Here is a 72,089-nt window from a genome sequence, read left to right on the forward strand (position 1 = left end):
GGGTCCACAATGTCATACATTTATTACATAACTTACGTGTGGATGGGATTTTCAGCGATTACAATCTATTTAAATTTTCATATTCTTATATTCCATGCTCACCTCAATTCTTACGTTAATTCTTACATTTTATTCTTATGTTTATTCTTCAGCAAGATTTGATACATTCTCTTGGATGGTACCGATCGTAGAAACATCTTGAATATAGAAATTCCGAACACCACAACTCCACAAGCATCGTGCGAAGGCAAGGTTGCCACGGTGACATTTATTCGTATGAATCTCCCTCGCGAAAGAATTGTGGTTAACATGGCTGAAGATTTCACGTATGGCCAATGATTGTGCGGCAAACCACGCATAACGGGTCTTCTGTTGCGAAAACTGGCGCTTGCTGTATATCGATACGTTACAGGAATTCAACAGTTTCAAATAATTTTGTCATTCATTACTTTTTTTTAATACATTCATCAGGCATATTATTAGTAGACAAATGATGACAACGTTATTACAATATACACTGGAAAACAACCGTATAGTGATCTTCGACGCATATGGGCAGATGAATAAAGAAAAAAAAAGTAAATACAATAATCGGGATCCGAACACGGGGCGCAAAAGCATGAAGCCGCAACGGTAGCCACTGTGACATCACGTCCGTTGATGTATTTACTCGCTCATAGGCACATAAAGTACCCCGAAAACGTTGACCGTCGTTTCCTCAAAAACAGTCGAGTATCTACGGATAATCCTAGACACTTGGGCTTTTGTTTTGATCCCTCTCCCACTGAGCGAAGTTTCTGGGTAATAGGGTTATTGCACTTGCCGTGTTCTCCTTGTAAGAAACAAACTGGGAAACGAGGCAGGAAGTCAATGTTTCCTTGAGCTTCTACACTAATTTTTCTTTTATTTACATCTAGATCTACATGACTGGTCTGCATTTCACAATTATGTGTTTGCTACAGCCTTCATAGAATCACTTTCAGACTATTTTTCTGCCGTAACACTGTAGATTAGCACGGGGGAAAATCAAACGTAAATGTTTCCTTGTGAGCTCTGATTTCCGTTAATTTGTCACGATGGTGATTTTTCCCTGACTGGTTTGATGCGGCCCGCCACGAATTCCTCTCCAGTGCCAAGTAGCACTTGCAAAATATGTCCTCGATTACTTGCTGGATGTATTCCAATCTCTGCCCTCCTCTGCAGATTTTAATCTCTGCAACTCCGTCTAGTGCCATGGAAGATACTCCGTGATGTGTTAACAGATGTCCTACCATCCTGCCTTTCCTTATTGTCGGTGTTTTCCATATATTCCTTTCTTCGCTGATGCTGTAAAGAACCTCTTCATTCCTTCCTTATCAGTCCACCTAATTTCCAACATTGATCTGTAGCACTACGTCTCAAATGCTTCGATTTTCTTCTGTTCCGGTTTTGCCATAGTCCATGCCTCACTACCAAACAATGCTGTGCTTCGAACGTACATTCTCAGAAATTTCTTCCACAAATTACGGCCCATGTTCGACATTGGTAGACTTCTCTTGGCCAGGAATGTCCTTTCTGAAAGAGCTAGTCTGCTCTTTATGTCCTCTTTACTCGGTTCGTCATGGATTTTTTGCTGCCTACGTAGCAGAATTCCTTAACTTTATCTACACCGTGACCGCCAATCCTGATGTTAAGCTTGTTGCTATTCGGTTTCTGCTACTTGTCATTACTTTCGTTTTTCTCCAATTTGCTCTTGGTTCATACTCTGCACTCATTAGACTGTTCATTCCCTTCAGCACATCCTGTCATTCGTCTTCACTTTGACTGAGGATAGCGTTGTCATCAGGGAATCTTATCATTGAAATCCTTTCACCCTGAATTTTAATCCCACTCCCGAACCACTCTTCTATTTGTGTCATTCCTTCTTCGAAGTGCCCGCATCTCGTGGTCGTGCGGTAGCGTTCTCGCTTCCCACGCCCGGGTTCCCGGGTTCGATTCCCGGCGGGGTCAGGGATTTTCTCTGCCTCGTGATTGCTGGGTGTTGTGTGCTGTCCTTAGGTTAGTTAGGTTTAAGTAGTTCTAAGTTCTAGGGGACTTATGACCACAGCAGTTGAGTCCCATAGTGCTCAGAGCCATTTGAACCATTTTTAGCCTTCTTCGAAGTATACACTGAACAGTTGAGGATAAAGACTACATCCCTGTCTTACACCATTTTCAATCCGAAGACTCCGTTTTTGGTCTTCCACTGTCATTCTTACCTCTTGGCTCTTGTATACAGGGTGGTCCATTGATCGTGAACGGGCCAAATATCGCACGAAATAAGCATCAAACGAAAAAACTACAAAGAACGAAACTCATCTAGCTTGAAGGGGGAAACCAGATGGCGCTATGGTTGGCACGCTAGATGGTGCTGCCATCGGTCAAACGGATATCAACTGCGTTTCTTTAAGTACACTACTGGCCATTAAAATTGATACACCACGAAGATGACATGGTACGGACGCGAAATTTAACCGACAGGAAGAAGATGCTGTGATGTGCAAATGATTAGCTTTACAGAGCGTTCACACAAGGTTGGCGCCGGCGACAACACCTACAACGTGCTGACATGAAGAAAGTTTCCAACAGATTTCCCATACACAAACAGCAGTTGACCGGCGTTGCCTGGGGAAACGTTGTTGTGATGCCTCGTGTAAGGAGGAGAAATGCGTACCATCACGTTTCCGACTTTGATAAAGGTCGGATTGTAGGCTATCACGATTGCGGTTTACCGTATCGCGACATTACAGCTCGTGTTGGTCGAGATCCAATGACTTTTAGCAGAATATGGAATCGGTGGGTTCAGGAGGGTAATACGGAACGCCGTGCTGGATCCCAACGGCGTCGTATCACTAGCAGTCGACATGACAGACATCTTATCCGCATGGCTGTAACGGATCGTGCAGCCACGTCTCGATCCCTGAGTCAACAGATGGGGACGTTTTGCAAGACAACAACCATCTGCACGAACAGTTCGACGACGTTTGCAGCAGCATGGACTATCAGCTCGGAGACCATGGCTGCGGTTACCCTTGACGCTGCATCACAGACAAGAGCGCCTGCGAGGGTGTACTCACGACGAACCTGGGTGCACGAATGGCAAAACGTCATTTTTTCGGATGAATTCGGGTTCTGTTTACAGCGTCATGATGTTCGCTTGCGTGTTTGGCGACATCGCGGTCAACGCACATTGGAAGTGTGTATTCGTCGTCGCCATACTGGCTTGTCACCTGGCGTTATGGTATGGCGTGCCATTGTTTACACGTCTCGGGCACCTCTTGTTCGCATTGACGGCACTTTGAACAGTGGACGTTACATTTCAGATGTGTTGCGACCTGTGGCTCTACCCTTCATTCGATCCCTGCGAAACCCTACATTCCAGCAGGATAATGCACGACCGCATGTTGTAGGTCCTGTACAGGCTTTTCTAGATACAGAAAATGTTCCATTACTGTCTTGGCCAGCACATTCTCCAGATCTCTCACCAACTGAAAACGTTTGGTCAATGGTGGCTGAGCAACAGGCACTACTCTTGATGAACTGTGGTATCGTGTTGAAGCTGCATGGGCAGCTGTACCTGTACACCCCATCCAAGTTCTGTTTGACTCAATGCCCAGGCGTATCAAGGTCGTTATTACGCCCAGAGGTGGTTGTTCTGGGTACTGATTTCTCTGGATCTAAGCATCCAAACTGCATGAAAATGTAATCACATGTCAGTTCTAGTATAATATATTGGTCCAATGAATACCCGTTTATCATCTGCATTTCTTCTTGGTGTAGCAATTTTAATGGCCAGTAGTGTAGGAACCCCGATTTTTTATTACATATTTGTATAGAACGTAAAGAAATATGAATGTTTCAGTTGGACCACTTTTTTCGCTTTGTGACAGACGGCGCTGTAATATTCACAAACGTGTAAGTATGTGGCATCACGTGACATTCCGCCAATGTGGACGGTATTTGCTTCGTGATACATTACCCGTGTTAAAATGGACCGTTTACCAATTGCAGAAAAGGTCGATATCGTGTTGATGTATAGCTATTGTGATCATAATGCCCAACGGGCGTGTGCTATGTATGCTGCTCGGTATTCTGGACGACATCATCCAAGTGTCCGAACCGTTCGCTGGATAGTTGCGTTATTTAAGGAAACAGGAAGGGTTCAGTCACATGTGAAACGTCAACCACGACCTGCAACAAATGATGATGCCCAAGTAGGTGTTTTAACAGCTGCCGCGGCTAATCCGCACATCAGTAGCAGACAAATTGCGCGAAAATCGGAAATCTCAAAAACGTCGGTGTTGAGATTGCTACATCAACATTACCCGTACCATATTTCTGTGCACCAGGAATTGCATGGGAAAGACTTTGAACGTCTTGTACAGTCTGCCACTGGGCACACGAGAAATTACGGGACGATGACAGATTTTTTGCACGCGTTCTATTTAGCGACGAAGCGCCATTCACCAACAGCGGTAAACCGGCATAATATGCACTATTGGGCAACGGAAAATCCACAATGGCTGCGACAAGTGGAACATCAGCGACCTTGACGGGTTAATGTATGGTGCGGCATTATGGGAGGAAGGATAATTGGGCCCCATTTTATCGATGGCAATCTAAATGGTGCAATGTATGCTGATTTCCTACGTAATGTTCTACCGATGTTACTACAAGATGTTTCACTGCATGACAGAATGGCGATGTACTTCCAACATGATAGATGTCCGGCACATAGCTCGCGTGCGGTTGAAGCGATATTGAATAGCCTATATCATGACAGGTGGATTGGTCGTCGAAGCACCATACCATGGCCCGCACGTTCACAGGATCTGACGACCCGGATTTCTTTCTGTGGGGAAAGTTGAGGGATATTTGCTGTCGTGATCCACCCACAACGCCTGACAACATGCGTCAGCGCGATGTCAATGCATGTGCGAACATTACGGAAGGTGAACTACTCGCTGTTGATCGGAATGTCGTTACACGTATTGCCAAATGCATTGAGGTTGACGGACATTATTCTGAGCATTTATTGCGCTAGCGGGCCAACCATAGCGCCATCTGGTTTCCCCCTCCAAGCTAGACAAGTTTCGTCCTTTGTAGTTATTTTGTTTGACACTTATTTCGTGAGATATTTAGCCCAGACACGATCAATGGACAACCTTGTATATTGTGTTGTACCCGTCTTTCCCAATAGCTGACCCCTATTTTTCTCTGAATTTCGAACATCTTGCACTATTTGACATCGTCGAACGCTTTTTTCAGCTCAGCAAATCATATGAACATATCTTGATTTTTTATTTGGTCTTTCTTCCACTGTCGACCGCAAAGTCAGAATTTCCTCTTTGGTGCCTTTATCTTCCCTAAAGCAAAACTGATCATCTAACATATCCTCAGTTTTCTTTTGCATTCTCCTGTACATTATTCTTGTCAACAACTTGGCTGCATGAGCTGTTGGTCCCATTCTGTAACAATTCTCGCACTTACCTGCTTTCGCAGTCTTCGGAATTGTATGAATGCTGTATTTTCGAATGTCAATTGGTATATTGCCAGACTCATACAATGTACACACCATTTTTGTGGCCACTGTCACCAACGATTTTGGAAATTCCGATGGAATATTTTCTATCCCTTCTGTTTTATTCGATCATAAGTCTTCCAAATCCGTTTTAAATTCCGATTCTAATACTGGATCCCCTCTCTCTTCTCTGTCGACTCCTATTTCTTCTTCTTTCGCGTCGTAAAGCAAGCCTTCCCTTTTTAGAGGCCTTCAATGTACTCTTTCCACCTATACGCTCTCTCTTCTGCATGTAACAGTGGAATTCCCGTTGCACTATTAATTTACCACCCTTGCATCGAAGTTTTTTCTGTATGATGAGTCAGTCCTTGCTACCATGATTTCCTTTCGATTTCTTCACATTTTTCGCGCAGTCATTTCGCCTTAGCTTCCCTGCACTTCCTATTTATTTCATTCCCAAGTGACGTATTTCTGTGTTCCTGAGTTTCCCTAAATGTATTTCTACTTTTTTTTTCAATCGATCAACTGTAATATTTCTTCTGTTACATACTTAGGAATCAACAAAATGCTTTGACATTCGGAGGGGACAGCGGCTGATAATAATTTCGTGAAAAGAGCTCTCTCAACAAAAAAATCCTTTGTTTTAATGAGTGTCACTTCAACTCGCTTATCATGTCACATCACATTCCGTTCCGACCTCCCACCCACCACACATACTTCACAATACAAATCGAGCAGTCCTTGTTTGAACGTTTTAGATGTCCTGCATCAATCTCATCTGGTAAGGATCGCATACCGCAAAGCAATAATGCAGAAGCAAAAAGGCAGTCTTTTCTGCATCGTGGTTCCAATGTAAGTGGTTCATAATTGTAGTCCTCAGGAACTTAGCTGAGTCGGAAACCATTATTTTTGTGAGATATATCGTGTAACCAGATTTGAACAGATTTTTTTTTTTTAGTAATCATGTAGAGGATCAACTACCACTTTTTACACAAAGCTGATATTTGTAATTCTTTTTGATCTTGTAATTGAGTTTACTTGAGGGTAAATGATAGCATTATCTGTAAACGTTCTAAGGGGGCTGCACATACTAATAGAAAACGATGAATAGTTCCTTTGCAATTTCTGGTTGGCTATTTGTAAGTCAACCACGAGGGTGTCTTTTTGATCCTCTAATTGAGTTTACTTGAGGGTAAACGATAGCATTATCTGTAAACGTTCTAAGGGTCTGTACATACTTATAGAAAACAATGAACAGTTCCTTTGCAATTTCTGCTCGCCTATTTGTAAGTCAACCACAAGGGGTGTTCAGTAAGTAATAGAACACTTTGTTCTCTGACAAATTCGCTTGAAAACAATGCGGAATTTGTTGTGGGACATGGTGGATTATTTCCGCTTCAGCCCCTATAGCTTCATGAAGTTCCGACAGGTGGCGGCGCTGTGCGTAGCCTTCAAAATGGCGTCCGTAAGGGAGGTGCGTTCCAAGCAGAGAGACGTCACTGAAATACTTTTAGCGGAAAACCAGAGCATCGCAGATACTCACAAGCGTTTGCAGAAAGACTACGGCGACCTGGCAGTGAAGAAAAGCGCGGTGAGTCGTTGGGCGAGGCCTCTGTCATCATCACAACAAGGCCGCGCAAACCTCTCCCATCACCCACGTGCTGGTCAGCCGCGCACAGCTGTGACTCCTGCGGTTTTGGAACTTGCAGACACTGTCATCCAAGTCTCTGTCTGTCCATCTTTTCAGAGGTGTTTGCGCGACTCGGGTGTTCGATACAGGATGTCAAATAGATCATCTTTCAGCCGGCCGGAGTGGCCGTGCGGTTCTAGGCGATACAGTCTGGAACCGAGCGACCGCAACGGTCGCAGGTTCGAATCCTGCCTCGGGCATGGATGTGTGATGTCCTTAGGTTAGTTAGGTTTAAGTAGTTCTAAGTTCTAGGCGACTGATGACCTCAGAAGTTAAGTCGCATAGTGCTCAGAGAGCCAGATCATCTTTCAGCCGTCTAGTTTCCAAATTTTTTTTATTTGGCTACCAGTTTCGGCGATTTACTACGCCATCGGCAGATGATGGTTGAAGCCAGCGCTATAGGAAACAGAAATTTATTAATACCAGTACTGCTGGTCCCTGTTCTGATCAGAACCGAGATGGAATCTTCCCACACGTGAGTGAGGGGCCAGGGTGGCCTGTGTCTTTAATGTGAGTTTCTACTGCTGATTTGTTACATTTATCAAGCCTGTAGCAGTCTAAATGTTCTTTGAATCGGGTTCTGAAATTTCTGCCTGTTTGGCCCATACAATATTTATTACATTGGCTGCAGGTCATTTTGTAAATGCCAGATGCATCAAGACTTGTTTCTGGTGGTTTTATATTGTGTATAAGCTTCCTACTTAGGTTGTTGTTGGTGCTGAAGCTAATTTTTACTTCTGTGTTTTTGAATAGTGTTGCTAATTTGTCAGATACTATTCCAAGATATGGCATTTTTACATATTTGACTGCTGGGGCACTGTCAGTTGTGAGTGTAGTTTGATGTTGTTTGTTCAGTTTATTTTTTATCTGTTGTGACATGTTATTAATTAGAGAAGGTTCATATCCATTGTTTATTGCAGTATATGTTATGATTTCTATTCCTTGTTGGAGTTCTGTATGTTGAAGTGGAAATTTGTGTGCTCTGTGCAGCATTGATCTACAAGCAGCATTTTTAAGGGGGGAGGGATGTGTTGAGGAGTTTGGTATTGTGGTGTCAGTGCCAGTAGGTTTCCTGTGAACATTGAAAGCTACCTTTTGGTTCTGTTTTGATATTTTTATGTCAGGAAAAGGTATGGTGTTGTCTTCTTCCTGTTCAAGGGTGAATTGAATAATTTTTATGTAGGCTATTGAATTTGTTAAAAAGTTTTGTCACTTCATCCTCTGTGCCATCAAATAGAATGAGGGTGTCATCTACATATCTCTTATAGAATTTAACTTTGCTTGTAATGTTATCATTTACTGTTAGAATCTTATTTTCTATATGGTTGATAAATATTTCAGCTAATAGGCCACTGAGAGGGCTTCCCATTGCTAGTCCTTGGTCCTGCTTGTAAATTTTATTGTTAAAAGACAAGTAATTATGTGAGAGCAATAGATTAAGTACATCTACAAGTTCTATGATTTCTGGTTTGCTCATTGATTGTTTCTCAATAGGTTCATTCTTATTATCTCAACTGTTTCATCTACAGGTATACTGCTGCAAAGGTTAACAATATCTAGCGATAGAAGCTTGGCTTGAGGTGGTACCGTCAAATCTTTCCAACTGTTGATAAGTTCATAGCTGTTCTTTATGGAATATTATTTTTCAAATGTGTATTTATCTACAAGTACGTCATTTATTTCTCTCATTAATTTGTAAGCTGGAATATTAATTGAATTCACAACAGACGTGATAGGTGTGTTGGTTTTATGGACTTTTGGTTGTGCTCTGAGTTTGGGGGCTGTTGTGTTCATCACAATAAGGTCTTGTACTTCATTCTTAGTGAAAAGGAAGTTACTGTTGTTGAGGCATTTTCTTATTTTAGCTTGAAACTTTGGTGTGGGGTCAACTTGGACTTCCAGTATGTGGTTGTTTGCAAAGAATTCGAGTGTTTTGTGTATATAATCATCCTTAAACATAATAACTGTTGTGGAACCTTTATCAGATTTTGCTGCCAGGGCATTATGGTTTTGTAGTTAATTATTAATTGTCTGGAGTACATTTATTTCAAAGTCGTTTGTTTTTGTTGCTTTTGTGGTTATGTGTTTCTGTATAATTTTATTAGCCTTGTGGCCTATTACTGTTTGTTCAGTGTCATTAAGTTTTGCAAAGCCACTGGCTATCTTAAGTGAGCTTATGGTGTCTTTTATGTTTTTGTGATTGATAGTTAGATTTATATTATCTTTCAAACCCTTATTTAGTAGTGTCATCTCTGTCTGACTGAATTCAATGTTGGTTGAATTTACAACTCTTGGGAAAAATTTGTGGGGGTTACTATCCTTATTTAGGCATTTATCGATAGGCAGCTTGTTTCTCTTTCTCAAATTGTCAAGCTTCTTTTGATGAGTGCTGTTTATTTTATTGTATGTGTATTTTATTATGTTTCGAAGGATATCATGCAGTAATGGGATCTGTGCTGGATGTGCTAATAACATTAATTCCAGATAGATGCTGTAAGCTAATCAGCTTAGGTTTTCTTTCCATTTATAGAACAGTTTTACTTCACATCTTAGCCAGAACTTCTCACCCCTAGCTTTAACAAGTTGTGATGAGATAGATTTACAGTTAGTCTTAATGTTTACATATTTAGGTACTATGTTTTCGTATAGACAGGTTTTGTTCAATTTTATATCAAGACATGTATGCTATTGTTTATGACGTAATGATTGACTGGCATCACATGTTTGAAATGGAGAGAGCCTTGGCGAACTCTTGACATCTGTTACTTGCCAGTGTGGAGCATGGGATTAAATATAGAGGTCATTACCTTCAGACAGTTGCTTGGCGATGTTCCTCAATGCTGCAGACTCATACTATTTCTACATGCAGCGATGACCCTCCACATTTGCTTTTCACCACTAAGATAAGATTACCTCTTTTTATTTCTGGGACCCCAGTGTGTTGTGAACACCACCTTCTAGCGATGGTCAACAACGGAGCATTGATGGTGTACATGACCACAAACTGAGGAAACAATGCTCTTTGTCTCTCTGAAATGGAACACAGTGACATCTGCTGCCCTGTCACTGTGGAAGATGAGATTAACTGAATAGATCATTACCTTTGGACAGTTGTTTGGAAATACTTTACAATACTGCAAACTCTTCCAGTTTCTGTGTGTTGCGGTGTTTTCTCAATAAGAAACATTACCTCTGTTTTTTATTTCTACAATCCTGTTCGTTGTGGGAGCAGCATAGTTCACAGCATGCAAAGTACAGGTTTCTGTGAGAGCCAATGGATCGTAACATGTTAATGTTAGTTTAGCACCTGACACAGACCTCGATGTCATGGTAGAAAAACAAAACATTTGGCGGTGTACAAAGCTGCAGTCATACACTAATTGGATGTGTTACAGTTTAAAAACAAAGTATCAAACTGCTTATGCGAGAACAACACAGGAACGATCTCTCGTGATTGATAGCCTCTGGGATGTGGTCTTCCTCCAGTACAGGCGACATAATTTTACATAGGTCTGTGCAAGTGACTTTGATCACTGGCCACCTGCTTCAATAGACCAACACATGTGTATGTAATATGCTCTGTGTCAACATCCTGATGGTATTTGTTTTTCGATACATCAGGAGAGAGAGTTGCAGTAAAATCGTATAGGGTCGTGTTCGGAGGTTCTGTTACAAAGAGTGGTATGACAGGTTAAAGTTTGGAAGCAGATGGTTCACAGATTTTTACCTGATATGGATATTACAAAGTAATGATGAGGAGTGCTCTCGAACATAATGAATGTCTGTATAGATGCTGATCTGTATTGGTATTTCATATGTCTGAAATGAATGTAATGTGCTCATGCATGACAATTTATAATTTGAATACATGGAATGCTCTCAAACTACACCAATTTTTGCTCATAAAACTAATAGAAATCCATGGTATCTACTGTCAGGGATCATGACCGTTTTTATTGTTGTCTTCACGATTGTGTGTTTAAAAATATATATTATCTCAAGTCCTGTGTTACTTCATGCTTCATAACCTCTAATTATAAAGTAGACAACGCTTGAGTTATAGCTTGTCGTGGAATCTAGAAATAATAGTGTTTTTCCCGATATATGAGTAGATTGCGTGAAACACGCTGTTCTATGGAGACGAAATTGCTTACGAAACTACAGTGCAACATTCTGCTACTACTGTGAATGATAGTCTGCCGGCTATAGAGTTCTCTATTAGGTAACATTTTGAGGTTCTATTAGAAGGCAGGCTCTCACGATTTGTTTTTTATGTTTCGCAAACGCCAGTGCAACATAGTAATGCACTGGTAATATGAGATCTGCCATAGTGTACAAAACAACAAAATCCTCCTCAATTATAGCTTGTTGTTGTTGAATGTGTAATGATTGTGCTTTTGAACAAATGACATGAAAGGCTTTATTCTGTAATGTTATCTCATGTGTCTGAAATGTTTTTAATGCACACACGCATGGCAGTCTATTTACAGACATTGGTCTGAATGCGAGGGTCACTCTCAGCCCATGTAACTTTGTCCATCAAGTTGAAAGAACTCACTTAACATAAATGTCGTTTCTTTGGAGTTTAAATTCTCGCTTTTTATTTACTCTGATGAAATATGGAGGACATTTTTTGCAGCAAAATATTGGATGTCTGTTTCGAGTTTACTCAGAGTGGACATGTATAGAGGTGAGGTAACTTACAGAGCAAAAATGTCAGATGTATAGCACCGACCTCTGCAGTTTGGTCATATGTAATCGGCGATAGTGCTGTAGTTTCTTTTTTCTAACTCTGTTGGATGTTGCAAAATAACAGAAGGTGGGGAACACAGAGATGCGAATTGTATCCTGCATTTGAATGTAAAAGCATGGCCACGTGCATGACAGTGTATAATTTGAAAACGAGGAATGCTCTCAAACTATACAGACTTTGCTCATGAAACTAAAAGAAAATAGACTGCGCCTATTTTCGTGGAAACGGGAGATCTATCTTTGTTGAGATTGTATTTTCTTTTGTTAGTAGATGCACGCTTATAAGAGGTGTGTTGATTTTAAACACAATTGTTACAGTGGAGGGTTGTCCATTGCAGAAGAGAGTGTGTTTACATGTGAAGCTACTGGAGGCGTGGGGCATGCTGCTTCAGCTGACTAACAGCTCACAGTCGGGGTAGCTGTGATTTATCTCGCTTTTCTCTGTGGCACGCCGGAGCTGCAGCCTATTGTGTATGCCAGCATCGTTATCATTGACTGACCGTGTGGACCATCCAGGCACGCGCTCTGCTGGGGATGCATTGGACTGAGGACTCTGCTCCCAGATATGGCGGGGGCTGAAGTTAGTATTGGTGACGCGCAGAATCAGTAGCAGCTGTCCTTTCGAAAAAGCTATCTCTAGAATTTCGTTGTTGTTCGAGTCTTTAGCAGACTGCAGGAAGCATCCATCTGTTACTGAGTTCTGCAGGCCGAAGACAGTATAATACTGTCTCCAGACTGATCTCTTTGTGGACCATCAGTGACAAGATAGAATCGGCCTGTATTCCTACCTACAGTGGGGGGGGGGGGGGGGAGGGGGGGGGAAGGGAGGGACATGGAAGGGTGATAGAGGGAGATACAAACAGCTCGAAGTTGATTAGTTGATGACCACACGTACAACTGCCGTCACTCTCTTCTGGTGCAATCTTTTGGGATTGTAAATGTGTTGCATTATGACCTGTTGATTATGTGTGCTGGTTTTTCCCATGACTATTTCGATGCATAATTAAAACAGTAAAGCATTCTATACCAGTTGATGTAGTGTTTATTGGGTTTCCTGAATTTCGATTACCTGGGGTGCAGTGTGATTGTCGGCCAATGTACTGGGAGGCATCTGTAGCAAACCCCGATGTCAAACAGCAATAGATGCGGGCCTCAGCTGTATGCTTACAGGTGATACACTTATTAAGTTGCCCTCAGTCCAACACCGACATCTCAGTTGAACATATTTCCCGCCAAAAATATAGATAGTACCTATCACTCTCGTAGGTGAAGGGATCATCCTATGTAGAGTTTCATTAGGTTTGCTATTTGTTTCTAATGGTATTGTGAAACTTTTTCCCAGTGGGATAGCACCAGTTGTATGGCATTGTCAATTTTTGAGCTGTATTGCGATTTAGGTGCTCATTATGTAGCGCTATACATATAGATATGTAATTAGGACCGATTTTTACTTCAGTTTTCAAACCAAGATAAATAAAGTACACTAACCTAACCTGCCTCTCTTACATTTGGACAATGTGTTGGGGGAGCACTTGGGATTTCCGCCCAGGAGGACCGCGGTTTGAGTACCGAAAAGGGCACCAGCGATTTTGAATTTCCCGCCCATTCCCCGGTGGAGTGGGAGGTCAGCACAGACCTACGACAAAGAAATTCCCGCCATTTTTGAATTTTCCCGCCAAAATTCGAAATTCCCGCCAATAGGGAAGGTGTGGAGGGGGTGGTTGGAGGTGGGAGGTAGGGAGGGGGAGGAGGGGACCCACGTGCCAGCTGGGGAAAACATATGACATCCAGGGGTGGGGTGAGCGGTACTTAATTGATCAATTTAATCAATCGTTTGATGCAGCCCTTCTGCAAGCCTCTTCGTGTCTGTGTGACTACTGCAACTTAGGTTCTTCTTACTCTACTTGTTGTAGTTATCTCCTGGTTTTCCTCTACGATTTTTAAGCCCCACACTCCCACCTACTATACAGTGATATATAAGCTTAACTACCCACTTTCAGTGTTATTCAGGTGTTGTCAGTGTCTAGTGCAATGCAATATAAGGGTACCCTGACGTGACAACAACGAAATGCGCGTCATGCCAGGAGTCGTCAGTGTCGTTTCAGGTACCGTATTAAATTGCCTTGCATCAGTTTAGATGGGGGATGATCCTGGCGCCAGAATTCCCATCTAAATTGAACATTACTTGTGCAAGTCTGATAACCAGTCTCGTTGGTCTTCCTCTTTTTATAATACTTTTCTTGGTCTCAAACTATTATACAGTCCAGAAATTTTCTTTTACCATTTTATTTTTGACTATCTTACTCTTTATTCTTTTTAATATAATAATATTTTTCTCGTTCCTATTTAATACAAAACCTGAGACCAATGGGTGCCTATTCAACTTTACGCTTCTATCAACTCCACTTCTTGCCAAAACGGCAATGCCACGTCAGAACCTCAGCCATGTTATGACTTCTCCATTTTTCAGACAGTCTGAACTTTTCTTTGATACTTCATTATCTTACCGGCATGCAAATTAAAAAAATAGGCCAGGTTTAAGACTCGCGCACAGAGGGTTGCGTAAAAATTTAATTATTTACATAGACACTTCATGCGTCCCAGGAGTCGAGAATCCCGACCATTTTTACCTGTTATCGACATTGATACTTGCAAGATGTCGCTCCCAGGTATTCCAAAATTTTCGAAAATATTTTAATTTCAATAATGTACACGTGACCTAAAGTCATGGAGGGGGCTGACGACTATTATTATAATAATCTGTGTTGTCCTATCAGGTCGAATGGGTCGCAATGGTAAAGTCAAACATCAGGCAAGGAATAACTTAATTACTCATACGACTCGTTTCGGGATTTATCAATCTTATATCCAGCAGCAGCAGTCACTTCTGGTAACAAAGTCGGTCCTTACGTGATGTTTGACTTGAATCGTTGTGACAGTCAACCAGTATGGGGGACTGATGACTGTTTCAATTTCAAGTTTGACGTCGGATAACAAATTGTGAAAGTATATTTTTTTGTGTGATATAGTTACAGATGAATAGTTTTCGGATTCTTCCTTTAGTTGTAGTGCAAAATCTTTCTTCTTGGCAAATTACATTACTCTTGTCAACAAGAAATACCCTATAGGTACTGATGAGTGAGTTTGCGAGTATCAAAATATACACTGTCTTAAAATCTAACGTATACCGCCAAGGGATTACAGACAGCATTTGTCATAAATTTCAGCTTGATACGTCTACCCGTTCCTTAGAAAAAGCGATCTTAACAGGCGGGCTATGAGAGAGAGAGAGAGAGAGAGAGAGAGAGAGAGAGAGAGAGAGAGAGAGAGAGAGCGTGGCAATAAGCGACAATTTTTTTTCATGTGGTATGACAGATTTACAGTTTTCAGATTTTTTGTTTTGGTTGTACTGCGAAATACACATTCTTGCCAAATTTGATTCTAGGCCAACAGAAAGTATGCTAAAGGTTTTGACACGTTGCGTGTATCTAATTACGTGATATAAATGGCCGTATCTTTCGACTGCATTGACTTTGAAGCTTCAGTTTTTTACACCTCCAGGGGACCGTAGACCTTAGTATGTGACAAATTTGATACGTTTACCCATTCCTAAGAAAAATGGGTCTTAACAGACGGACGGATAGCCAGACAGTCAGATAAGGAAGGACAAAAAAAATTTTTTTGTGTGATGTAGCAACAAATTTACTGTTTTGGTTTTTTCCCTTGGCTGTACTAAGAAACCGTTCTTGGCAAATTTCATTAAGTACCCTACAGGTTCTGATGAGTGAATTCGCCCGCATTAAAATATGTGATACAAATGGCTGTATCTTTTCATTGCAGTAACTTCAAGGCTTCATTGTTTTACACCGCCAAGGGACCAAAGACGTCACTATGTGACAGAAATTACAACGTGTTACGTCTACTCACTACTGAGAAAAGGAATTCTTAACGATCGGGCAGACAGACAGACGGTCGGGCTGGTGGACACCAAAGGATCCGATTAGGATTCTGTTTTTACTGATTCATGTACGGAAACCTTCAACCAGTCTGCAACCCTGTTTGGGACTCACTTTAAAGCAAAAGTTTAATTTTTAGTACTTGGAGTTTTATTTCTCCATTTCATTTATATTTTGCAGCTTTTAAAATATATTGTTCTATTTTATGTTATTCTTCTTTCTTTCTTTCTTTCTTCGTTCTGGTCATCTAAGGACCAAGCACCAATTTCAATGCTTCCTTCTTTGTTGTTCTTTGCTTTTCCTCCAGTATTCTTTCATCTATTCACTATGTATCCTATTTCTCTCCTCTTGCCTTGGAATCCTTCCACTTTTAACACTTTGCTCTTGAAACTCTCTCTTTCTGTTGTATCTTTTTCACTTAAGTTGTTTCTTTCCAAATCTTTCCTAACTTCTTGTATCAAGGGTATTGTTGACTTCTTGTCCCAAAGATATTTAAAAATCTGTTTGGTTAACCGGTTGCTGTTCATTCTGTATAAGTGACCAAAAACTAGCAGTCGCCTCTTTCGTAGTGTTTCATTTATGTTTTCTATGTTGCGATAAACTTCTTCACTGCTTCTTAATTTCCATACCTCTGCGTTTTTTGGTGGTCAAAATATTTTTCGAATGATTTTTCTTTCTAGGACTTCAAGTTCGTGTAATTTGTAGTTCAGTACTAAACATTCACTTGCATGAAGACTTTCTGGTTTTACTAATGTGTTGTAGTGCTTTATCTTCAAATTTTTAGGCAGACACCTTTTGCTGTAGACATTCCTAGTTAGTCCATAAGCTCTCTCCATTTTATGTACTCTTTATTCTAGAGCGAATTTTTCTAAGCCATTTTGTTGGACAATTTCTCCCAAATATTTAAATTTATTTACCCTCTTTATCAGGCCAATATCTGTTGCTAGAGATTCCGGAGCATTTTTTATATTTGTCATAAATTTTGTTTTTTCTGCAGATATTCTTTAACCTGCTTTGTTGGCTATTTCTTCTAAGAGATTGATTTGTATTCCGGCATTTGTTAGTTTTTCAGAAAGAATGGCAAAATCATCCGCAAATGCTAAACAGTGAATTTCAGTATTTTTGTTTTTAGTTCCCAGTCTGATTGGTGATAGCGTCTCTTCTTTTAGTTTTTGTTTCCATTCTCTTACTATTTTCTCTAGTACGCAGTTAAACAGGAGTGGAGAAAGGCCATAACCTTGCCTTACATCTGTTTTTATGTTGAATGCCTTCGATATTTCACACTAAAACTTTACTTTTGATTTGGTGTCTGTGAGCGTTTCACGAATAAGGTTTGCTAATTTAGATTTGATGCCAGATTCTCTGATCACTTTATCTAGCGTTTCTCTACCAATTGAGTCAAATGACTTTCTAAAATCTATAAATGTTAAAACTATATCTTTGGAGTTTGTAAGTCGGTGACGAATTATGGACTTTAGGTTGAAAATCTGTTCTGAGCAAGATCTGTCCTTTCTAAATCCACTCTGATACTCTCCCAATTGGCTATCAAGTATTGCTTCTACCTTGTTTAGTAGTATTGTTGAAAATATTTTATAGCCCACTGGCAACAAAGATATACCTCTGTAGTTATTTAAGTTTTGCTTATCATGTTTCTTGTGAAAGGGATGGATGAGAAACACTTCCAGCCTTCTGGTATCTTTTCAGTTTCCCATATTTCTATTTTATGTTATGTTATCTATTTTTATATTTTATTGCTTCTATTTCATCATGGGCGACCATTGTTGAGTCTGTATTATGTTACCTGTTTTTACTTTTTCTATGGATGAACTAGTCATCTCCAGTTACCTTCGCCATTTTTTCTTTTCATCTATAGATCAGCCCTTTTTTAGTCAATAACTGGAAACATTGCATGTGAATCTACTTTTGCAATAGTGATTGCCCTTATTAACTTGTTCTTTGTCAAGCAGAGAAAGAATTAACGGGACAGTAAATGCTGAATATTGTTACTGGTAAGAACTTAATAAACATATCATCAGCAAGCGTGTTGTATCTGCCGACAGTAGGGGAACAGTGCACATGGCAGTAGCTACGGCGGTCCAATCGTTGCCCGCCGGGTCACGGTCACTGATGGACAGCCTGTTTGGACGCTGGGAGTTACGAAATACAAGATAGAACAGCTGTCAGGGACAACGACACGCCAACGGAGCACAATATTTGCTCAGTAAACACAATGGCGCTGGCAGTAAATTATTAACAGCTTACCTCACGGCGAGAGTGCCCGGTCTCTAAACGGTTTGAAGCAGCATCAAAAGTCACGGGGGTTCGTACGCAAGTAACGAATAATAAAAAAATACGAAAACGAGCATTAAGCTATTCCCTGACAACTACAAAAGACAATGTACTGTTCACGAGGACTCTATAGCTGCCTGCAGAAAGTACTTGGCCACTGAAAAACTGAACCTGCTTTATCCCTGTTACTATGCCCCTGAGGCCACTTAACCAAATATATCAGAGTGGTTTTGCTTCTCCAGAGCTGTTTCTGGACGTTCATGACATATTGTGCATTTAACTAATTCTGTAACGTATTCATGGCGTTAGACGCTCCTATTGCAACTCTTCCATGTTTATGACACGAAGTTGGGTTTCTGAAACTACGCATTCCGTAAAACACAACGCTTTTACTTTTTTTATTCTTTACTCAAACATATTTCGACATCTATGGGCAATTTTTGGTGTGTCATATTATTTATGTAAAACGTAACGTATGTTTATAAGCTATGGCTCTGGTGCAGATAATGAGTGACAAATTAAAACTCATAAAGAAGTTTAATCTTTTCCTGCAGTAATGTGACAGGAAGAAAAAGTATAAATAAAAATGAGAGGGTATAAATAAAAGCGGTTAAACAGGGATATGTAGTAGGTGCACAGGCATTTCTAAGGCTGGATATAATAAGAAGGGTTACTCTCATTACGAAACGGTCGGCAGAGTCTCCCCCACTGTTGCGGCTTCCTTTTACGGCCGGAACCCACGAGTAAAATATTTGTGGTCGAAAACACCACACTGACATCAGGCGTCGCAAACCAAAGGTAGAAACGCACAGGACACCCACTGCCTGCCCATACTTAAACTCTACACGATTTGTGAGTTCGCAGGTACGTATTAGGTATGGCGTTTATCGCTGAAACAACCGGTCTTCGGTCGTATCTTTTTCCTTTTCTTTTTCTTATTTCTTCAACTCAAAAAAACCCGTCACTGAAATAATCGATTTTCGGTTTTATATTCCTATAAAAAATTGAAAAGTTTTCTTTTTTAGGACCAGCAGCATAATATATGTCTGATAACAGATTATTAGAACAGATGCATCAAATAGCTGCTATTAATAATTAGCCAGCCGCTGTGGCCTAGTGGTTCTAGGCACTTGAGTCCGGAACCGCGCTGCTGCTACGGTCGCAGGTTCGAATCCTGCCTCGGGCATGGATGTGTGTGATGTCGTTAGATTGGTTAGGTTTAAGTAGTTCTAAGTCTAGGCGAGTGATGACCTTAGATGTTAAGTCCCATAGCGCTTAGAGCCATTTGAACCATCTAATAATTAATCTTTATTTACTGCAGACTGTTTCGACATTTATCACCATGATGTGACGTCAGTATTACGTCGTTAGTGAACTGTGTTATAAGTGTCATTGTTTCAGTGAGATGGTAAATGATATAAATAAATTGAAAATAAAATGTTTAATACGGTGTGGCAATAGTTGGACAGTTCTGCTCTTACGACACTACATAGATCCAACACGACGTACTTCTAAGACGTTCTTCAATTTCGGGAAATGAAAATAGTCACAAGGATTCGGATCAGGTGAACAGGGGAGCAGTGGAGCAACACAAATGCATTTTGAGGTCAAAATTCTGTGATGGAGGTGACGGTGTGACATGGGGCGAAATGATGATGCAGCATCCACTTGACTGGAATGTCCAGTCTAAGCCATTGAAGGCTTGCAAACATTTGGTTGACGTTTTGCCCTGGAGAAACAAATTCTACTGTCAGAAACGCTAATCAGCACTGTTTTGATCTTTGATTTCTCATTCGTGTTTTTTTCGGTCGAGGAGATGTCTCATTGTGCCACTCCTCACCTTGCCGATTTGTCTCAGGATCGTATCCAGAATTCCAGGATTCATCACTTGTGATCACACGACTGAACCATTCGTGGTCATTGGCAATCCTCTCAAAAAGAGGATACGTTTCTTCAATTGTCCCTCTGCGCAATTGTGAAGTTTTTGCCACCATTGTGGCACAAACCATTCGGATGCGCAAAATTTCGGTTAAAATTTTATGTGCGATGAAAGAGTTTAACATGTCACCCATCATCCTTATTGTTAAACGTCGGCCTGATCTCACAAGAGCACGGACAAGTTCGTCCTTTTCGTCTGCTTTTGAAGTTGAAGATCTCGCAGAGTAAGGTTCATCTTCAACCTGTTCTTGGCCTTCAAAAAATGATTTGCGTCGGCGAAAAACTTGTGCTCTTGATAAGGGATGTTCCCCACAGGCCTGTTTCAACTTTTCGAAGATCGCACTCGCCGATTCCCCAACTTTAACACAAAACCTTACGGCATTACGTTGCTCTAAATTCCGCTGTTCCATTTTCGTAACACACAACAAAAACACAACTTCACTTATGGCGCTCTCAAAAATAACGTGATGGCTGTACGGAGCTGGAACTCGAACTGAGCATCTGGAAGGGACGCACACATCGGTCTACACAAGTAGAGCAACACAGAGTTGCCAGATCGCTCATATATCAGTCTCATTACTTTTCTCGAACATCTCGTGTGTTAAACCAGTGTACCAAACCTTGCTGTAAACAAATAAGTATTCTGGTATTAAAACATCTGATTTACAGTGCCAAACAAAAAAAGTAAAGCACCCACACGACATGATTGGATGTCAGTGTACACGTACTCACCATCAGCGGGTATATAAGTGATTACAGAGTTACAATTCTGTGCGGCTGGTCCCGGCGGAGGTTCGAGTCCTCCCTGGGGCATGGGTGTGTGTGTTTGTCCTTAGGATAATGTAGATTAGGGACTGATGACCTTAGCTGTTGAGTCCCATAAGATTTCACACACATTTGAACATTTTGAACAGTTATAATTCTCTGTGACCGGTAAGACGGCCACGAGTGCGCATTAGTGTTGGTCGTGCTCAGTGTTGTTACCAGGCAGTATAAAGAGCGCCAACAGCACCAGAGGTTGCGTGATACTGTGAAGGACACGGAGATGTCAGATAATCGTTGGTTGGTTGGTTGATTTGGGCGAGAGGAGCAAACAGCGAGGTCATCGGTCTTATCGGGTTAGGGGAGTATGGGGGAGGAAGTCGGCCGTGCCCTTTCAAAGGAACCATCCTGGCATTTGCCTGAAGCGATTTAAGGAAATCCCGGACACCCGCGTCCTTCTGAATGCGAGTCCAGTGTGCTAACCACTGCATCACAGTCTGGGGTAAAAAATGAAGTAAGCGCATGGCACTGTGGCCGGGAGGCCCCATCTGGGGAAGTTCGACCGTCAGGTGCAAGTCTTATTTCAGTCGACGCCACATTGGGCGACTTACGCGTCGGTAATGAGGATGAAATGATTATGAGGACAACACAATACCCAGTCCACGACCGGAGAGATTCTCCACGCCGGTCGGGAATCGAACCCGAGCCCGCTGTACGGTAGGCGCGCACTTTACCACCCAACTAGGCAGGCGGACACCGTCTGGGGTATTCGTGTGAGATAGTGTTATCAGCATCTGACGATGTTTGGAAGGGCGTCTTTATTGGTCACCATTTGGTCTGTTTGTCAAATCGTGCAGTATGCAGGTTTTAGGGGCATTCAATTGTGACATTGGCCTGATGTTGGACTGCCTGGCAACGTGAGGGCAAGCTTACTCGTCGTCAAGTTCCGATCGACCACGTCTAACCACCACGAGTGAATACAGCCGTATTGTGCATCAAGCACATCGTACCTAGTGTCGGAGAACAGGTAATGGACTCCGTGCAACGCTGTGTGTCATCCCGCATCACTGGTCGCAGACTAGCAGTAGCTGCACTAGGAAGTTACTGCCCTATGCGTGGACTGTCGCTAACACCAATAAACAAACGGCTGTGTATGGGGTGGTGCCGTGCCCGACAACATGCTGACGAATATCGTTGTACCGTGTTCAACGATGAATCGTGGTTCCGCAGTGACCTGTACCACCATTGTCGGAGAGCATGGTGGCGACCAGGGCAGATGTCCCGTCCTTCAAATGTCTTGGAGAGGCAGAGCGTTTTTCTCCTAGCCTCATGGTGTGCCGCGCCATGGGGGGTGACCGTAGAATACGGCTGGTAGGGGCTGAAGATACATTGGCAGCACAACGATACGCTACCGAAATCCTGCATCCTCGCGTGTTACCTCCTACGCGACGATACTGTGGTGTCCTTTTCCAAAAGTGTTGTATATTAAGAAAACTCAAAGGAACTGGCAGATGTCTTTATTTTTGACAATTATGGAGCTACAAATTGCAGAAAATAAGTGTACTAGTGAGTAAAGGAGCAAGAGTAAACGTTGAAGAAGCCACTGAACTGAAAGTATTGGTTGTTAACCGTGTGGTTAATTTGACATCTAGAATCTTGAGACAATTTCTTTGACTCTTTAAACACACAATTTGATACTGTAATATTTTTCTGCTATAAAATTGTTCGTCACATTCGCCAATTCTCAGATGCTGCAAGTTTGATAGCGACAAAAAGAGTGTTTCTCGAAAAGCGGAAAAAATTACAGTTTTCTGAAGAAGCTTTTTTATAGAAAAATACGATCAAATAGCAAAGCTTTGGTATTCAATCGACGCAGAACTTAATGCTCTACAGCTCTGGTAACCAAGCTAAACGCCTAATTTCGGGGGAATTTGAAAAAGCAGAAAAAATAAACAGTGCGAAATTTACGTGGTTTTCTACTCATCACGGCTGAAGGTCCACTCAGAAATCAGGGGAAAGTCAGATTATACATATCGGAGGCTTTTTTGAGTGATTAAAACACTTTCCCCAATTACATTAACTTTTGGAACACAACGCCTTCTTTGGAACTAATTGTATTCGCTTTGAATGCCATGTTGCATTGGAGTTGCAAAATCTAACAACTACCATCAACAAGTGTCTTGGTCGCAGTTGGATTGACAAGAGATTAAAGGTTACGACCTTCCTTTGTGTGTACTCGGTCCGTCTAGAGAGTTCCGAGACTGATTATATCCCTGGTGTACAAGCGACATCAGCGCAGTAACAACTGTGACGGCTTGAACTAACTACTTTGAACAAGAGATGTGTATTCGACCGGTGAGTTACGAGCAGGCAGTGTTAAATAGTGGACGTGCAACTGTACTGTAGGAACGTTATTGTGTCACAAACCGCAATGGAGAAACATCTCTAAATCAAGACATTCTCAAATCTTCAAGAGATGTTTTGAAGCAGAGAAAAGGCTGTGCAAAATTAGTTACGGAAACCTTGACTTCCGTTCGAAAACAACGACGTGTGGGCGCCTGCCGAGACTTGATGTGAAATGCAAAACGCAAGAATTCTTTCCCGAAAAATATCGTAACTCCGTGCTATCAATAAGAAACTACCACAAAATGACAACGTGAGGTAATTCACATGAAGGGTGAACGCTTGGACGATTCCTTGAAGCCAATGTATGCGCAACACTCGAACCCTTAAAGTCTTCAGAATGAGATTTTCACTCTGCAGCAGAGTGTGCGCTGATATGAAACTTCCTCGCAGATTAAAACTGTGTGCCCGACCGAGACTCGAACTCGGGACCTTTGCTTTTCGCGGGCAAGTGCTCTACCATCTGAGCTACCGAAGCACGACTCACGCCCGGTACTCACAAGGTTCGCAAGGGCTTCTGTAAAGTTTGGAGGGTAGGAGACGAGATACTGGCAGAAGTAAAGCTGTGAGTACGTGGCGTGAGTCGTGCTTCGGTAGCTCAGATGGTAGAGCACTTGCCCGCGAAAGGCAAAGGTCCCGAGTTCGAGTCTCGGTCGGGCACACAGTTTTAATCTGCCAGGAAGTTTCCTTAAAGTCTTCTTTGTTTTTTATCAATCCAGTCTCGCAACACTGTACACTTGCAGGGTACAGCACAACGTTATACTAATCATATGTTTTCACATTTTCGACGATAATCTTCGTTCCATTTCAAATGCGAACATTTTTGCTTGGAATTTTCCGCTACAGTTATTACCGATATCGACCGAAACAACGAACTTACTGTTACCACGCGCTCTATATTTGCTCTCGCAACGCAGTTCGAAGGTTTATAACTCCGTAATGAGCTGTATTTATGTGGACTAATAGGGCAGTTATGTCTTGTGTTATCCACCCCACATTTCACCCCAAAGTCGCAACAGAACAGATACATGTAATATTAGCAGATATAAATCCACTTGATGATGGAAGTTTGAATTTCCGAAACGCTTAGTGGAAATAAATAAATCTTGACTGATAACAGTAAACTTGTTGTTTCATTCGAATCTTCGATTAATTATTCATCTTCTAGCATGAGATTTTCACTCTGCAGCGGAGTGTGCGCCGATATGAAACTTCCTGGCAGATTAAAACTGTGTGCCGGACCGAGACTCGAACTCGGGTCCTTTGCCTTTCGCGGGCAAGTGCTCTACCAACTGAGCTATCCAAGCACGACTCTCAGCCCGTCCTCACAGCTTCAGCTCTGCTAGTACCTCGTCTCCTACATTTCAAACTTCACGAACCTGGTTCGCAGGAGAGCTCCTGTAAAGTTTGGAAGATAGGAGACGAGGTACTGGCAGAATTGAAGCTGTGAGGACAGGGCGTGAGTCGTACTTGGGGAGCTTAGTTGGCAGAGCACTTGCCCGCGAAAGACAAAGGTCCTGAGTTCGAGTGTCGGCCCGGCACACAGTTTTAATCTGTTCATCTTCTGTCTTTCAGCTGAGCGTCCTCGAAGTTGGCGACGTATTATATGAGGTACCGACCCGCGGTGCGGCCACTGCTGCGACAGATTGTGGAGTTCTCCGCGCGTTCCTAAACCCAGCAGCGTGCTGCCCCTGTGGCAGGGAGACGCGGTCTCTGGTTTCGCTGCAGCTGCAGTCAGCTGGCGCCAGGGGCTTCCGCACGGATTCCATTACGGGACCAACTTCCGCCGCGGCAGCATGCTGTCCCTAACAGCTGTTCACCGAGTAGGAAGCGTTGTCGACGCGGGACGTGCCTGGGCAATCTACCTGTCTGGTTCACTGGGTACTTTGCTTAGCCACCACAAATTTTACACGTCTCTATCTGCTGCCAGAAGGGTTTTGTATTACGTCATTAGTACTCTTTAGGTGCCGTCATGTCTGCTTTCTTGCTGGCCTTTATTATTTTATATGTTTCAATTATTGACCTAGCGATTCAATGAGCAAAGCATGTACTTGTGCTGCCCGTGTTTATATTCTCATTATTGCTTCTGAAACCCGCAGAAATAGGACAAGGATTGGAAGTTCTCGTGGAAGGCTAAGCCCCGGTTATGACATCATTCATCGCTTCTTACAATTTGTATTTTTTTAAGGAGATAATACAGATGATAAAAGGCCAATTTCCCCCAGAGAATTCGAACAATTTTAAAACTGTTAATGACATTCCAGGTTCAAATACACTCCTGGAAATTGAAATAAGAACACCGTGAAATCATTGTCCCAGGAAGGGGAAACTTTATTGACACATTCCTGGGGTCAGATACATCACATGATCACACTGACAGAACCACAGGCACATAGACACAGGCAACAGAGCATGCACAATGTCGGCACTAGTACAGTGTATATCCACTATTCGCAGCAATGCAGGCGGCTATTCTCCCATGGAGACGATCGTAGAGATGCTGGATGTAGTCCTGTGGAACGGCTTGCCATGCCATTTCCACCTGGCGCCTCAGTTGGACCAGCGTTCGTGCTGGACGTGCAGACCGCGTGAGACGACGCTTCATCCAGTTCCAAACATGCTCAATGGGGGACAGATCCGGAGATCTTGCTGGCCAGGGTAGTTGACTTACGCCTTCTAGAGCATGTTGGGTGGCACGGGATACATGCGGACGTGCATTGTCATGTTGGAACAGCAAGTTCCCTTGCCGGTCTAGGAATGGTAGAACGATGGGTTCGATGACGGTTTGGATGTACCGTGCACTATTCAGTGTCCCCTCGACGATCACCAGTGTTGTACGGCCAGTGTAGGAGATCGCTCCCCACACCATGATGCCGGGTGTTGGCCCTGTGTGCCTCGGTCGTATGCAGTCCTGATTGTGGCGCTCACCTGCACGGCGCCAAACACGCATACGACCATCATTGGCACCAAGGCAGAAGCGACTCTCATCGCTGAAGACGACACGTCTCCATTCGTCCCTCCATTCACGCCTGTCGCGACACCACTGGAGGCGGGCTGCACGATGTTGGGGCGTGAACGGAAGACGGCCTAACGGTGTGCGGGACCGTAGCCCAGCTTCATGGAGACGGTTGCGAATGGTCCTCGCCGATACCCCAGGCGCAACAGTGTCCCTAATTTGCTGGGAAGTGGCGGTGCGGTCCCCTACGGCACTGCGTAGGATCCTACGGTCTTGGCGTGCATCCGTGCGTCGCTGCGGTCCGGTCCCAGGTCGACGGGCACGTGCACCTTCCGCCGACCACTGGCGACAACATCGATGTACTGTGGAGACCTCACGCCCCACGTGTTGAGCGATTCGGCGGTACGTCCACCCGGCCTCCCGCATGCCCACTATACGCCCTCGCTCAAAGTCCGTCAACTGCGCATACGGTTCACGTCCACGCTGTCGCGGCATGCTACCAGTGTTAAAGACTGCGATGGAGCTCCGTATTCCACGGCAAACTGGCTGACACTGACGGCGGCGGTGCACAAATGCTGCGCAGCTAGCGCCATTCGACGGCCAACACCGCGGTTCCTGGTGTGTCCGCTGTGCCGTGCGTGTGATCATTGCTTGTACAGCCCTCTCGCAGTGTCCGGAGCAAGTATGGTGGGTCTGACACACCGGTGTCAATGTGTTCTTTTTTCCATTTCCAGGAGTGTACTATGGTTCACAACCCATTTTTAAAAAAAAAAGATAGCACCAAAAATTTTATATTCTTAGTCGAGGCAGTGCTGAATGACAATTAGAACAGCTACAGAACTGATGTATAAGGTGCTGGACAAATATTCAGTACTGTATAACGTGTGAATTTAACAAACCAAAAAGTTAAAGAAAACTTACAATTGTATTTAAAGCAATACCAACTTAGCAGTGGGCCCCGAAGCAATTTCAGTACAACAACCTTTAAGAAGGGTCCCATTTAAGAGAATTAATTAATTAGCAAAAGCCGGCCGGGGTGGTCGAGCGGTTCTAGGCGCTACAGTCTGGAATCGCGCTGCTGCTACGGTCGCAGGTTCGAATCCTGCCTCGGGCATGGATGTGTGTGATGTGCTTAGGTTAGTTAGGTTTAAGTAGTTCTAAGTTCTAGGGGACTGATGACCTCAGAAGTTAAGTCCCATAGTGCTCAGAGCCATTTGAACCAATTAGCAAAAATACAACATGACAGGCGTTATACGAGTACTCTAGGGTGGTAAGTCCTCAGTGTCAAGGTACTCGACAGAATCTCAGTACGGGAATCACTGAGGAACAAGCAGCTAAAGGTTAAAGACGGGAAGGGAAACTCTACACAGAGGTAAGTGACGGTGTCAGATCCCTTGCTGCCCTACAAACAGCATACCGGAGTCGCGCCGCGTCGAGCAGACCCACGCGGCAATGAACGGCCAGCCCAGTATCGGGTCCCCACTCCATCAGGCACCGCAACCAAGGCAAGAAACGCTGCCTAGTAGCGAACAGCGCAGAGGAGGAATCGCCCAAGCAAGACAGGTCCAACTCAACAATGTAGGCACAATAGCCCTTCACCAAAGTATGCGCAAGATAAATAGACACCTAAGCCCCTTCAGTTAGCTGTAATTAAATGACAAATTTTCAAAAACAAACAGAATCAGCTTACTGCCCTTTACGTTAGAATTTGAGTATCCATTAAATTATGTATTAAAGAAATTCATTCAGTAAAAGCTCTAAAAGAAACAAACGAAATTTAATACACTTTGCAACGCCGATTAATTAAACACAATTACAATTACTTGCCGAGCGGGATAGTGTGAAAGTTCGGGTAGCACCGTCAAAATTTTGGGATGTTGACGCCTGAATGTAAGGCTCGAGGCGGTCGCATTCACATACGCCTAGCAAGACCTTACATCAGTCTCAGACAACGCAAAGGCGAAAACTACCGAAGTGAGATTTTCACTCTGCTGCGGAGTGTGCGCTCTTATGAAACTTCCTGGCAGACTGAAACTATGTGCCGGACCGAGACTCGAAATCGGGACCTTTGCCTTTCGCGGCCAAGTGCTCTGCAGCTTCAATTCTGCCAGTACCTCGTCTCATACCTTCGAAACTTCACAGAAGAAGCTCTTCTGCGAACCTTGCAGAACTAGCACTCCTGGAAGAAAGGATATTGCGGAGACATGGCTTAGCCACAGCCTGGGGGATATTTCCAGAATGGCTAAGCCATGTCTCCGCAATATCCTTTCTTCCCGGAGTTCTAGTTCTGCTAGGTTCGCAGAAGAACTTCTGTGAAATTTGGAAGGTAGGAGACGAGGTACTGGCGGAATTGAAGCTGTGAGGACGGGGCGTGAGTCGTGCTTGGGTAGCTCAGTTGGTAGAGCACTTGCCCGCGAAAGGCAAAGGTCCCGAGTTCCAGTCTCGGTACGGCACATAGTTTTAATCTGCCAGGAAGTTTCAACTAACGAAGTTCTACTTAGTAACAACCTCAATAAACACCTTTAGGACCTGGCCAGGCCAAGCATCTAAAACAAAACTGAAACCAGTACATATTAAAACACGATCATACACTAAATGAATAAGCAGGATTAAGCACAAATTAATAAGAAAAGCGTGTGATACGAGTGCCACGGAAGGGGAGAATTTTGAACGGTGCCTTGCCCCGAAAGCTTTAGCTCAGTACAGTAATCTTAAACACACTGTGAGGCTACTGTGAAGGTCACTGATCAAGGAATTTTTACAAATTATTTGTTTACAGTGACAAAGACCTTAACAAGGGAACATTTGCTAATGGGAAACTTTAAGATTGTATTGAAACAAATACACTCTCAGTAACATTAGTAAAATACCGGAGAGCAATACGAGGCAAGAGGACGGCGAGACAACTCGCGGCGTCAGCAATCACGCGATTGAGCGTCTCGCCAAATGAAAGAGGGAGCTGCAGACTCTCGCAGCAGGTGCTTGGCGCTCAGGTTAATGCAGCTAAACCGCCAGGAATACCGTGCGCTGATCCACTTAGCCCATGAATGGAATGCACCAGAAAAACACCTTTACAAACACCGAGCTTTCTAGGTTCCCCGTAGATCAATCCTGCACCGTAACGGTTCCCACGTACAAGAAGTCAAGACGCTACATCAACGCGGGCGGATTCTCCTGCCCCAACATCCATCTCTTCCTCTCTGCCTCTCCCCAGAGAGACCAATCTTGTACTCGATTCAGAGAAGACTCCAAAATTCGCAACGACGTGCAGTCGCGCCATCTCGCGGCGCGTCAGAACAGTCGAGATATCGATACGAGCCAACATGCTCAGCTTGTCTGCTGTTACTATAGCAGTTATTTATTTGACTTCCATGTGCGTCTTGCATGACGCTCTGGTTTGACATTACATGTGATCTGTCAAGTTTTGTGTTCGTTGATTTTATTGGTTTTATGTAAGTTTTTTTATACTTTTTCTAGTTACATTGGACTGGATCAACAATGTTTTTTTGTGAGATGTTCAAGTCTCCTAAAAGTGCCGTTACCTTCAGTGTAGCCAAAGTTTCAGTTATGAACAATTTACATAACTCTTGTGGACGTCCCACTAACAGAAATTTTACTGCGATACTGTAGAGCAACAGCAGTGAATGCACTGACTCCAGATATGGCATGAGTCCTGCGTACGGTGGAGGCCTTGTGCGTACCCAAAGCGTCTACTGCACATCTGCCAGCAAAGCACCGCAAAACGGCATCAAGAAGGTGCTGACCCGCGCGCCAATGGAAAGAATGGGAGCGCCACACCTCCAGGAAGACAGAGTTCAGCGCCTCCTGTCAACGCAGACTTCCCCAGGTGCCCATCGCTGGTTGGCCCGGTTCGATGGCAGTCTTCGAGAGCATCAACACCAACAGGGAGACGATATTTATCCTCCGTTCTGCGAGTAGTAATAGTGGGTAAACGTAACTGCATGTGGGAGGCACAGAAAACAAATGAAGCCACTTCACAACAGAAGTTGCGTTTCGTTCATTTTTAGAAATAAAGAGTCCTATTAATTTGAAAGTCTTACGTACAGATCATTTTGGATTCCTGCCACCGGTCATCTCAGCTTCTCTCCTTCCTTGTTGGCATTAGTGCTGATTTCCCCAGCAGCCGATGCAACTGGCCATACTAAACACTCATGAAAGATGAATGAAAACTGCCGGCCGCTGTGGCCGAGCGCCTCTAGGCGCTTCAGAGTGCAACCGCGCTGTTGCTACGGTCGAGGTTCGAATCCTGCCTCTGGCATGGATGTGTGTGATGTCCTTAGGTTAGTTAGATTTAAGTAATTCTAAGTCTAGGGGTCTGATGACCTCCGATGCTACGTCCCACAGTGCTTAGAGACATTTGAACCATTTTTGAATGAAAACTTTCATCGCAAACGTAACTATAAAAAGTATCCCAAGGTGGTAACAGCATGGATGTGAGAAACATACACTTGTAAAATTGTATGCTTCTTTTGTAAATAACATATTTTAGTCCTTCTTGTTTGTTAAAATACACCCCAAATCGCTATCTTCATTCATGTAGTAGATGTAGTGTTGCGAAATCCAATGAACGGTTTTAAAACGCTATACTGCACTGTGTGGAATGTGTATGTTGATGTAAGCGTCTGGGACATGCTAGACGGGCATCATGATCAGAAATCAAATGTGTGTGAAATATTATGGGACTTAACTGCTAAGGTCATCAGTCCCTAAGCTTACACACTACTTAAACTAAAATATCCTAAGGACAAACACACACACCCATGCCCGAGGGAGGACTCGAACCTCCGCCGGGACCAGCCGCACAGTCCATGACTGCAGCGTCTCAAACCGCTCGGCTAATCCCGCGCGGCGGGCATCATGTACGCGAAAGGTTAGGTCATTGTGGCAGTGGTACAGTAATGGCATCACTTCCCGTGCTCCAACTATTTCGCCTGCCACCTCGGAGATGTAACCAAACATTAAAAAAAAAAGACCCGGACATGCTATTTTTCCCTCTTGTATACAGAATTTTCACGAGTAAGTAGGCTGTTTAGGTTTTTATGTTGGTAACGCCACGTAACGCTCTATATGAAAATCACTGACTGTGCTGTGTCAAGGCTGTGGTTGGTTTGCATTGTTGGAGTGTATGCTATTGTAGTGTTGGGCAGTTAATAGCGCGTAGCGTTGCGCAGTTGGAGGTGAGCCGCCAGCAGTGGTGGATGTGAGGAAAGAGATGGCGGAGTTTTGAGAGCGGATGATCTGGACGTGTGTCCATCAGAGACAGTAAATTTGTAAGACTGGATGTCATGAATTGATATATATATATATATATATATATATATATATATATATATATATATATATATATATATATATAATGACTTTTAAACACCATTAAGGTAAATACATTGTTTGTTCTTTATCAAAATCTTTCATTTGCTAACTATGCCAATCAGTAGTTAGTCACTTCAGTAGTTAGAATCTTTTATTTAGCTGGCAGTAGTGGCGCTCGCTGTATTGCAGTAGTTTGAGTAACGAAGATTTTTGTGAGGTAAGTGATTCATGAAAGGTATAGGTTATTGTTAGTCAGGGCCATTCTTCTGTAGGGATTATTAAAAGTCAGATTGCGTTGCGCTAAAAATATTGTGTGTCAGTTTAGTGTTGATCAGAGTAAGTAGAGTAATGTCTGAGTACGTTCAGTTTTGCTTAGCTGTTTCAAAAGCAAATAATGTAAAAGGTTTATCTGCACAGTCATTCATAAATTTTTCTAAGGGGACGTTTCACACGTACATCTACACTTCGTAAGCCAGTGAACCTCTCGATGATGCACAAAGCCTGTCTTGTGGCCTCTGCCACTTGACGGTGTTGGATCCAACCTGGTAAACGTCCGAGACTGATTAGCGAGACTCAAGAATTGGTTGAGTAAGTGTTTTGTAAGCAACGTGCTTTGTGAATGGATTACATATCCTTTAGGTTAAAAAGGGCGTACGACAGGGATGAAGTCTTTCGACCCTATCGTTCAACCTACACATCATAGAAGCAACAATGGAAAGATAATATAGGTCCAGTAGTGGGATTAAGTTTCAGGGTCGAAGATTACCATCGATGAGATTCACTGATGGCATTGCCATCCTCAGTCAACGCGAGGATGATTTGCACGAGCTGTTGAACGGAATGAACTGTCTTATGAGTATACATTGTGGATTGAGAGTAAACTGAACAAAGGAAGTAATGCGGAGCAACTATAATGAGATCAGTGATAAAACTAACATCGACACTGGAATCCGCAACTTAGCCAAAGTGAAGAACTTGTGCCAGTTTCCAAACAAAATAACGCATGGCAGAGGAAGTAAACAGGACGTTAAAAGCAGACTGTCACAGGCAAAGACGGCATTGCTTGCCAGAAGAAGTCTACTTGTACCAAATGTTTGCCTAATATGTGGAAGGAATTTCTGAGGATGTATGTTCGGAGAACAGCTTTGTGTGGAAGTGAGCCATGCGCTGTTTGAAAACACGAAAAGAAGAGAATCTATGAGTTTCTGATAGGTTACAGAAGGATGTTGAAAATAAGATGGGCTGATAAGGTGCGGTCACAGAAGCTGACAACGTCCAGGAGAGTGGTGTGCTGACTACATGCTCTTCCACATCTGCATGATGGTCCACGCAGGACAAGGTGGCCAACGCGCAGTGACCAGTTCTCGTCCAAAGCGCTGGGCGACTTCATTCGTTTGTTCGCAAGCGGTTACCGACGGTGTTTTCACCTTTCGGCAGGTTGGCAATGACAGAATCGAGGTGTACGCCCTGCAATCTTTCTCAAACGATTTTACGGAAACTGTTCGGTAAAAAAATTCATTTTTGGGTTACTTACAGCATTATACGTCAGACTCATGATGATGTGCCCATCATTTCCTTTATGGTCATAGTTATTGTGATATTTACATGAAAGTAACACACTGCGCGAGATTCGAAAAAGTTTGCAATGAAAACTGGGGCTCGCTATGATTTTGCGGTTGGTGCACGTGACATATCTTGCTGCGTATGAAATTAAGCTTACATATCGAATTTTGATTTCGCCTTGGGTGGAGGTCTCTATCTGTCACCAATTTCTGGAAAATTGACCTGATGTAGCACACTCATTTGCGATCATGCCGTGCCAGCGATAAAGCCAGAATGAAATATCCACAACATTCTTCATATTTCATAACCGGTTTTAGATGTCGAAATGAGATTTCTTAAAATGATAGAACACAAAGAAGAGAGTATTTTACCATATGGTTGCTCTGCAAAACTTCATTGTCTAGAGTGTTATTACTCTAACTGCAGACTTTTTCGATGAAAGAATGTGATTTTTAGGCGCCATCAGTAACTGGTGAAACGGGAAATGCTACTGTTTTTGGAATAACATAAGTGAAGATATTACACTTTATTTTGTCCTGAAGATGCGCTTGTTCATGAGCTACTGACCTTACTTTTTCCCTGTTTCTAACTTAATAAACCACTGTTTCATAATTATCTCGCAACTGCGCCTGCGCAACATGTTTGTTCAGTGATACTGCGTAAACTCCGCTGTTTTTTTGGCAAAAGAAGCACTCTTTGACATGGCAACAAGAAAAATGTGCAGGTTTTACTCAAAATTCGGCACCCATGGCGCTTCTCTGAAAGTTACAAATGGTTAACAAGCCAAGCGGAAATAAATCGCTGCATTTTCAGAGGAATCCTTTTTGATACTAAGCAAAGTAGAGGTGATAGATCTTTCTAAATGGTCACCATGCAAGTGTGGGCGCGGAGGTTAGCATAGGCTTCAGTTCAGAATGGCACCTCCGCTCCAGCGATCTGCGTTTCCCCTACAGCCTCTGCCCGTAACCCCCACCACTACCACTTTCCCCACACGCGTCCTGACGCCAGCGCATCTACCGGTCACGGTATTCCGCGCGGACTCTACTTACAGGCCGATGATGAAATGGATCCGTCGGTAGCGTTCGGTCTTTCGAGGGCTGTTCGGAGAGAGTTTAGTAAGGAGCGAGGTGGTTCTCTGCAGAATCGGCGGAATATACGAGAAACACTGACTAGATGAGGGACAATTGCGCAGGATAGCAGGTACTACTGTCCATTTCATAATGATTGACCCCTGACTTCGAGCATGGTCGCATTGCATTACGAACATCGATATGTTATACCTTCCGTAATCGTGGAAATGTCTGCTTTTATTTAGTGTTTGAATATTACGTCAGGGAGACATTTGCGGTATTATTTAAGGCAAACCGTGCTTTTTCTAACGCTTTCCTGCGAGTGCCAACTTTAAAGACGCATGAAAATCAGACCATAATTAGGAGGAAAACTGCCTTAGTAGAGTTTAAAGATACAACCTTGTTCTATTGACAAGCGGCCTTTCGTTAGTTTGTGATTGCTCATTTTATCGCTGTAATGTCAAACGTAAGAGGCTACGATTGAGCTTACCATTGTAGCAACGGAGAAGGCACTGGTGTTAACTTGAATTTTTGTTGGTTACATCATATGTCTTTACTAATGAATATTGCTTCTGTTTGTTAGTTAAGAGTTTATGAGGCAGGTGTGATAGCAGCTGCAATACATGTGAAGCTGTGGTTGAGTGTAGGTATCACACCAGTGTGCCGCCACTGTTGTACGTGGGGCGTTTGAAAAGTCTGTGCAAAAATAAAAACTACTTACGTGTTTGGGGTAAACCCTTTTTATTTTTCGCCATAGTCTCCTTTTAGACTTACACACTTCGTCCATCGCTGTTCTAATTTCTTAATCCCTTCCGAATAATAGGAATTGTCCAAGTCTGCAAAATAGCTGTTAGTTCCTGCAATCACCTCCTCGTTTGTATAAAATCTTTGTCCCACCAGCCATTTCTTCAAATTGGGGAACAAATAGTGGTCCGAGGGAGCCAAGTCTGGAGAATAGGGGATATGTGAAACGAGTTGGAATCCTATTTCCAATAATTTTGTGACCACAACTTCTGAGGTGTGTACTGGTGCATTGTCGTCATGGAAAATGACTTTTATGCGGTGCAATCGCCGGCGTTTTTCTTGCAGCTCGGTTTTCCAACGGGCCAATGACGTTGAATAATATGTACCTGTAATAGTTTTACCCTTTTCCAGGTAGTCGAAGAGGATTATCCCTTGCGAATGCCAAAAGTCAGTCGCCATAACCTTTCCGGGTGCAGGAATGATATTCGCCTTTTTTGGCGCAGATTCTCATCCATGTTTCATTCACAGTGGCCAAACGACGCTTAAAGTCCTGCGGATTCTTCCTGAACAGCTGCAAACCATCCTTGCAACACTTCACACGATTCCATTTTTGGTCAAGCGTGAGCAATCGCGGAACGCATCTTGCGGATAGCTTTCTCATGTCCAAATGTTTATGCAAAATATTATGTACCCATTCATTCGAGATGCCTGCAGCAGTAGCAATGTCACGCACCTTAACTCTTCTGTCATTCATCACCATATCATGGATTTTATCAATGATTTCTGGAGTCGTAACCTCCACAGGGCGTCCAGAACGTTCAGCATCACTTGTGCCCATATGGCCGCTCCGAAAATTTTGAAACCATTTACAACTCTTCTGAGCCAGCCGCGGTGGTCTAGCGGTTCTAGGCGCTCAGTCCGGAACCGCGCGACTGCTACGATCGCAGGTTCGAATCCTGCCTCGGGCATGGATGTGTGTGATGTCCTTAGGTTAGTCAGGTTTAAGTAGTTCTAAGTTCTAGGGGACTGATGACCACAGATATTAAGTCCCATAGTGCTCAGAACCATTTGAACCATTTGAACCAGCCAACTCTTCTGATCGAAGGTGCAGAGTCACCGTAATGTTTTTCAAGCCTCTCTTTAGTCTCCTGATGCGTGTTTCATCAGCACACGAAATTCTTTTTCGCCCATTTTTTTGCCAACCACTCGACTTCCTTGATTCACACTAATGCCAAACGCAAAGAAATAGACCAATATGGCTGAAACTTGGTGTACGTTCTTTCCAAAGATGCTACTAACTAAACATGAACTCGATACGCGCCGGTGGTGCTATCTCTCGGACTTTGCAAGGACTTGTCATACGACCCTCGTAATGCGGCATAAACCCCTGTTCGTCAGCGTAGAACGTCAACTTCGTTGTCGCATTCCAGTACAGCATTGCTGCGTTCAGTTTTTGTATCGAGTAGAGGGAAATAATGTGGGAAACAGCAAATAAATGCTCGATATGCAAGCAGCTCACGATAAATGAACATTTGTATAGCACATTTCAACACTAAATGGAAATGTATGGAAAAGTCCACTAGTTCGAATAAATTTTGCAGTAAGGAATGATGGCTCAAATAAAACCTACCCTAATCGCTTTCGCTGCTGGATGACGTCTCGCTCTGCTATTGCAGCCTTCTACTTGGGTCAACAATGGTTCTGTTGCTATGTGAAGACTGTGGGCTCTTTGGGCACAACTGTTTTCAAGTTTGCGTACATGACTCACTGAATTCCTCCACACTTTTGGGAGTACTAAAGTATCACTTATTTTAAAATTTTTGTTCTCCTTCGCTACCTTGTTCTTGACAAATGCCCAAATAAGTTCAATGGCGTTCAATTCGCAGTGCGCTACAGGCAACCACAGTACTTTAATTTCCTTGTCCACTAATCGAAATATATTTTCCAAAAGGTATTCCTCCGCCCTGAAGTGCGGTCGTGCGTGTTCCAGCAGACCAGCTTTGGCAAATTCCTCATATGTGTGGCCTGCACCTCCTAACCACTGAGTCATATGAGGGGGTATTGTTGCCGTACTCTTCCATCACTTAGCATGATTTCTTGCGGCGTTGCTCCCATTAAAATGCAGAATACGAAATTGCACACGATACTCCACTTTATCAGTCGTCTGCTCCATTTTGATTCGGCCCGTTTAGGAGCATGCTACGGTACTACGGGGTGGCTACTTTATTGTGTACCAGAACTGCAGACATATAACTTCAACCAAACATAAAATTACTTACCCAGCTTTATTTTTTCGGGGCATAGTTAAAACGTTATGGCTACCTCTGCTTATTATACTCTGTCTCCATATTTAAAACACTCGTATTCACGTAATTTCCTGGCTGATTAATTTCGTATGTCGGACACCCAGAGAACTTTTGCTGACAACGCTTCAAGCGGCTAAGCTATCCACGCACCACTCACCACCTGACCTTACAGTTTCAGTTATAACAGTACCTCTCTTCTACGCACTTCCCAAACTTCACAGAAGTCTTTTTTCGTATCCTTCTGAAAAGAAGGAAGGATGTTGTTTTGTTGTTGTTGTGGTCTTCAGTCCTGAGACTGGTTTGATGCAGCTCTCCATGCTACTCTATCCTGTGCAAGCTTCTTCGTCTCCCAGTACCTACTGCAACCTACATTCTTCTGAATTTGCTTAGTGTATTGATCTCTTGGCCTCCCTCTACGATTTTTACCCTCCACACTGCCCTCCAATACTAAATTGGCAATCCCTTGATGCCTCAACACATGTCCTACCAACCAATCCCTTCTTCTAGTCAAGTTGTGCCACAAACTCCTCTTCTCCCCTATCCTATTCAATACCTCCTCATTAGTTACGCGATCTACCCATCTAATCTTCAGCATTCTTCTGTAGCACCACATTTCGAAAGCTTCTATTCTCTTCCTGTCCAAACTATTTATCGTCCATGTTTCACTTCCATACATGGCTACACTCCATACAAATACTTTCAGAAACGACTTCCTGACACTTAAATCTATACTCGATGTTAACGAATTCCTCTTCTTCAGAAACGCTTTCCTTGCCATTGCCAGTCTACATTTTATATCCTCACTACTTCGATCATCATCAGTTATTTTGCTCCCCAAATAGCAAAATTCTTTTACTACTTTAAGTGTCTCATTTCCTAATCTAATTCCCTCAGCATCACCCGACTTAACTCGACTACATTCCATTATCCTCATTTTGCTTTTGTTGATGTTCATCTTATACCCTCCTTTCAAGACACTATCCATTCCATTCAACTGCTCTTCCAAGTCCTTTGCTGTCTCTGACAGAATTACAATGTCATCGGCGAACCTCAAAGTTTTTATTTCTTCTCCGTGGATTTTAACACCTACTCCGAATTTTCTTTTGTTTCCTTCACTGCTTGCTCAATATACAGATTGAATAACATCGGGGAGAGACTACAAGCCCTTCCCAACCACTGCTTTCCATTCATGTCCCTCGACTCTTATAACTGCCATCTGGTTTCTGTACAAATTGTAAATAGCCTTTCGCTCCCTGTATTTTACCCCTGCCACCTTCAGAATTTGAAAGAGCGTATTCCAGTCAACATTGTCAAAAGCTTTCTCCATGTCTACAAATGCTAGAAACGTAGGTTTGCCTTTTCTTCATCTTTCTTCTAAGATAAGTCGTAGGGTCAGTATTGCCTCACGTGTTCCAACATTTCTACAGAATCCAAACTGATCTTCCCCGAGGTCGGCTTCTACTAGTTTTTCCATTCGTCTGTAAAGAATCCGCGTTAGTATTTTGCAGCCGTGACTTATTAAACTGATAGTTCGGTAATTTTCACATCTGTCAACACCTGCTTTCTGTGGTATTGGAGTTATTATATTCTTCTTGAAGTCTGAGGGTATTTCGTCTTTTTCATAATCTTGTTCACCAGATGGTAGAGTTTCGTCAGGACTGCCTCTCCCAAGGCTGTCAGTAGTTGTAATGGAATGTTGTCTACTCCCGGGGCCTTGTTTCGACTCAGGTCTTTCAGTGCTCTGTCAAACTCTTCACGCAATATTATATCTCCCATTTCATCTTCATCTACATCCTCTTCCATTTCCATAATATTGTCCTCAAGTACATCGCCCTTGTATAGACCGTCTATATATTCATATAACAGAGAAATTGCTTAGCTACAATATAGGGGTCGTTCCCAGAACCTGATTTCCACCCTGCAGCGGAACTTGAACTGTTTTGGAACTTGTATCATGTTCGGACACTAGGAGGGAGCTTAAGCTCGTAGGACCTGATTTTTTTCAGTCGGTAAAAGGCTTTATGCCCTAAAGGCAATATTCTCGGTTCGAGTCTCGGCCCAGCAACCAATTTTAAGCCGCAAGAACTGGCCGCAATCGGCCTCACAAATCCCTTTTACATCCTCATTACCGACCACAAAGCGTAGCAAGCGAGCACCTAAGAAGCATCCCTATACATCCCATACTAAATTTACCTATACGATTGTGCAGCGCGTTGTTAATTTTACCTACAGCAAACCACAGGAAGCAGCCTCATACACACCGCTTTACTTCACACTTACCAACTTTTATTCTTCTCTGCACCAATCACTTGTATCTGCCTAAACAACCACATTTGCAGTCTGATAACCCACTCCAAATCAATATCCATGCACTTTTCAATACAATGTTAACTATACTACTGAGCCGTAAGTTGTCATTTCACTCCCATCATACAATTTCTACAGTCTGATAAACCACTCGAAATCAATATCCATGCACTTTTCAATACAATGTTAACTATACTACTGAGCTGTAAGTTGACATTTCACTCCCATCATACAATTTCTACGTTTTGCTGTTGGTATAAACCTTAACTTTCAACAAAACGACTGCAAGAAGCAGCGTTCACCGTTAAATGAAACGAGTTAATGAATTCTTAAAACTTCTTATATTCTTCTGAGTCCGCTGCGTAGTAGATGTCTTTTAAGGAAATTGTATAGTTATAATAAATTATATCTTATTACTGTATATAATATTATACATTACAATCACACAATTCTCAAACTGTTCCATTCACAATTTTTGTGTTAACTGAAGTTGTGATTACAGATAGTAACAAAGAGTTTGATCAGTCGAAGAATCTCTGTTAACATTTGACAATAATGTTGTAATTATGTGAGTACGACCGTAGATATTATTTTCCACGCATGAAAATTCTCTCGAATTTTGTGTTAGCAAAACTCATTTAAATGAATACCAGCGATACACGATGTCGACGTGTTCGCAAAGACACTAAGTCGAATGCAACGAACTGTATGTAATATAAGAGATGATGGGCGTTTAATTTCGATTTCACGTCCTTCGTAGTTCCTGTCTATGACTCTTCGTTCCAGCACTGAAGGTTGCTTCATGAAGTTCACGTCCTACTTTCGTCCGCAGTACGAGCGGTGTTTCATTTCAAGGTAACTCATCAGCATCTCTTTTATGAATACTTTATTTGCTTAGCACCGTCTATGCTGCTACTAAAATCAGTTTTGCTATTACACATCCTTCCCAATTTTCTTTTGTTCGACTTGAAAGAACAACTTGTTTTTAAGCTGCTGAAAGGTTCTTTTACACACGTTTTATTCGCCGTTTACTTCAGACCGTGCCGAATACACGCATATGTCAAAAATCTTTTCCCCTCCCCCCCCCCCCTCTCGGTCTCTGCAACACTTACATATTGTGTAATATTGTAAATCTCGCACATTATGCAAATTTCTTCTTTTAATTTCATCTGATGTTGCAGCTTATTTGCACTACGCGTGTCATTTGCTAATCTAATTCCTTCGGCATCACCTAAATTACTTTGACCACATTCCATCAAATTACTTTTAGCTTTATTGATATTCCTCTTACAACATATTTTCAAGACACTGTCTAATCCGTCCAATTTCTCTACCAAGCCCTTTGACGTCTCTGACAAAATTACAATGTCGTTGCCAAACCATAAAGTTCTTGCTTCTTCTTCTTGAAAGCTAATCTCCCTTCCAAATTTCTCCTTCACTCCTTTTACTTCTTGCTCAATGCATATTTATTTACCGTGTGGCTTTTTGACACATTGAGCATTATATATGCAACACAAAATCTTATAAAAACATCCAAAGCATTTGTGTAATCTCTCGACTTCAGAGTCGCCAATAGGAAGTCTTCTGGTCTGCCACCGTATGATTTTTTTGGGCGTTCTTATGTGATGTGGCTGATGGTTTGCGGTTCTCCGCAATCACAAATTAGGAATAGTTGCTTAACGCATTTGTGTAAAACATCATGCACATCTGCAATGTTAGGTTCTAATTCTCATACCAATAACGATGTTTGGCGTGGCATGTAAAATCCCTACGGTTTTTGGTGATACGTGGCATATTATTATTCTGCTATTCAGTCCGTGCTTGAGGCCATGCTCTGTACGGTCGAACTCATCTCCCACATCGACCTTTGCAGCTTTCGTTGGTTGTCATCTAGAGCGAGTCGGTTATGGTTTGCATCATGGACACCTTGATGGATTGGTAGATTTTGATCACCTATGATCTTTTCTCACCGATTCGTGAGAGTATTTATGCGTCGTTGTTGAGGGGTTTAGTTTAGTACTGGCAGCCATTACAAAGGTGTTGACCTGATAACGACAGCAATCGTTCTCATGCCGTTATTTAGTTGGACATCTATCTTTTGCGCATAGGGGCTGTTTTGATAAGCTGGGGCACAATATTCAGCGGTTGAGAAGACAAGATCCAGAGCAGAAGAACGTGGGGTGAATGCCGATGCTCCCCAGGTTGACCACGTAGTTTGTGAATGGCTTTGTTTCTTGTTTTCAATTTTTAAATGCTATGTGAAAGAGTTCTATCAAGGTTACCCCATGTAATTCGTTGTTTTATTATAAGTGAGTGCAGTGTTTTAAAACTGTATATCGAGTTTTCTTCCGGCGAGTGTAAACAGGAAACCACCGTTTTCGTGTCTTTTGGTTGGAGTTTCCATTTACGAAAGCACTCTTTCACTATACGCATGTCCTCCATTGGGATTTCTTCTGATTGTTCAGTTGAGGTACACCTTATTCTAACTAACCAGTCGTCGGTGTACGCAAACTACCTTGATTGTGATTTTGTCATATTTGCGCAATACAGGATGAAGAGAAGTGGAGAAGGGACTGGCCGCTGTGGTAGATTCTTCTTTTAATTTTCTTTGGGAGCTGAAGAAGGATGTAACGACTACTTTATCATATTGTCGATCAGGCGAACCACTTGTTTGCAAGGAATTACGTGAAGAAGCATGTGTAACATGCCTTCTCTCCACATTGTATGATAGGCCGCTTATAGGTCAATGAACGCAGTGGCGCATTTGTTTTCATTGAAATACTGCCTGGATGTGGAGGGCGAGTGATGGAACTTTATCTATGCAGCTTCGTTTTGGCCAGAAGGCTGTTGGTTCCATTGGGATTGCTTCAGGTTACCTTGTAATGATTCTGTTATGAATAAGCCGTTCGGTAGCTTGTAGGTCACCGATATCAGGGTTACTGGTCTGTAAGTCAGATGGTCTGCCAGGTTTTAATGTAGCAATTTTCTTTGAGTGTCTAAATTCTTGCGATGTACTTTGCGGTCTTGTGGCCATCACTGACATTCTAAGTGTTAATGTCCTCGCCAATGGAAGGAGCTGGAGGTGGTGCGCTGAGATAGTTCCCGAATGGCGCCACCGGCGGCGCTTTGAAGTCCTCCGACAACCAGAAGCGTGGCCCAATCAGCAACTTCCGCGCCGCCACCAAAGAGATGGACTTCCGCGTTGTGATAAGCGACGGCCAAAACTCACAGGCAGCAACGGACGTTCCATGTTAGGTGCCGGCGTATGATAGTTCGTACTGGAGATCAGCCCGCGATACTTAGTCTACTAGTGGGATCACCTACAGCCCTCGCAGAGGGACAAGTGTTTACTACAGTGAGTGACAGTGTGGCGCTCAAGACGGACGTGGCCTTGTTAATATTGTATTCAGTAATGCACAACCTGAGAGGTCACTGCTTATTAGCATGTGTCCGCAAGCACATCTAACGAGTTCCTGTACAACTTAGTTAACAATCGTAGCACAATAAAGTATGTATTTATTTGTCACTAATTTGTTTCCCATCACAGTTCCTCCATCCACATCGGAGCACCTAAACCTAATACGATGTGTACGAGCCTTTGTACTCAGACGACCCATACACTTCACTACGTACAAAAAATAGCTCAATGTGTGGATTAAATAACGTTGGGGAGACTCTTACAATTACAATGTAGTTTCTGTGGCGTCTGTAGATATATTTTCGCTCTCAGTATTTTATGCTTGCTACCTTCAAAATTGCAGAGACTGTATTCACGTTAATAGTGTACAAAACTACCTCTAAATCTGCAAATGATGTAATAGTAGGTTTGCCTTTCTTGAACCTGTCGTCTAAGATAAGTCGACGGGTCAGTACGGCATCACATATTCCTAGGTTTCTTCGGAACCGGAAAAAAATATTCCTCCAGAGTGGCGTCTTCCTGCTTTTCCACTCCACACCATGACGAAGATCACCTGCGTCCAAACTGTAATCTTCCCTATCGCGGCCTATGCAACCGAAACTTGGACGATGAACATGGCGGATCGTTGATGCTCTGGGGATGCGATGCTACAGAAGATTACTTCTAATACCATGGACAGCACATCGAACTAGTGAATCGATCCTGAGGCAGCTCAGCGTTGCAAAAAGGCTGTCTACGCATGTCACTCAAAATCAGTTTAAATATTTCGGTTACACTACCAGAAGGCAAGAGACAGTGGAAAGAACAATGATGAGAAAGTCGATGGCCGAAAACCTAGAAGATGCGCACCATTGCGGTAGGGACACCAGACTAAGAACTTTACTGGCATGGGCTTGCAGCAACAAAGTCACCATGACCAAGACAGAGCTTCGTGGAAACAGGTTGTGAAGGGGATTACCACGTGATGCGAGTGCACTCTTGGGTAGGGTTAGACTAAAAAGAGAGAGGGAGAGAGAGAGAAAGAGAGAACTGAGGTAAAAACGATGTTCCGCAGCGCTCGGCCTAGGGGAAGTTGGCTGGAATGTTCACATGTCAATATATTTTCGTTGCAGATATGATACTGGTTGTGCGAGGTGTAGTGGTGACGTGTTTGTCGAGCGCCATGAGCTCCATGGGACCCAGACGGCGTAGACAGCGGCGCTTTGCTTTAATGTTCCTTTGTGATGTTCCATCCATTTTGTTAGTCACCTAAATGGAGCTACTCCCTTTCAGCTGCCACTTTCTGCTTCCAACAACACCTCTATCTGGAATTAATTGAATCGTTACTCACACTGTAGAAAGTTTACTGGCTAGACACCGCATCCGCTCACAGGATCAGTGAATTGCAGGGATATCAACGTCGGAAGACTGATATCTGTCATACAGAAAGATTACGGCCCACACAGAAAACGAAATCTCAACGCAAAGAAAACGTTAATCTAAATTAAATGTGAGTATGTTTTATTAAACTCTGTTAACTGACGTTCTCCTAATTTAACACGTTTTGGAACGTAAGTTTAACTTACAAGGGGAGGCCGCCAATTGTGAAATTCAGATTCGATTCATACTGCGCATAATAAAAGCTCATGGCCAGAGGTCTAATGTGGCAAAGCACCAAGATGCACTTCTCAGCCGTTGTCGAGAAAATCGACAGTTAAAAGAAACCGTTGCGGTTAAATACTCTCTACGATTAATAATTCTCTACAGCGTCGTGCCGCAGCGGTAAGCGCTCGGGTTCTTAATCCGAAAGTCGCCGGATCGAATCTCGCACTATGCAACCTTTTTTTTAGTATTTGTTTTTTATAATTCAAATACATATATAATTCCCGGCAATCAGTTGCAACAATTATGATTATAATAAGTTGTTGAAAGTCGTTTGTCGTGGAAAAACTGGCGACATCATTATGTTTTCCGCAAACAAAGTTGTATTTCACAAATGTTATTAATTGTCTTCATAATGTTAACCACGTAGAAACGATATTCCGAAACGAATACATATAGCGTAAGTCAAACGTTCGAATTAGAATAGAGACCCCACGAACACAAATTTGCTGTGGGAGGTATGAAATATAAACTCCGTTACTCGCTCGTTACACTTGAATGACAGATGTTGAATGGGCCGAAACGAGCCGCCGCATAACAGCGTAGTTGCCTGCTAACTTCGAAAGAAGGTAGATGCGGTCCCTAGCGCAACTTATAACATCGTCGAATATCAGTGCGTACGTGAGGGCTTTGGTACACCCTGTTAAACAAACGGAAAAATGGAGGCGGTACAATTGGAGAGCGATCCGCCTTCACCAACATGCATAAGCAATTCATTAATACTTTATATATATATTTGAATTACAAAAAACTAATAATAAAAAAAATTGCATGGAGCGAGATTCGATCCAGCGACCTTCGGAGTGCGAACCCGAGCGCTTACCGCTGCGCCACGACGCTGTAGAAAATTATTAATCGTCGAGAGTATTTCACCGCAACGGTTTCTTTTAACTGTCGATTTTCTCGACAACGGCTGAGAAGTGCATGTTGGTGCTTTGCCACATTACACCTCTGGCCATGAGCTTTTATTATGCGCAGTATGAATCGAATCTGAATTTCACAATTGGCGGCCTCCCCTTGTTAGTATCAGCGACACCTTTAGACACTCTGAGTCCCTCCTGAAAGCTAGTCACTGTAAAGAAAAATCACGTGTCCTATAGTCTTCTACCGAACAGAATTCGTAAACTATACATTATAGCGAGGTTCCTTCGGCAATTTACTTTTCTCTGCGAGCAATGCATCGCTCTGCTTTTCATTGCTCCAGGTAGATCTGACAAACTTCTCCTTCTTGCTGTCACTCTAACATTTACGTAGCTACCTAAGTTGTTACCCTGTGATACCTTTTACCACTCTGTCGGGTGTTGCTTTACTGTGACAGAAACACGATAAAAGAGCTATTTAAAAAAACAGCGTAATGAACAGCCTGCTAGTTTGGGAGACAGGGAGGTCACCCAGACGAGGATAGAATCTAATCGGTGGAGTAACGACAGTTGGTCTGGTGCACAGGCCAGCCTGTATGAGGTCTATCGGCGGTTTTTCACTCTCTTTTAAGCAAATGCTGCACTGTCCCCAATCTCCGCCTTAATATGCTATACGCAAATACTTAAAATGACTGGCGACAACGGCGTCAGGAAATTAACAACAAGTATAAATTTCTCAACTCATGAAAACTGCGGACATCGTACAAAGAGATAAACGTTCAGAAACAGAGCAACAGAGATTACATAAATACACCCATCTCCAGTGTAGCGATTTCTCTCAGCCTTTGTGTTCGCAAAATCGGTCTTTCTAGCCTAGTTACCAATTGTGGAGAACTTGTGTGCTGCTTCTTTTGTTTAACGTTCTTAGTTGATCGCAGCTGTGCAGAGTTCTTTCGTTGATACACACACACACACACACACACACTGTAGTGTAATAATAGTGTGTGTGTAGATGTGAATGAATGGTATGTGTGTAGTGTAATTGCAACGAGTTGTATGAAATTGTTTTTTAAACAGAGAACGGTTAATTATTTTTACCATAGGTCTCCTTATAGTCTTTTAAACTGTAAAAATGTTAGCACAGATCTATTGCACCCAACATTTCTGTGTGCTAAGTAATTGATAATAATTATTTCCTTTTATTGAACTTTTGTTGTCGTGCAGATACGTTACTGAACAAGAAAGCAAAAATAACATATGAACATGACCTCTTTTGGTCTCAGGGGTTGAAACCTTAGGGTTCGTATGTGTGTATATTTATCAGTAGTACAATGGTTTGTTAATTTCAGTTGCATGAAGCAGATTTAGTTATAGCTTTCTCTGTAATGGCGCCTACATGAAAAATGGCGTGCTCCATATTTGTGGCCCAATACGACAAAATTTGCATCAGGATGTGAAGATAATGACTGAGACAAATAATTGCATAAATGCATAAACTAAATAAGTTACCTCAATAATATCTTGGCTATAAGGACGGTTATTAGCAAAGATAGTTTTACCGACCGTAATGGCGAACAACAATGGGGTAAGGTTGTTATCAATAAAACCTATAATAACTGCAGGAAAGGATACAGTTCTTCTACAAAAATGGTTCTAATAGTAACAAATAACATTTTCTATTCTTAAAACAATTTAGATAAATTAACGATTATCACACTTATTACAGACCTCTTAATATGGAACGTAGGAAGAGTGCGTCTTGCTAGGTCAGCGGTACTACTCGAAAAGGTGCAATGTCTTGTCTTTTATCAGACAAATGAAAACTAACAGATTATGTAATGTCTTTTTTAATCGTAGCCTACACAGATAATAAATCGTGCTTATTGTCTTTGTCCTTTTCACTCGATGCACTTCGCGTGAAGAAATAATAATGTTCTTCATATACTACAGAAAAATATCAAGTCATTTCCTCAAGTATATTCACAGGCAAAAATACGCCAAAAGACTGCACAACACACAATATTACAGGGCTATTACAAATGATTGAAGCGATTTCATAAACTCACTGTAGCTCCATTCATTGACATATGGTCACGACACACTACAGATACGTAGAAAAACTCATAAAGTTTTGTTCGGCTGAAGCCGCACTTCAGGTTTCTGCCGCCAGAGCGCTCGAGAGCGCAGTGAGACAAAATGGCGACAGGAGCCGAGAAAGCGTATGTCGTGCTTGAAATGCACTCACATCAGTCAGTCATAACAGTGCAACGACACTTCAGGACGAAGTTCAACAAAGAGCCACCAACTGCTAACTCCATTCGGCGATGGTATGCGCAGTTTAAAGCTTCTGGATGCCTCTGTAAGGGGAAATCAACGGGTCGGCCTGCAGTGAGCGAAGAAACGGTTGAACGCGTGCGGGCAAGTTTCACGCGTAGCCCGCGGAAGTCGACGAATAAAGCAAGCAGGGAGCTAAACGTACCACAGCCGACGGTTTGGAAAATCTTACGGAAAAGGCTAAAGCAGAAGCCTTACCGTTTACAATTGCTACAAGCCCGGACACCCGATGACAAAGTCAAACGCTTTGAATTTTCGGCGCGGTTGCAACAGCTCATGGAAGAGGATGCGTTCAGTGCGAAACTTGTTTTCAGTGATGAAGCAACATTTTTTCTTAATGGTGAAGTGAACAGACACAATGTGCGAATCTGGGCGGTAGAGAATCCTCACGCATTCCTGCAGCAAATTCACAATTCACCAAAAGTTAACGTGTTTTGTGCAACCTCACGGCTTAAAGTTTATGGCCCCTTTTTCTTCTGCGAAAAAAACGTTACAGGACATGTGTATCTGGACATGCTGGAAAATTGGCTCATGCCACAACTGGAGACCGACAGCGCCGACTTCGTCTTTCAACAGGATGGTGCTCCACCGCACTTCTATCATGATGTTCGGCATTTCTTAACAGGAGATTGGAAAACCGATGGATCGGTCGTGGTAGAGATCATGATCAGCAATTCATGTCATGGCCTCCACGCTCTCCCGACTTAACCCCATGCGATTTCTTTCTGTGGGGTTATGTGAAAGATTCAGTGTTTAAACCTCCTCTACAAAGAAACGTACCAGAACTGCGAGCTCACATCGACGATGCTTTCGAACTCATTGATGGGGACATGCTGCGCCGAGTGTTGGAGGAACTTGATTATCGGCTTGATGTCTGCCGAATCACTAAAGGGGCACATATCGAACATTTGTGAATGCCTAAAAAAACTTTTTGAGTTTTTGTATGTGTGTGCAAAGCATTGTGAAAATATCTCAAATAATAAAGTTATTGTAGAGCTGTGGAATCGCTTCAATCATTTGTAATAACCCAGTAGTATGAAGACAGTGTGGACAATACAATATAATAGAATCTACATGTAGTGATGATCGACAAGCTAGATAGACTGAGATGACAAAAGCCATGGAATATTACTAATATCGTGTCGCACCTCCTTTTGCCAGCCGTATTGCAGCAACTCGATATGTCGTGGACTCAACAAGTCGTTGAAAGTCCCCTGCAGAAATGCTGAACCATGCTGCCTCTATAGGCGTCCATAGTTGCGAAACTGTTGCCGGTGCAGGATATTGTGCACGACCTGACCTCTCGATTATGTCCATAAATGCTCGATGGGTGGCCAAATCATTTGCTCGAGTTGTCCACAATGTTCTTAAAACCAATCTCAAACAATTGTGGCCCCGTTACACGCCATACTCTCATCCATAAAAATTCCATCGTTGTTTGGGAACATAACGTCCAAGAATGTCTGTAAATAGTCTCCAAGCAGCCGAATGTCTAAAGGACATTCAATGTAAACACAGCTCTCACTATTACGAGTCACACCCAGGTTGCGCCGTGTCTTGTTGACAACTTGGATCAAAATGGTTCAAATGGCTCTGAGCACTATGGAACTTCTGAGGTCATCAGTCCCCTATATCTTATAACTACTGAAACCTATCTGACCTAAGGACATCACACACACCCATGCCCGGGGCAGTATTCGAACCTGCGACCGTAGCAGTCGCGCGGTTCCAGACTGTATCGCCTAGAACCGCTCGGCCACCTCGGCCGGCACAACTTGGATCCACGGCTTCATGGGGTGTGCGCCACACTCGGGACCTACCACACCGCTTACCAACTGAAATCGGGTCTCATCTAACCAGGCCACGGTTTTCCAGTCGTCTATGGTCCAATCAATACGGTCTCGAGTCCAGGAGAGGTGCTGCAGGAGATATAATGCTGTTAGCAAAGGCACATGCATCGTTCATTTGCTGACATAGCCCATTAATGCCTAATTTCGCCACACTGCCCTAACGGATACTTTCGTCGCACGTCCCTAGTTCCTGCGCTTATTCCACGCCGGTCTGTTAGCACTTGTACCTCTACGCAAACGCCACTACCCTCCGTCATTAAGTGAAGGCCATCAGCCACTGTGTTGTCCCTGGGGAGTGCTAATCTCTGACATGTTGTATTCTCCGCACACTCTTGACATTCTGGATCGCGCAATGTTGAATTCTCGAAATATTGAATTCCATAACGATTTCCGAAACGTAATATCGCTTGTGTCTACTTTGTAGAGACATTGCTTTCCCCGAAAGTCGATAACATTTTTTTCTTTTATGCATTGCCTTGTCATAGTATGTATGTATCGTTTATTTCAACTATTCTTTATTTGTTAATACGTCACATTGTTTCTTCATTCATTTTATGTTTTATATTGTGCGAATATGAGTGTTCTGGTTTTATATGCTTTGTAAATCTTTGGTTAGGCTAGGAGAAGTACTGTGTCAGAGCGAAAGCGAACGACTATCGATAGACAGCCTGCGAGTTGTTGTGGCATCGTGTCCGGTTCGCGGGTGGAGAAACGTTGCAAAGTTCGGTGTGAAAGACGGTGATACGCGGAGGAACAATTAATTACAGTGCGTCCGCTGTGTTAATAGAAGATGGTGAATTATTAAGTGAACAGTAAAACCTGAAAAGTATATCGAGTGTTTGCGGTGACGATTTTACATACTGCTTGAACTTGTGACAATTAGCCGTGAACCAGACACTATTGTCGTGTGGAGACACTAACTGTTAGAATTGCGTGAAAGTGGAACAAACCAAAATGTTAAGTAAAAGAACAGTAGTGTGACTTGATCACGAAACATTTATTATATCATCCAAACTGTCTTAAAGACGACGACGTAAATTGAACTGGTGTTTAACGGGCTGCTATAGTGATCGACACATATGACTGTTTTCCTGTGTCAGCACGGTGAAAGAATTGCGCGAAGTATTGACATTAACCGTCTATATATCGTAAATACTGAAGACACTGCATAATTCCGACCTACCCGCACCGCGTGGTTAATAAACTTTTAATAGTAACACGTCGCGGGCGTAACGACACCGCACTCACTGGAACTATTATTATCGCGCCAGTGCTGCCAGCTGATTCGACTACAACGGAGACGTGGACCACTGCCGTAACTGAAATATTAATGAAACAGGAGGATCCATCATTATCTTCAAGCCACGAACCAGGATTCACTTCACACATCGTCCGCGCGGACCACCACTGACGTCATCGCACTGCCTGCGGCAACAGTTAAGACATTAAAAGAAAATTATTACGCTCTCTCTCATTTCAAAATTAAAGACAATTGCTTCCCGGCGCGGTCAGGGATTTTCTCTGCCTCGTGATGGCTGGGTGTTGTGTGATGTCCTTAGGTTAGTTAGGTTTAAGTAGTTCTAAGTTCTAGGGGACTGATGACCATAGATGTTAAGTCCCATACTGCTCAGAGCCATTTGAACCAAAGACAATTACAGTTAATTTATGTATTTTAAAAATACTGTCACAATATCAAGGTTCAATTTTGTTTAGTTCCAATAAATATTCTTTCCATTATTTCGTCTTGTTGACAGTGTTTTAGGCCCGCCAAATTAAAGTTCAATTAATAATTTTCTTTCAAAATTCTTCTCAGAAATTTTGCTACTCAACATAATTTTATTTTTATGTTTGTGTGTAACTTCTTTTGGAGGGAGTACATATTTTATATTTTTCTGCAGTAAAATTGGTTACCATAAAATTACGTATATTACCAGCTGATGCTGTCCGCCATCACTGCTTGAAAACTGACCAATAGTATTTTTGCACCTATTTTTTCATTGGCTGTTCGCTTCAAAGCAAAATTACGTATTTTGTGGGCATCTAGCAGATGCGCGATGTCTATGTAGGCCCCTACAATAATTTTTCTTTTACTTTTGCACATTTACTGGAATCATATTGACTTCAATTGCTCATTTGGCACCCGTTAAAGTGATTTATCGCATATGTATAATAATTGTACTGAATTATCTAATTTATCTTTTTATTACGTAAACATTGGCATACCATATTTAGATTAAAATTGACGTCTTATTGGCCCCATATAAGATTCTGCACATTCTGACAAAGACTACGCCAAAAATTTTTTTTTCGTCCATGAGTAACAGGGGTAGTCAGATTCCTTGTATAGGACATGTTTTATTATTTAAAAAGCGATTTTTTCAGAAGTAAAGAACCACTTTCTTTACAACTTACAAGTACCATTCCGCATACAAAGCCTGTTAATTCCCATTGTGTGGCAGTCATCACACTCACATAAACCACCTGGGTGCAGATGACAGCTCCGCCAATTCACTGCCCTTTCATACCTTGTGTATGCGATACTAACACCATCTGTATAAGAGAATATCGCTATGCCATAACTTTTTTTTCCACCTTAGTGTAAAGTAACCATGTGTATGTAAACAGCAAGGTGAGACAGAAAAATACGTTGGATAAAATAGAGAAAATAAGAAGATACATCTACATCTACATGACTACTCTGCAATTCACATTTAAGTGCTTGGCAGAGGGTTCATCGAACCATGATCATACTATCTCTCTACCATTCCACTCCCGAACAGCGCGCGGGAAAAACGAACTCCTAAACCTTTCTGTTCGAGCTCTGATTTCTCTTATTTTATTTTGATGATCATTCCTACCTATGTAGGAAGGGCTCAACAAAATATTTTCGCATTCGGAAGAGAAAGTTGGTGACGTAAATTTCGTAATTAGATCTCGCCGCGACGAAAGACGTCTTTGCTGTAATGACTTCCATCCCAAATCGCGTATCATATCTGCCACACTCTCTCCCCTATTACGTGATAATACAAAACGAGCTGCCCTTTTTTGCACCCTTTCGATGTCCTCTGTCAATCCCACCTGGTAAGGATCCCACACCGCGCAGCAATATTCTAACAGAGGACGAACGAGTGTAGTGTAAGCTGTCTCTTTAGTGGACTTGTTGCATCTTCTAAGTGTCCTGCCAATGAAACCCAACCTTTGGCTCGCCTTCCCCACAATATTATCTATGTGGTCTTTCCAACTGAAGTTGTTCGTAATTTTAACACCCAGGTACTTAGTTGAATTGACATCCTTGAGAATTGTACTATTTATCGAGTAATCGAATTCCAACGGATTTCTTTTGGAACTCATGTGGATCACCTCACACTTTTCGTTATTTAGCGTCAACTGCCACCTGCCACACCATACTGCAATCTTTTCTAAATCGCTTTGCAACTGATACTGGTCTTCGCATAACCTTACTACACGGTAAATTACAGCATCATCTGCGAACAACCTAAGAGAACTGCTCAGATTGTCACCCAGGTCATTTATATACACTCCTGGAAATGGAAAAAAGAACACATTGACACCGGTGTGTCAGACCCACCATACTTGCTCCGGACACTGCGAGAGGGCTGTACAAGCAATGATCACACGCACGGCACAGCGGACACACCAGGAACCCCGGTGTTGGCCGTCGAATGGCGCTAGCTGCGCAGCATTTGTGCACCGCCGCCGTCAGTGTCAGCCAGTTTGCCGTGGCATACGGAGCTCCATCGCAGTCTTTAACACTGGTAGCATGCCGCGACAGCGTGGACGTGAACCGTATGTGCAGTTGACGGACTTTGAGCGAGGGCGTATAGTGGGCATGCGGGAGGCCGGGTGGACGTACCGCCGAATTGCTCAACACGTGGGGCGTGAGGTCTCCACAGTACATCGATGTTGTCGCCAGTGGTCGGCGGAAGGTGCACGTGCCCGTCGACCTCGGACCGGACCGCAGCGACGCACGGATGCACGCCAAGACCGTAGGATCCTACGCAGTGCCGTAGGGGACCGCACCGCCACTTCCCAGCAAATTAGGGACACTGTTGCTCCTGGGGTATCGGCGAGGACCATTCGCAACCGTCTCCATGAAGCTGGGCTACGGTCCCGCACACCGTTAGGCCGTCTTCCGCTCACGCCCCAACATCGTGCAGCCCGCCTCCAGTGGTGTCGCGACAGGCGTGAATGGAGGGACGAATGGAGACGTGTCGTCTTCAGCGATGAGAGTCGCTTCTGCCTTGGTGCCAATGATGGTCGTATGCGTGTTTGGCGCCGTGCAGGTGAGCGCCACAATCAGGACTGCATACGACCGAGGCACACAGGGCCAACACCCGGCATCATGGTGTGGGGAGCGATCTCCTACACTGGCCGTACACCACTGGTGATCGTCGAGGGGACACTGAATAGTGCACGGTACATCCAAACCGTCATCGAACCCATCGTTCTACCATTCCTAGACCGGCAAGGGAACTTGCTGTTCCAACAGGACAATGCACGTCCGCATGTATCCCGTGCCACCCAACGTGCTCTAGAAGGTGTAAGTCAACTACCCTGGCCAGCAAGATCTCCGGATCTGTCCCCCATTGAGCATGTTTGGGACTGGATGAAGCGTCGTCTCACGCGGTCTGCACGTCCAGCACGAACGCTGGTCCAACTGAGGCGCCAGGTGGAAATGGCATGGCAAGCCGTTCCACAGGACTACATCCAGCATCTCTACGATCGACTCCATGGGAGAATAGCAGCCTGCATTGCTGCGAAAGGTGGATATACACTGTACTAGTGCCGACATAGTGCATGCTCTGTTGCCTGTGTCTATGTGCCTGTGGTTCTGTCAGTGTGATCATGTGATGTATCTGACCCCAGGAATGTGTCAATAAAGTTTCCCCTTCCTGGGACAATGAATTCACGGTGTTCTTATTTCAATTTCCAGGAGTGTAGATCAGGAACAGCAGAGGTCCCAGGACGCTTCCCTGGGGAACACCTAATATCACTTCAGTTTTACTAGATGATTTGCCGTCTATTACTACGAACTGCGACCTTCCTGAGAGGAAATCACGAATCCAGTCGCACAACTGAGACGATACCCCATAGGCCCGCAGCTTGATTAGAAGTCGCTTGTGAGGAACGGTGTCAAAAGCTTTCCGGAAATCTAGAAATACGGAATCAACTTGAGAGCCCCTGTCGATAGCGGCCATTACTTCGTGCGAATAAAGAGCTAGCTGCGTTGCACAAGAACGATGTTTTCTGAAACCATGCTGATTACGTATCAATAGATCGTTCCCCTCGAGGTGATTCATAATGTTTGAATACAGTATATGCTCCAAAACCCTACTGCAACCCGACGTCAATGATATAGGTCTGTAGTTCGATGGATTACTCCTACTACCCTTCTTAAACACTGGTGCGACCTGCGCAATTTTCCAATCTGTAGGTACAGATCTATCGGTGAGCGAGCGGTTGTATATGATTGCTATGTAGGGAGCTATTGTATCAGCGTTATCTGAGAGATATTGGGGGATGAAGGAAAGGGACTGTGTCACTGGAACACATCGGCGGTAGAATGCGCTGTTTGTTGGGGAAACGAAACTCTGCTCATGAGTCAGCAACTGTAGTTTACGGAAGAAAACACGTCCTCCGGGTTGATCACGTTTCCTGTCTGTAACAAATGTCGACTTCCCGTTGTCACGTCACCAGGAAAGTTTGTTTTGAACAGCTTTGATAAACACGCAAGAATACAGAGACTCAGGCTTACGTCACTGTTGTGGCAATATCACTGCTCAGTCAAAACAGTTTGCAGACGTAAGGGCGTACGGCCTTGAGCTACAGAAGACAACACTTGTCTTATTTGGTCATTGCTCCTGAAGAGAAGTAATACTCAACTCATGTTGGTATACACACTTAAAATCCTAGTTGTTGAGGGAACTTCAGTGGTTACCGAGAAGTACTGACTGGTTGGTGAAGAGTTGAATCCTTCGTACCCTATGTATACTTTCATAATACACATCCAAATATTTATGGGAAATGTCTCTATTCTGTACTACAACGTTTCTGAATTTTTCTTAGAATTTCAATTATATGTGACGGTTAGTGTCTTAAATATGGAGCATATGTTGGCTACGACGAATTTTTTTACGAAATTAAAACTGGTTCAAACAATAAGAGAGCAAGGATCTCACGTGAGTGTAACGACACGTACCAAGTGTGGAGGACATGTAGCCAACAACGTACACAGACGTGGGGCAAACCTTCAGATCATTCTGACACCGCAGCCTTTGTTTCGTATCCAGATTTGTCAAATTTCCCATCTCACAACCAGACTGCCACCTTCTAACTTAACGCAGACATTGAGCTATCTTATAGACTAATATGACACAAGGCGACGCCGAAAATAAATTACAGACATAAGGAAAATGTCGAAATATTTATTCATCCTTTTCTGCTCACTGCAAGTCGTTGAGCCAGTCATTATTCAATAGACTGTAATGACATATCTAAAAAAAGCCCAGTCTGTAACAGAGAGGAGGTGCAGGAGGGCGAATTCTCTTATAAAATTCAGTAATGTGGGCACTGCTATGAATTTCGTATTGAAAATGACTGAAAACGAGGAAACATCTGAAGGTAGAAATAAGAATATATTTCAGTTTTCAAACATTACCAATAGTTACAAATGTATTTATCCTTCTGCTGATGCATCTGCAAACATTTGAACTAGCAAAGAAAAATAAACTAAATTAATTCCAAAACTTCAGCAGTGATTGGTTGTTGCAATCTTTTCCTCGAATAAAATATTTAGAAGTAACTGTGTATTAGACAGCTTTGGTAGACAATATTATGCCATTACTTATGTACGATGAATCTTTGGTGTACGTTGATACCCCGCAATGTCTTGGTGGAATCTACACTTTTCTGTACCCAGCGAAGCGTCCTGGAGTTTCATAGTCAACCAGTAGCTCTCTCGGCTATGGGTGTGACATGATCTCGCTCTAGATGCTAAACATTTCTGTAGTTCCCGTAAAGAATGCTGCACTATCAGAACTGTCGTTTGGGCTGTCTTGTGAAGCAACTTAATGCAGTGGACTGCAGCTCCATAAATCCAGAATCATCTTATTTTTTTACACACGCAAAAAGATCTGCTTTTGTAGTCAGTGCCCACACAAATCAGGTGTTATTAAAAACTTCTTACGTGCTAGAACATTTCACGCTGAATACATGGCTTCTGAGAATGGTATTCTGCCATACAGTTGATTTACAAAGAAGTGGCTCTGAGCACTATGGGACTTAACATCTAAGGTCATCAGTCCCCTAGAACTTAGAACTACTTAAACCTAACTAACCTAAGGACATCACACACATCCATGCCCGAGGCAGGATTCGAACCTGCGACCGTAGCGGTCGCGCGGTTCCAGACTGGAGCGCCTAGACCCGCACGGCCACCCCGGCAGTTGATTTACAACAATAGTAAACATGTACTTATTCTGAAGTATCTGAAATTTCGTATGATGAGCAAGGATATATGTACGGTCTCCTGACTATGACTTTTGACTATGACTTTTGACTATGACTTTTTCACATCATATATTTTCTAAGCCTCCAAAAAGCAGCTTGCTCCTTTCTTCCCGCCAGCAAAATGCGTCCACCAATCCTCTAAAAAATTAATACAACATACCAACGTAACTGTTTCTTTAAAAAAAACTGTCGTGCATAGAAATGGTGAAACGTCAGCTAGCCAATGAACTGAATTTCTTCCCCTCTTTTCTAAAAAACTTCCCACTAAGTGTTACGTCCTCGTCAGCCACCAGCAAGCCTTGCATTACAAGTGTTGCGAAAATGTCCATGAGGTTAGCCGCCAATTTTGCTGCTATGTTAAGTAGGTCAGAGATGCTTCGTCATGTTTCTAGGAAAGCCAGGAGACGCTTATCTGCTCAAGTATTTCTTTCAATAAGTTCCTTGTGCCTACCATGCGCTGGCAGAGTCCTGTCTTCTGGAACAAAAGGCGTTTTATTTCAGACGTGCCATAGGCACTTAAACCACATAGTGACCTCCGGGGCTGCTCACCGTTCGGCAAAGTGTCATCCACCCGTCGACCTGACGAGGATGCTATACCTATATATCTTTTATGTTTCTGCGAAGGCCGCTGTGACTCTTTTCGCCTGGCCTCACAGCAAGTCACCTGTCTCATATTTCCAGTACTCTTCACTACCAAACAAAACTAAACTTCTCCCGCACGGGCCATGAAGGCGCAAAGGTACCGAAAGGCCGCCGTGTCATCCTCAGCCCCCATGCCTCACTGGATGCGGACATGGAGGGGCATGTGGTCAGAACACCGCTCTCCCGGCCGTACGTCAGTTTCCGAGACCGGAGGCGCTACTTCTCAATCAAGCAGCTCCTCAGTTTGCCTCACAAGGGCTGAGTGCACCACGCTGGCCAACAGCGCTCGGCAGACCGGATGGTCACCCATCCAAGTGCTAGCCCAGCCCGACAGCGCTTAACTTCGGTGATCTGACGCGAGCCTGTGTTACCACCGAGGCAAGGCCGCTGGCGGTCACTACCAAAGCTCACCCATAAAGCAAACTGACATACACAATACTAAGATTACAGACGGTTGAGAAGATGAACTGAAATCACCTCATAAATCACTGCGATTTCATGAGTCCTGTTAAACTAATTCATCTCCCTCCATTTGCGTAATTAAGGTGAATAAATTAAAAGACACGAGCTACGTTGCAAGTTTCATAACGTGTATTACCACTAAATTTCATTGTCTAGGACTACTGTTAAAGGTAGTGATATTAGTATAATAGAATTATTCTCTTACATACGTCATTAGTTCTCAAACATTTTGTACCCTGATCATACCGTGAGAACGTGGGGGCTTTGTCGTGCTTCTGACAAGAATTTGATATTCTTATCAGCAGCACGACAAAGCCACCGAGGTTTGAGATCTGGTATTGAGACCACAAGCAATTCGTTGCATGTTTCGATCAGATATACCTGAGAAATGTGATGTTTCATTCCAAAATCATGAGATCCTGCATGAGGTAATTCTCCAATTAGAAGGACAAAGGTAAGTGAAATCTTCAGTGTGATCGTGTAAAAGATTGTGCAGTTCATTGCATTACAGGTCATACGTTTTCTAAACAGAACATTTAGACAACCATTCATTCGAATTCCGAATCTTTGGAGGCGACACGCAACAAGCATCAAATTGGCATGATCCTTGGATATGCAAGTACTTTAGCATTTCAGCACATACACTCTAGGTATGAGTAACATCAACTAAGCCCGCCCGGTTAGCCGTACGATATAACGCACTGCTTTCCGGGAGGGAAGGCGTGCCCCTTCCAAGCACGAATCCGCCGGGCGCATTAGTGTCTAGGTCCGGTGTGCCGGACAGTCTGTGGATAGCTTTTAAGGCGGTTTTCCATCTGCCTCGGCGAATGCGGTCTGGTTCCCCTTATTCCGCCTCAGTTACACGATGTCGGCGACTGCTGCGCAAACACTGTCTCCACGTACGCGTACGCCGTAATTGCTCTACCTCGCAAACATTTGGGGTTACACTCGTCTGGTGTTAGACGTTCGGGGGGGTAGTCCACTGGGGGCCGAACCGCACAATAACCCTGGCTTCATGAGGGGCGGCGATGGTGTGAGTGGGTTGCTGTAGCTTGTTGTGGGGTTGTGAACCACTGAGTGCTACGGTGGGGACGAAGCCTCTTCGTCGTTTCTAGGTCCCCAGTTCAATACAATACATCATCTAGATTATATATATAAGGATCATTACGCAGTAGAGTTCTCAGTCAGAAAGATAATTTGAATGTTATGTGTTTGTGAGAAGATCCTGTTTTGCCTTTCGTAACTATGAGTGAGGTCTACCATCACTTATGAAAACTCGACAGCGGCAGGGTCAGAGACCATCCAGTTTATCGTTTTACATTGGTTGGGATCGCACCTTGCCATGCAGATATGGTCTAGATGGGCTCTAGCATCTCAGCAACTGCTTGGGACAAGCGCGTAAGAGGATAGAAACAATGTTCGTTCGGCCACGCACGATCCTACAACCTCATTTTGCACCTTGAGTCAGGAAATGTACGTATCTGCAGTGAGACAACTGTCCACACGAACCGTGCGACAGTGTCTGAAACAAAAGGTACTGCCAGCTCGACGAGCACTGTTGCGGTTTTCCTTTAAGCGGTGGCAAAGAGAGACGTGTCGTCATTTATGTGTACAACGACAGTACTCCACACAGGAGTGACACCATGTCTTCAATTTAGGTGGGTCTAGGATCTGAGTACATCACCACAGACTTATTTATGTGTGGAAGTTTTGGGAGAACGAACTTTTGCGGGATTACAGTCATCGTCATCGTATGGGCCCAGAACCTCGTGTGATAGTAGGGGTTGCCATAGAATATAAAAAATGTTCACCTCTGGGTCATATAGCCGGTAATTTGGTTAGCAGTAGTTGCATTTCTGATGTGTTCAGGCCGATGGCTGTACCCTGTCTTCGAAGTATCGTTAAAGTTCTGTATCAATAGTATAACACACGACAGCATGTTACCAGTGCTACCCTGATCTACAGGTGGCAATCCTGTGTATTCTTCTTCATCTTCTTCTTCAGCCTATCTCAGTCCATTGGTGGATAAACGCCTCTCCCATACGTTTCCGTTGTCTTCGATTCTGAGTCTCCTGGCACCATCGTGTTCCAGCCACCAGCTTCAAGTCATCAGATCTGTTTTGTGGTCTTCCAACGCCTCTCTTGTGGTCCCACGATGTCCAATGTTCAGTTCTAGCGGTCCACTTGTTGTGATCGTCTCAAACTGCGTGTCCGACCCACTGCCATTTCAGGCTTGCAATTCTCCCAAGGATTTCTGTTACTTTGTTCTTCTTCTAATGTCCTCTGATAAATTCCTAGCCCTGAGACAGTCTCCCAGCATGTGTATCTCCATGACTCGTTGTGTGCACTTTTGTTTACGAGCACTTGCCTTATTCAGAGTCATAGATTCCAGACAGTGGGTTGTAACTGGTAGCACACACATATTACTAGTCTTAGCCTTCAGGTTATTTGGGAAATTCTTGTTGGGCAGGACTGATTATAGTCTCTAGATATATGCCCAGCTCATTCCTATTTTGCGAGGAATTCTATGTACTAAATTTTGCAAATCTGTGCACTCCCAAATCACCTACAATTCTGTGTTCTTTCTACTACTGTGTTAAGTAAAGTTTCGTTATTTGCTTGCCAGACGACTTGTATCTATCTTCAGAGAGGGATGAAGAAATTGGATTGGTGGGTAAGTTAAGTCATTCTTGAGTAAATTTGAAATGATAGATAGACCGATATTAATTCTTCACGATACATCTGGCTTATCTCTAAAAGCTATCTCGTCCGCGACAGCCAATCAGAAAAGCCGTACAACAGGAGGCTCGAAAAATTCTCGGAAGCTTTCGAGACACTTCGTCTCCAGGCCGTAATTTAAAACCGGCTCTTTAATAATTTGCCTTTATTCTGCACTTTGTACAAACATTGAAGTGTAATACAGATATCCATATGCAATCTTGCGAGACAGATTGGGATTCATCAGGAGAGGATGGAAATAAAAGAATTAGGGTACTGACTGGAATGGAAGACGTGATTATAATTGCATTAAAAATGAGGTTGATACATCAGGTAATTTTTATTTATGGTAGAAGCATCAATACAAAGAAACACGAAAAGCGAGAAAGAAGACAACAAAGCTAGAAGAAAGAAGATGGTAAAACATTGAAACTGGAATTTTCAGCGGTAACAGAATATCTAACAGAAAACGTCCCACCAACTGAACTAGAAATTCATGGTGCCATCAAAACAACTGTATTCACAAAGCAACAGTTGAAGACGCCATTTGAGCAGACTTATTGACGGAAACATTTAGAAAACACACAAGATTACGTAAGAGTGGAAAATAGCATTAAGTTACCTGATACAAAAGAAAGAGATAAACAATACTCAACAATTAATGTAAAGTATCACTCGTGTCAGTGGGATACAAAACATAATCAATAATTCTCCCGAATGGAGTTGGAGAAACTTTAGATAAACATTGGGAGAATACCAGAGTGGTTTGTGAAGAGTAGGTGTTGCACAGAACAGATTTTAACTTAAATTCAATAATGGGCCACAGAATGCTGACCATCAGTTTTATAATAGTATCATTATTGATTTCAAGAAAACATTTCATTTTGTTGATAGAGGAACAATAGACACATTACAGAATTTGGTGTTAAAGTAAGATTAGGAAACGTAACTATTACAACTCTAGGAAATACGACATATAAAGTGAAGTTCTGGGAAAAGTATTTCACCCATTTGAAATAATAATAATAATGTCGAGTGACGAGGGTCTCTCAGCGGGTAGACCGTTCGCCAGGTGCAAGTCTTTCGATTTGACGCCACTTCGGCGACTTGCGCGTCGATGGGGATGAAATGATGATGAAATAAAAGCTGGTGTTAGGCAAGGAATCTTTACTTTTTAACAGCAATGGAAAAGTAATTATTGTAACTGTCTGCAATCTGGAGCTAAGAACTCACAAATCAGAACCGATAATTCTGGGAAGAAAATTATATAGAGTTAAGATTAACAGACTGGATTTTGCAGGCGATTTTGCAATACTTCCAGAAAAACTGACAGATTAAGTTTCCCAACTAAATCTTCTGGGGAAAAACAGCAAATAACACTGTTGTCAGAAACTTAGATGAAAAAAACTTCATGATAAATATAAAAATGTAACAAAATCCACAGAAACACAAATAGGTAAAACATAATAAATTTAAATGCCTTGGAGGAATCACACTGCAGAATGAACCAAAAAATATTTATAATATTTGTAAGAGTTAATTAAAAGGGAAGAGCACATGGCCTCACAAAAAATATCTGCAACAAAATATGCATATCTAGAAAAACAAAATTTGAACACCATACCACAGTGGTGAGAACAGAGCACTGACAGATCGTGCAATCTTTTACCAATATTACAAAAATAAAGAGAGCCTGTTTCACTTGTCATGATAGGAGCGACTTAATATTGTTGCGATATTAGCTTTACCTAATGCACTAAGATCAAGTCTGTTGTTTATATGTTCATGATTTCTACTATGTTTTTTAATACATTAATACGTCCCATATCTTTGGCTCCTGCTGTACCCCATGCATCAGTATTCCCGAATAAGAAATATGTAAAATAAAGAAAAATGCGTTGCGAACATTACACCCACAGATCCAACTCTTTTCATACATTTTTATATTAATTTTATTCATATACTCGTTTTTTTATCACCACCATTTCCTTACTTACAAGAATATTAATCCCAACCTAATTGAATATATTAATTTTGCTTACATAAACTGAATTGTTTAAATATATTTTAATTTTATACTCAATGGTTTAACATTGCGAAGAACAAAATACAAAGAAAAAAAGAATGGCAGGAGCAAGAATCGAACCCGAGCCGACGAATTACCAAACGGTGTGCTTGACCTCTGCGCAGCAGCACCAATATGTGAGCATTCTTCAAAAATCTCTCAATTTCTACTCGTACATCTTTAGAGAGCGTTTTACCTTTTACTACGTCGTGAGGGATAACCGCGTCCTATTTGCAAGGTTCACAGGAGAGCTTCTGTAAAGTTTGGAAGGTAGGAGACGAGGTAATGGCAGAAGTAAAGCTGTGAGGATTGGGCATGAGTCGTGCTTCGGTAGCTCAGATGGTAGAGCACTTGCCCGCGAAAGGCAAAGGTCCCGAGTTAGAGTCTCGGTCCGGCACACAGTTTTAATCTGCCAGGAAGTTTCATATCAGCGCACACTCCGCTGCAGAGTGAAAATCTCATTCTGGAAACTACAGATGTAGAAGTTCCAAGGAGATCTGCAAAAAATACGGCAAATATCAAAAGTAATGACAAAGCAAACAATCTTCTTTGGACACCTGTAACGAATGAATAAGTACAGGCTAACGATAAAAACCTTCTTGAACTTATGGAAAGAGCAATTGACAGTGGCACAGATTATAGAAATAAGTGAAGAACGAGATAGAAACAACATCAAATAATCTGAAATGGCAGACAGAAATAGTTAAAAGAAAACTACTAAACTTAGGCTTACAAAGCAGAAGGAATAAGAAATGCGGGACAAAATGCCAGCCACTCGTGTTGTCGAAACGTCAGGAAAATCTTCAAACGGCCGTCGACCAAAGACTCCGAGATGAAAACCAACAAGGAACACGTCAGCTACTGGCCATGAAACTCTTTAACAATTTTGTATTTTGAACAATTTGCAACGATTTCGATATGGTGTTCCACTTCCCCTCCTCACGATTCCGCAGCTGTTCATCCATGCCCCCACTCTACACTTATTCCATTTCTGTTGTATTCTCGTCCGATTCGGCTCTCCTGGCAGTCGTGACGGGCGGCGCTCTGAAGCGCGCGCGCTCTCGACACGGCGAGAACAATGTCCAATCGTAACGACGCAGTAAAGAGCTCTCCAATATCTGTGTCAGCACACAAAGGGCGGTCGCGCCGTAACCAGGTTCCGTAACGACGAAAATGGGTCACCGGCGGATTTACGACCCATCAAACACAAAAAACGACTTCTGTCCTTATTTATGGACCACAAAAAAAAGCGTTTTTATTCGCATATCGTGCATAAAGTTCACCGTTATCCATTTACTACGGTCTGTGATGCTTGGTGCGCCGTAGCTGGGCCAGGAATCTGGGAGGGAGCTTCGGCGAGACGTTCAACATTAGCGGTCGTTCTGCTTTAACACCCCGCGCTTCGTCCTCCGTTAACCACGAGTGCTACGCAATACATTTTTTGCAGCTCGCAGTTTAGAGGAGACATTAAACCGCGGCCGATTTCAGCGGCGACGCTCGAGGGACATAAAATTTTAATCGTAATTTAAATGGCGATTCGCTGTAAAGGCGCTAGTGGCCAAGCGGTGCTCGACGGTCCTGTGACAATGCGGGCAATTTCAAGAGCGCCAGGGCAGTGCATCGCAGATGTTAGACGGGACAAGAGGAAAACGATTTATATAATTCTAGTAAAATAAAGTACTATAAGTACCGAGGAGGAGATAAAAGATATGAAAGCAAACAGAAAGGGGAATCTGACCAACTGCCACACATATGCTTACTATCTAATGTACGCTCTATGGAGTACCAAGCGAAGTTTTCTACTGGTTTGAGAGTTTCTTAAAAGGACTCAGCTTGTCCTACTGGATGGAGAGCCATCAACAGATGTAGAATGAAATGCAGCTGTATCCTAGGAAAGTAAGTTGGGACTCTCGTGAAAGGTGAAAAGCCGTCTGGTTTACCTTCTCCCATTAATAAGCCAACACAATCTGTCCCTTGTCATGACTGGAGATCAGTCCCAGGTATACGATATTTCCGATCCGTGGCAAAAAAATATGATGCTCCTCCCCCTCCCCTCGAGTGCTTGATACTGGACGTCAAAAGTTTAAAAAATCGATTTTTCAAAAAATTTTCTTTTTGTAGCGTACATCTTTCTGAAGAGCTTGATATATAAAACATATATCTTCGAGGTAATGTTAGACATATTATTTGGCCTTAAGTGTGTGAAAGTGCTGTGCTACTCCTCTTCACACAGCATTCTTCTATCGCACGTCACTGTATTTCGCTCTGTGGAAATAAAACGTGTATGTTTTTGTAATGGAAGCCGTCAAACCCACATTCAGGACAGTGGAAATTACATTGTCCACCGGTGCCTCTCCTGCTCCCAGTCGGCCGGTTTGACATCCTACCCCTCCTTAAAAAAAACTCACAATTAACACTGGGTGAGATTATTTGTGACCGGGAGAATAGGTACTCTTCAGAAAATTTGCATTCTTTTTTTGCCTATTAGCTAATAACTTTCTCTTTTGTGTAACACAAAATTAAGTATAGGAAACATAAAACTGGTGGAGACGAGAGACAAGCAAGGCAGTACACGTTCCTTCAGTCGTTAGTTCCCAGAATTTTTCTCTCTTTAATCTTGCTACAGCTTTACACGGCGTGCTTTCCTTTCTGCGAAAGAATCTATTACTTCATTAACGTTCGTCAAATGTTATCCTGCAGGAAGAATCACGATGTCGTTGCGTAATACTGAAAAAGCTGTTATTACGAGTAGTACCTAAGACTGGTGTGCTTTCTCGATTTGATTACGTCTATTTTGCCATTGTCTGCCAGATAAAACGAAATGAGCCTTTCTAATAGTGCAGTAATTGTAAAACACGTCAACTATGAGAGATGTATTGGCACAAATGGTCATTTTTATCTATATCATTTACATAAATAACACGACAGAATGTAATTCTAGCCGGCCGAAGTGGCCGTGCGGTTAAAGGCGCTGCAGTCTGGAACCGCGAGACCGCTACGGTCGCAAGTTCGAATCCTGCCTCGGGCATGGATGTTTGTGATGTCCTTAGGTTAGTTAGGTTTAAGTAGATCTAAGTTCTAGGGGACTAATGACCTCAGCAGTTGAGTCCCATAGTGCTCAGAGCCATTTGAACCATTTGAATGTAATTCTAGAAGTACCAATACCAAGAGCTCTGAAAGTAATAACAGTAGTACGAAATTTTTATGTAAATTTGAAATCGTCCTATTCCTCCATATAATTTGTGTGATGTCCCTGTCACTTCTCCTTCTTCGTCCTAACAATCTTGTTATCACTAATTCTGTAACTATTCTTGTCATTGTGAAAACGTATTCTCCAGTTAACTTCATTAACCTTGTAAGATGCAATATTTTTGGTTTACTTATTCTAAGGTTGAAGAAACCTGTTTAAGTTGAAATGACATGCTTAATGTCGCAATATTAGCACAAAAATACACGCCTTTACACAGTTTTCAATGTGACAACGTTAAAACAGTTGTCAGGATAACGAAGATCGTCAACATCAAAATGTGAAATAATCCGAAACACAACAATATTAAATAGTAACTCTCAGATGGTTAAATTATCCTAAACACGACAATATTAAAGTTTAACTAGAAGTTTCTTTACAAAATTGCCCCTAAACTTACGTCATGATGTTGGTCAGTACTATGAAATCGTCTGATTCCAGTTCAAAGTTCGGTACTATTTTTAGGATGACAATCAAGTCTACGGTGGATGGTTAGTTATGTGACAAATTGAGCAAAAGATTACCCAGGGTCGCTCGAGGTACAGTGGATGAAAGCTGGTGAACCAACAAGTTCACGCCTCTGCACTCGGTATTTACCTTAAGCTGCGATAAGCTGTCGTCTGTTAGGCCGCTATCTTCCGCTGAAATTCCTGTAAAACTAATTATATCTTTGCTGAATTTTCCAGCAGAAACTTTCCCTATGTTTCTCGTTATGCGAGGGCACATGTACTCATCCCTAGTCTTAGAATGTGGCGATCGAAAATGCATCACTGGTCTTGTTTCGTATCCATTTGGAATTCCGAAACACAGTTTCCTAAAAGCTTTCTTTCCTGCCCTCCATCAGATGGGCCGTTATACTCGCTCTCCCCATCTGAGTCACCTGGTCGGTTTTTGACGTTCCGCCTGAGACACCCCTTAAGTGGTTCCCATGATACCCCCAGTAGCGTTTGGCCTTGTCTCTGATCTCGTCCCTCTGAAACCCAAACTAAAACGCCTCTCGCTGCTTGTTTCACCTTCCACTCAAGCATGCATTATAGGAACGGTGTGTTAATTACCGTGGATTTAGTGTCTTCCATTTTTGCATTACGTACTGATCGGCAAATTTGCTCATTACCGCCTGTAAGAGGTCCGAGCAGATGTAATTTCGATGTACTGCTCATGCGCTGCCTGCGATATGCAGAATCTCTGACCAGAGAGCAGTGTTGACTGCAGTAGGAACTGTGTAGCTGTAGCAGTAAGTTGTTGCTAGTCTGGAGTCTGCTCTGGTCTGGTATGGTGTATCGTGTTGGCTGGCCCGGTCGCGGTGCAGCGATGCCGGAGCCTGAGTATTATTGTATAAGGTAAAAAAAGCAGCCTCGCACATATGTAGTAATGTTATCTCAAGTCGCATGTAAATGTTTTAAAACTCTCGTAATAATAATCTTCCTCATAAAAAGCAACTTTTAACAAACATTCATTTCAATTTAAAGAACTTACTAATTTCTCCCATCCATGATCATCCCGATTATTGCAATAGAAAAATCAGTTGCTTCCTTTCATAAATGACAGATAGGTCGGCCAGCATTGCACAGAGCTGTGCCGGAAAAATTTATTGTAAGAGCAGATATATCCGGCGACTTCATTGAGGTAAGAATTTTTCCTTTTTTTATTCAGAATGATCTTTCAGGGCCATGACGCAGCACTGCTGTCGTCCAAAATTTACCAGGTTAAATTCACAGTGAATTATTGAAAAGTCATAAGTGAGCGACAATTTAATTGAGAGGTTGGTTACATTGTTTTATTACCAGGTTACTGAATTTATTTTGTTTATTGGGACGTTACACTGAATGTGAACGACATAATTATAATTTTTTACTGTTGAGAGATTTAGGAATTTTTCTGTTTTGAGGTTACGCTAAATGTGAATGAATTTTGAGCTTAGATTAAATGAGAAAGAATTTTGTAGGGAGGTTACAAATGGAAAGAATTTTGTGGGGAGGTTGCACTGAATGAGGGTATTTATTTATATTATTTGTTTTAAATTATTGTGGGGAGGTTACACGCCGAATTAAGTTAGGTGTCATATACACCTTCCTGTTGCGATGTATAAAGGTCTCATTAAGGTGCGAATCTGACCTTCATTTATTCTGCCCCCTTAAAACCTTCCCAGAATCACCAGTTTAGTTATCCTGCGTTTATTCTCCGCTTTCCGCGCTATTCCATGAATAGAACAAAAGCAGCTACTAAGCGGGAACTGTACAACTGGCCCCTAGTAGTGTAGCAGTATTTCAAAAATTTTCTGTCAAAATTTCATTTTCTTGGATGCACAGAGAAGATAATACGTAATCTCTCTTACCTATTGTCTCTGTTAGTCGTTTATTTCAACTCTGTTAGTCTGAATCTATGGATTTCGTTAATGAGTATAATAACGCTTGTCATTCGTACACCCAATCGATCACATAAACAGTGATATGCATTCACTCGTTGGCATTTATTCGGCTTAGCTCGTATAGGTTCGTCCCTGCATGTCTGTGGGAAAGTTTTCTGTTTCCAGATGCGACGGGGATTCCCCTGGCAGAGACATCACGTACACTATTCACGCATTCAAAATTCAACGTATGATTCTTTCAGAAATCAACTTAGAATGGATTCAAAAATGTTCATAAACCAACAGCGATACATTTCAAAATGATATGAGTAATCGCCAGACCAAAGTACATTGGATGCTAGGCTCTTTGTGAAACAATGTCTTTTTTTCTCAAGAATATGAATATGGTGCCGCCTCAAATAGCCGCCCTCCCCCACCAGTCCGGTCTTGCCGGAGATATGCTGAAAACGTGATTCTCTTCACCTTATTAACACCGGTTTCCGTACTTGATACTGACTGTTGTACTCGATAATTAGTGCAGGGATTGTCTGTCTGAACTTATGTTGAACCGATCAAGGAAATTCGTGGGAGTCTTGGAGTTTGTTTCCCCAGGAACTGGGGATCGACAGAGGGGCGCGGCACAGGGAGTAATGGGGCGGGATTAAGTCCGTGGCTTACATAGATGGTGGAGACACTCAAGTGAGTCTTGCGCGGTTCTCGTGTGACACAACAGGTTTTCTTGGTTCGGTCGAGTAGACTTCACGTGCTCGATGGCTGAGGGGACGATCATTCTGATGTTCTACGCTGGGACGTCGTTCCGACTACTTATCACGATCCGCAGAGCCCAGGCTGGCGCAGATCTCGTGCTCACCCACATCTTCACGTCCATCGAGACGACAAGAGATTGGTGAGCATATCGTGTGGTACAGTCCGGTGCCCGACTAGTGTGTTCGAGGCTTAAGGGCTGGAATGCCAACTGATAACATTCTTGAGGAGGCAGCACTGTTGCTGTGGGAACGAGACCTGGTGGAGCTCCCGTCACGTTCGCTTGGGGTGTTGGAAATTATCGCTTGTAAAAACAACCCTCTGATTCACCTACCGCGTCTTGACGTCAGATGGGAATTTCCACAACAAAGTTTGAGAGACGAGTGCGCAGTGATTGGCCCTCTATTTGATATATTCATTGGTGGGAAATTATTTAACACTGCTGTTAGACGCTATTGGACAGATATAAACCACATGCTGACTGACTGGTCTTTGCTGCTGTGATGGCGCAAACGGGGGAGTTGGTTGCAGGGACGCAAAATCGCAGACACTCGTGGAGACTGAACGAGGTGACGCAGTCGTTAGCTCACTGGACTCGCATTAGGGAGGACGGCTATTCAAACCTGCGTCCGGCCATACTCATTTAGGTTTTTCGTGATTTCCCAAGGTCGCTTCAGGCAAATGCCGGCATGGTTCCTTTGGAAGCGCGCGGTCGACTTCCTTCCCCACTCTTGCTTGGTCCGCTGGGACCGATGACCTCCTCACAGTCTGGTCCCCTACCCCACATCAACGAACCAACCAACACTCTTAGTTCGGTCGTCTTAGAGTAGACTTCACGTGCTCCAGCTCTGAGGGGGCGATCGTTCTTGTGTTCTACGCTGGGACGCTACTTGGCGCGATCCTTAGATTCCAGGCTGGTGCAGATCTCGTGCTGACCCACATCTTCACATCCATCCTGACGACAAGAGATTGGTGATCATATAGTGCAGCATCCGATTCTTACATGGGAGTTTACAATTTTATAAGGCTACCCAGAAGCCACGGTGATGTTAGATTCCAGTTAGTTTGGGCAGCCAATCACAGCATCGTAAAATTCAGATTCGTGGGGTTTATTGAGGAAATGTGGAGCTCGAACCTACATCCTTCCCTAGACGTCATACTTGTGTCCATCGTGTTAGATTCGTATTGTCAATCTCTCAGTTTTCTTGTGTACTAAGACGAACTCTGGTAAAAAAATCACCAGTTTATATTGATTTGAATTTCATTTAATGTAGGTAAAATGCCCTCCATCTCATTTTCATTATCAACGGTTTTTAAAAACATAGTTATTGATGTCGTAGTAATACCGCATCTTAGGATCTCACGTCGGGGCCGAATTTCAGATAGCGTATTTCCATTGTGTTAAGTGTATCAACATTGGGCCTTAAGAGCTGCGTCAGTGCGTAGATAGTCTCTGACTCTGGTAATGAGTTCAGAATTCACACACGCGGGGGATTGCACTTGATTTTCATGTCGTACGTTAATGAATTTGTAAGACAACCTTAATAGTAACCTCAGACTTCGCAAGTGATGCAGTTATCTATAACGAAAAACCGTTCGAAAAAAGTTGGACAAATATTTAGTTAGATGTGACAACATTTCAAAATTGTACAAAGAGTAGCAATTTGCTTTAAATGTTCAGAAATTGAAAATTTTACATTTAAAATTTAAAAAAACGAAGTGTCGTATGACTACAGAATAAGTGAGTCACAGCTAGAGTCGATCAACTCATACAAATACATGCTTGTAACAACAAGTAAGGATATGACATGAAATAATCACATAGGTTCATACGTAGGTAAGTCAAGTCACAGACTTCTGTTCGTTGGTAGAAGACCAGGCAAATGCAACTCTGAAAGGTAGACCCATTTGCTCAAGTGTGTCGGACCCACATGAAGACGGACTAACAGAAGGTTCAAAACTAATAAAAAGAAGTATAGAACGGATGGCCAAGACGCCGTCTCCAAGTCCATACCACTCGATGGCTGAAGGCGAAGTGCTCCTTATCCTCAATTCACCCGTCTTCCACGCGTACGAAAACGCGGCGGAAGAATACTCAGTTTCGGCCAATGTCGAAAGCTCTAACATCGCCGAAATCCCTCCAGCGCCATATTTGAGATTCTACCCAATGATCGTGTTGGTCACATCGTCCCTAGGCAAACGTAATTCCCGTCTTCGCCACGTGCTGCTCCGAAGGCCGGGCTACCCCCAAAAGCGCCGTGTTGTCCCGCGTTTCCGGTGACCACTACCTGCAGGCCACGGCGGCCCGGCGAGCTACGGCCAGCTCCAGACTTCATACTCTACAACTCTCAACTTCCGACACTTTTCACCAGCGCTTTAAGTTAGCGACTTAATCACGCAGACATGCAGGGAATACTACCCGCGAGTGCCTCATATTCATTATAAGTCAATAAAGTCATGACCTGATGCCCTTGCCAGTCCCTTTATTATTAATAATAATGTTGACAAGCTAATGCGTAAGTGCCCAAATTCTGGCACCTTACAACGAGTCCGAAGGATCAGCTCAGCGCCTCAGTAGGGAACTGAATGTCCCTTGCAACA

The 72,089-nt window shown here is 42.9% G+C and overlaps 1 non-coding gene across 1 annotated transcript; it reads right to left on the reverse strand.

The window, feature by feature from the left end:
- Window positions 1-24,562: 24,562 nt before the first annotated feature.
- Trnas-cga lies at window positions 24,563-24,637 on the reverse strand. The gene has a single exon. It is a non-coding gene; the product is annotated as a tRNA-Ser (tRNA).
- Window positions 24,638-72,089: the final 47,452 nt, after the last annotated feature.

This window comes from Schistocerca americana, chromosome 2 (genome assembly GCF_021461395.2).
Source record: "Schistocerca americana isolate TAMUIC-IGC-003095 chromosome 2, iqSchAmer2.1, whole genome shotgun sequence".
Classification (NCBI taxonomy): domain Eukaryota; kingdom Metazoa; phylum Arthropoda; class Insecta; order Orthoptera; family Acrididae; genus Schistocerca; species Schistocerca americana.